This window comes from Oncorhynchus tshawytscha, linkage group LG05 (assembly GCF_018296145.1).
Source record: "Oncorhynchus tshawytscha isolate Ot180627B linkage group LG05, Otsh_v2.0, whole genome shotgun sequence".
NCBI lineage: Eukaryota > Metazoa > Chordata > Actinopteri > Salmoniformes > Salmonidae > Oncorhynchus > Oncorhynchus tshawytscha.
This window is the reverse complement of record NC_056433.1, coordinates 10,476,681-10,546,835: the sequence shown is the minus strand read 5'-3', so window position 1 is coordinate 10,546,835 and position 70,155 is coordinate 10,476,681. Positions and strand designations below refer to the sequence as shown.

Genomic DNA, 70,155 nt, shown 5'->3' with positions numbered 1-70,155 from the left:
TTGAAATTTCCTCGCTTCATCAAAGGCCCGCCTCCCGACCATGTTTTGAGACCAGACTGTCCACTTACTTTGCTGAGGCGCCCTTGTACGTTACCTCATTTAATGAGTCGAATTAATCACATCCTCGCTGCTTGGACGCAAAGCCTCAAAATAATCGCCTACAAGAGCTTTCGTTGGGATAAACAATTGCAGTGAGCGTAGCAGAAAGCGCATGGACCACGGAGACTAGCGCACCGCACCATCTCATTATCTTCCCAGTAAATGCCTGGTAAATAACGGAAGGGTGCAACCGCTTTATAAAGTGAGCCTGTGTTATATCCGAGCCAAGATGAGCGCGATAGTAATCTGTTTGGTTACGAAGTGATACGTCGGTGTGAAAGACACATTTTGTGTGCGTTAATTACGCGGGTAAGCATCTTCTCTTGCACCGTGGATACCATCTAATCCTTCAAGACGGACGGCGCGGCGGAGCGAAGAGGGAGAAGGTCGAAAATGAGGGACAGGGACTTCATGCCCAACATGGAACGGGGGAAACCCGCCACATACACGGGGGACAAAAAGGCGAAAATGGCTGCGAAGACTAACAAAAAGTGGGTGAGACTGGCCACTGTTTTCGCATACGTATTGTCCGTTTCTCTGGCGGCTATAATATTGGCCATATACTACAGCCTAATATGGAAACCGACGTCTGCCGCCTCTTCGTCATTTGCGAGCCCCAATGCTGTGACCGTTGTCGCGGCGAATACTACTGCGAACATAACCACCAGTAGTGTGCCAAATAATACAATGCACACAGGTACGCAGACGGACGCTAGTATACGCGACGACACAAGGTCCAAGGCATCACCAGTTACCATCAAAACAGAGACGTCCGGGACTGAGGCATTTCAGTGGGCGGATAGCAGTAGTAAAAGTCCCACGGTCTCCGCCGACGACAATACGCCCAAAACAGCGAATGTTGGACCAACGAAAATACACTTGGTCTCTGCGCAAAACTACCCAGCCACAAACAACAAATTGGCAACTCCAACAGAAGTCAGACACGGGTCTCCAAGTGTCACTGGAGAGGACTCGGTGAACTTGCCTACGCACGCAACCATGGACCAAGAGGATAAGTGGTGGACGTTTAGCTTGGTCTCTCCTGCTGTTGGGGTACAACATGAACCTGTGGAAGGATCTGGGTTGGATTATATTCAAGAGAGCCAAACTACGGATTCTTCTCGGATGAACGGAGTGACGCTGGCGGAAGCCGCGGTGGCTACAAACGCAGATCATCCGACTTTGCGCACCGACTCTACCTCTGACCAGGCCCGGGGTACGCGGGGACCGGTTACCTTTACCGATGCACAACGTGATTCGGATTTAATAACGGATCGGTTTTCTAACGTACCAGAGCACAGGCAGGAGGAGATAGTTACCATGGAAAACGGAGATGCCCCAGCGAGAACTACACATTCCTAAACGCACATGCTTTTTTGGGCACCATTCAAACTGCGTAATAGGGCCTATTCTTATAATGCATTAACGCTTTTTGAAAATTAGCATTATAGCCTAACATTCCAATATTTAAGTTATGCCTTCATGTGGTACCCTTATTTGGGTTGTTGGCATCACAACATTTCTATCGAAGCATCTTCTATGTTACCCCATAATGTTGAGGAAATGAACGAAATAATTTAACGCGTCTGGATTGAGCTATAGGCCTATGTTTAAATGTGTTTACATTGGACCTTGTTCTCAAGGATAACGGAACCATGATACCCAAACAGCCTACTTATGGTATATCTTTAAAGGCTCTGTCTCAAGGTAAGATGATATCAGGAATGCATTGGCAGAGAAAAATATGTAGTCCCTCTCAGGTAGCCTATGTCCATAAACTTACACATTTAGCCGCAACATACACTGTGTTTTGGTCTTTTCAGTAGGAGTAACATTGTAACACATTGTAACATCGACCTTTGTTAAAGTTATAGCCAAATGTAGCCTCCTTTTTACAATATCCATGTGCAATACATAGCCTGTATGAACACACAAATAAAGCCTTTTGAGAATAATATTGTTTTTCATGGTTTGTCACGTTTACACTATAGTATGTTAATTAGACAAGAGGACTTGAGATCATGCTTTATGCTCTTTTTCAATAACTTTTGCGCACCCACACCTTTGTTGACTAAATCAATGACCCAAGTATCAAATAGAGTAGGGTGTTCTTATTATTTCAAATGGGAACCATAGCAATCTTTATGCTCTGAAATGTTTCTTTGTCTTTAATATTGTTCAATTAGATATTGCTTGGTGGAGCGTGGGATCATTTTTCACGGCAGGTGAAACACTTTGAACGGGTCCACGTCTTATCAAAATATACAGAGGTACTGTACAAGAAAGCATGTTCTCGTTGTTGTAAACTAATTATTTGCTGGGATGGAGGAAACGGTGACACAACGGCCCTCAGCTGAGAAAAGGTATTATATATTACAAAGTATGACAGCTGTTTCGATATTGGTGTATTGGCAATGGGCCATGCAACGGGTTGCTTGCAAACTGCAGACATTGGGCAACACCAGAGTGACAACAGTTTACAGGCTGACATATTTCCTAATAAATGACACAGAATGTTTACATGAAGAATATATTTCAGAGTTCTGGGGCATTGCCCATTAAATGCTTTGTGAATGTGTGAATGAAATGAGAAAGAAATGGCACCAGAGAGGAAGGGAAAGGTTAATGAGAGGGAGAGTTTTCATCTACCACTCACCCTGAACTTCAAGAGGAATATAATTTCTTAATCAGGATAGACTTCCACCCTATACTTCCACCCTACCACTCACCCTATCCTTCCACTCACCCTATCCTTCCACCCACCCTATCCTTCCACCCACCCTATCCTTCCACTCACCCTATCCTTCCACTCACCCTATCCTTCCACCCACCCTATCCTTCCACCCACCCTATCCTTCCACCCACCCTATCCTTCCACTCACCCTATCCTTCCACCCACCCTATCCTTCCACCCACCCTATCCTTCCACCCACCCTATCCTTCCACTCACCCTATCCTTCCACTCACCCTATCCTTCCACCCACCCTATCCTTCCACCCACCCTATCCTTCCACTCACCCTATCCTTCCACCCACCCTATCCTTCCACCCACCCTATCCTTCCACCCACCCTATCCTTCCACTCACCCTATCCTTCCACCCACCCTATCCTTCCACCCACCCTATCCTTCCACTCACCCTATCCTTCCACCCACCCAATCCTTCCACTCACCCTATCCTTCCACCCACCCTATCCTTCCACTCACCCTATTGGAGTAAAAGTAAAAGTTTAAAAAATATATAAATAGTAAAGTAAAGTACAGATACCCCACAAAAAATACTTTAGTAGTACTTTGATGTATTTTTACTTACACCACAATATTTTTGTGATAATGGTGCGATCAGTTGGTTGTAGTTTTGGATAGAGCAGACCATATATTTTTGTTAGCTGCATGTGTGACATAACTCCGCCAGTACCATTTATGATATCATTAATAAAGATTATACCGTTTGTCATTTTGTTTCTCCAAAAAAAAAATACATATATATCAATTTGTATATTTGAGTTTAACCATAATATTTGTTGTAATATGTGTTCTGTCGTTTAAGGTGGATTATACTGAAATTGCAACCAGCTTTCTATCGCTTGTTTTAAAAATAGCGATATTCTGTAGATTATTTCATTTTTCATGACCTTTGTCTTGCTGCAGTTGTTAACCAGGCCTTCTTGCTTGCCAAATGACTGGATTCTGTCAATTTTTGGCTCATAAATGTTGGTGTGTGATGAAAGAGTTGTCATCGGTAAAGTCAAGGTCTTAGTAAAATACAAGGTCCATCGTATACCTCTTGCCTGATCTTCTGTTGTTCGCCCGAGAGTAGGGCTGAAATCACACAATCTTAACAAACTCGAGACTTCACAGCAAAGCTCATGTTGTTCGTTCCCACAGTGCATGAGAAGTTGCTGCAGAACTGTTTTATGATGTTAACGACATGGGTGGAGATTCCATACATTCTTAATATGTTCCATAAGCTTCCGCGACGGATGTTGTCTAAAGTCTTCTGGAAGTCAATAAAGTTGATGTAGATCTTCCAATGCAACTCACTACATTGCACAATAATGTTCCTGAAGCTAAATATCTGGTCTGTACAGCTCCTTCCTCCCCTAAAATCCGCTCGTTCGTTCATAAGCACTTTGTGTACAGCTGAAGACATCCGTTGTACGATAATCTTGCAATAGATCTTGTTGGGAACTGATACCCATCCTGTTATTGCAGTAGTGTGCCCTTCTTAATTAGGTACCTGTATGATGATCATTTTGGTCCAATCTGAAGGTACAGTGCCTTGCGAGAGTATTTGGCCCCCTTGAACTTTGCGACCTTTTGCCACATTTCAGGCTTCAAACATAAAGATATAAAACTGTATTTTTTTGTGAAGAATCAACAACAAGTGGGACACAATCATGAAGTGGAACGACATTTATTGGATATTTCAAACCTTTTTAACAAATGAAAAACTGAAAAATTGGGCGTGCAAAATTATTTAGCCCCCTTAAGTTAATACTTTGTAGCGCCACCTTTTGCTGCGATTACAGCTGTAAGTCGCTTGGGGTATGTCTCTATCAGCTTTGCACATCGAGAGACTGAAATGTTTTCCCATTCCTCCTTGCAAAACAGCTCGAGCTCAGTGAGGTTGGATGGAGAGCATTTGTGAACAGCAGTTTTCAGTTCTTTCCACAGATTCTCGATTGGATTCAGGTCTGGACTTTGACTTGGCCATTCTAACACCTGGATATGTTTATTTTTTAACCATTCCATTGTAGATTTTGCTTTATGTTTTGGATCATTGTCTTGTTGGAAGACAAATCTCTGTCCCAGTCTCAGGTCTTTTGCAGACTCCATCAGGTTTTCTTCCAGAATGGTCCTGTATTTGGTCCATCCATCTTCCCATCAATTTTAACCATCTTCCCTGTCCCTGCTGAAGAAAAGCAGGCCCAAACCATGATGCTGCCACCACCATGTTTGACAGTGGGGATGGTGTGGTCAGGGTGATGAGCTGTGTTGCTTTTACGCCAAACATAACGTTTTGCATTGTTGCCAAAAAGTTCAATTTTGGTTTCATCTGACCAGAGCACCTTCTTCCACATGTTTGGTGTGTCTCCCAGGTGGCTTGTGGCCTTTAAACAACACTTTTTATGGATATCTTTAAGAAATGGCTTTCTTCTTGCCACTCTTCCATAAAGGCCAGATTTGTGCAATATACGACTGATTGTTGTCCTATGGACAGAGTCTCCCACCTCAGCTGTAGATCTCTGCAGTTCATCCAGAGTGATCATGGGCCTCTTGGCTGCATCTCTGATCAGTCTTCTCCTTGTATGAGCTGAAAGTTTAGAGGGACGGCCAGGTCTTGGTAGATTTGCAGTGGTCTGATACTCCTTCCATTTCAATATTATCGCTTGCACAGTGCTCCTTGGGATGTTTAAAGCTTGGGAAATCTGTTTGTATCCAAATCCGGCTTTAAACTTCTTCACAACAGTATCTCGGACCTGCCTGGTGTGTTCCTTGTTCTTCATGATGCTCTCTGCGCTTTTAACGGACCTCTGAGACTATCACAGTGCAGGTGCATTTATACAGAGACTTGATTACACACAGGTGGATTGTATTTATCATCATTAGTCATTTAGGTCAACATTGGATCATTCAGAGATCCTCACTGAACTTCTGGAGAGAGTTTGCTGCACTGAAAGTAAAGGGGCTGAATAATTTTGCACGCCCAATTTTTCAGTTTTTGATTTGTTAAAAAAGTTTGAAATATCCAATAAATGTCGTTCCACTTCATGATTGTGTCCCACTTGTTGTTGATTCTTCACAAAAAAATATAGTTTTATATCTTTATGTTTGAAGCCTGAAATGTGGTAAAAGGTCGCAAAGTTCAAGGGGGCCGAATACTTTCGCAAGGCACTGTATCTTTCCTTTCATTCAGATGTCAGTGAAGATTTTGAACAGCTCTGCATTGAGGCTATCAGGACCTGGAGCTTTTCTTTAGTGGACTTCAAATCAAATCAAATTTATTTATATAGCCCTTCGTACATCAGCTGATATCTCAAAGTGCTGTACAGAAACCCAGCCTAAAACCCCAAACAGCAAGCAATGCAGGTGTAGAAGCACGGTGGCTAGGAAAAACTCCCTAGAAAGGCCAAAACCTAGGAAGAAACCTAGAGAGGAACCAGGCTATGTGGGGTGGCCAGTCCTCTTCTGGCTGTGCCGGGTGGAGATTATAACAGAACATGGCCAAGATGTTCAAATGTTCATAAATGACCAGCATGGTCGAATAATAATAAGGCAGAACAGTTGAAACTGGAGCAGCAGCACAGTCAGGTGGAAGTTGAAACTGGAGCAGCAGCATGGCCAGGTGGACTGGGGACAGCAAGGAGTCATCATGTCAGGTAGTCCTGGGGCATGGTCCTAGGGCTCAGGTCAGTTGAAACTGGAACAGCAGCATGGCCAGGTGGACTGGGGACAGCAAGGAGTCATCATGTCAGGTAGTCCTGGAGCTCAGGTCCTAGGGCTCAGGTCCTCCGAGAGAGAGAAAGAAAGAGAGAAGGAGAGAATTAGAGAACGCACACTTAGATTCACACAGGACACCGAATAGGACAGGAGAAGTACTCCAGATATAACAAACTGACTGATGGTAGTGATTATTTCTTCTTCGGTTGGTGGGTCGGTGTTTATGTTTAGATCTTCTGGAGCAGTTTCAGGTGTGTTAATTAGATCCACAGGGGGTTCTCTGTTGAGAACCTCTGAAATGTTCTGTCCACCTTGCTTCCTGTTCATTTTCTGTATTTTACTTGAAGTTTCAGCCACAGATTCGGTTAATGAATTTGTATACTGTTCCTTAAACCCTTTTGTCTCTTCTTACTAGCCTGCTGTCTCTTCTAACTAGCCTGTTGTCTCTTCTAACTAGCCTGTTGTCTATTCTAACTAGCCTTTTGTCTATTCTAACTAGCCTGTTGTCTCTTCTAACTAGCCTTTTGTCTCTTCTAACTAGCCTGTTGTCTCTTCTAACTAGCCTGTTGTCTCTTCTAACTAGCCTGTTGTCTCTTCTAACTAGCCTGTTGTCTCTTCTAACTAGCCTGTTGTCTCTTCTAACTAGCCTTTTGTCTCTTCTAACTAGCCTGTTGTCTCTTCTAACTAGCCTGTTGTCTCCTCTAACTAGCCTGTTGTCTCCTCTAACTAGCCTGTTGTCTCTTCTAACTAGCCTGTTGTCTCCTCTAACTAGCCTGTTGTCTCCTCTAACTAGCCTGTTGTCTCCTCTAACTAGCCTGTTATCTCTTCTTACTAGCCCGCTGTCTCTTCTAACTATTCTGTTGTCTCCTCTAACTAGCCTGTTGTCTCATCTAACTAGCCTGTTGTCTCTTCTAACTAGCCTGTTGTCTCCTCTAACTAGCCTGTTGTCTCTTCTTACTAACCTGTTGTCTATTCTAACTAGCCTGTTGTCTCTTCTAACTAGCCTTTTGTCTCTTCTAACTAGCCTGTTGTCTCTTCTAACTAGCCTTTTGTCTCTTCTTACTAGCCTGCTGTCTCTTCTAACTAGCCTGTTGTCTATTCTAACTAGCCTGTTGTCTCTTCTAACTAGCCTGCTGTCTCTTCTAACTAGCCTGTTGTCTCTTCTAACTAGCCTGTTGTCTCTTTTTACTAGCCTGTTGTCTCTTCTTACTAGCCTGTTGTCTCTTCTAACTAGCCTGTTGTCTCTTCTAACTAGCCTGTTGTCTCTTCTAACTAGCCTTTTGTCTCTTCTAACTAGCCTGTTGTCTCTTCTAACTAGCCTGTTGTCTCCTCTAACTAGCCTGTTGTCTCTTCTAACTAGCCTGTTGTCTCCTCTAACGAGCCTGTTGTCTCTTCTAACTAGCCTGTTGTCTCCTCTAACTAGCCTGTTGTCTCTTCTAACTAGCCTGTTGTCTCCTCTAACTAGCCCGTTGTCTCTTCTAACTAGCCTGTTGTCTATTCTAACTAGCCTGTTGTCTCTTCTAACTAGCCTGCTGTCTCTTCTAACTAGCCTGTTGTCTCTTCTAACTAGCATGTTGTCTCTTCTTACTAGCCTGTTGTCTCTTCTAACTAGCCTGTTGTCTCTTCTAACTAGCCTGTTGTCTCTTCTAACTAGCCTTTTGTCTCTTCTAACTAGCCTGTTGTCTCTTCTAACTAGCCTGTTGTCTCCTCTAACTAGCCTGTTGTCTCTTCTAACTAGCCTGTTGTCTCCTCTAACGAGCCTGTTGTCTCTTCTAACTAGCCTGTTGTCTCCTCTAACTAGCCTGTTGTCTCTTCTAACTAGCCCGTTGTCTCCTCTAACTAGCCCGTTGTCTCCTCTAACTAGCCTGTTGTCTCCTCTAACTAGCCTGTTATCTCTTCTTACTAGCCCGCTGTCTCTTCTAACTATTCTGTTGTCTCCTCTAACTAGCCTGTTGTCTCTTCTAACTAGCCTGTTGTCTCTTCTAACTAGCCTGTTGTCTCCTCTAACTAGCCTGTTGTCTCTTCTTACTAACCTGTTGTCTATTCTAACTAGCCTGTTGTCTCTTCTAACTAGCCTGTTGTCTCTTCTAACTAGCCTGTTGTCTCTTCTAACTAGCCTTTTGTCTCTTCTTACTAGCCTGCTGTCTCTTCTAACTAGCCTGTTGTCTATTCTAACTAGCCTGTTGTCTCTTCTAACTAGCCTGCTGTCTCTTCTAACTAGCCTGTTGTCTCTTCTAACTAGCCTGTTGTCTCTTTTTACTAGCATGTTGTCTCTTCTTACTAGCCTGTTGTCTCTTCTAACTAGCCTGTTGTCTCTTCTAACTAGCCTGTTGTCCCTTCTAACTAGCCTGTTGTCTCTTCTAACTAGCCTGCTGTCTCTTCTAACTAGCCTGCTGTCTCTTCTTACTAGCCTGCTGTCTCTTCTAACTAGCCTGTTGTCTCTTCTAACTAGCCTGTTGTCTCTTCTAACTAGCCTGTTGTCTATTCTAACTAGCCTGTTGTCTCTTCTAACTAGCCCGTTGTCTCTTCTAACTAGCCTGTTGTCTCTTCTAACTAGCCTGTTGTCTCTTCTAACTAGCCTGTTGTCTATTCTAACTAGCCTGTTGTCTCTTCTAACTAGCCTGTTGTCTCTTCTAACTAGCCTGTTGTCTCTTCTAACTAGCCTGTTGTCTCTTCTAACTAGCCTGTTGTCTCTTCTAACTAGCCTGTTGTCTCCTCTAACGAGCCTGTTGTCTCTTCTAACTAGCCTGTTGTCTCCTCTAACTAGCCTGTTGTCTCTTCTAACTAGCCTGTTGTCTCCTCTAACTAGCCCGTTGTCTCCTCTAACTAGCCTGTTGTCTCCTCTAACTAGCCTGTTATCTCTTCTTACTAGCCCGCTGTCTCTTCTAACTATTCTGTTGTCTCCTCTAACTAGCCTGTTGTCTCTTCTAACTAGCCTGTTGTCTCTTCTAACTAGCCTGTTGTCTCCTCTAACTAGCCTGTTGTCTCTTCTTACTAACCTGTTGTCTATTCTAACTAGCCTGTTGTCTCTTCTTACTAACCTGTTGTCTATTCTAACTAGCCTGTTGTCTCTTCTAACTAGCCTTTTGTCTCTTCTAACTAGCCTGTTGTCTCTTCTAACTAGCCTTTTGTCTCTTCTTACTAGCCTGCTGTCTCTTCTAACTAGCCTGTTGTCTATTCTAACTAGCCTGTTGTCTCTTCTAACTAGCCTGCTGTCTCTTCTAACTAGCCTGTTGTCTCTTCTTACTAGCCTGTTGTCTCTTCTAACTAGCCTGTTGTCTCTTCTAACTAGCCTGTTGTCTATTCTAACTAGCCTTTTGTCTATTCTAACTAGCCTGTTGTCTCTTCTAACTAGCCTTTTTCTCTTCTAACTAGCCTGTTGTCTCTTCTAACTAGCCTGTTGTCTCTTCTAACTAGCCTGTTGTCTCTTCTAACTAGCCTGTTGTCTCTTCTAACTAGCCTGTTGTCTCTTCTAACTAGCCTGTTGTCTATTCTAACTAGCCTGTTGTCTCTTCTAACTAGCCTGTTGTCTCCTCTAACTAGCCTGTTGTCTCCTCTAACTAGCCTGTTGTCTCTTCTAACTAGCCTGTTGTCTCCTCTAACTAGCCTGTTGTCTCCTCTAACTAGCCTGTTGTCTCCTCTAACTAGCCTGTTATCTCTTCTTACTAGCCCGCTGTCTCTTCTAACTATTCTGTTGTCTCCTCTAACTAGCCTGTTGTCTCTTCTAACTAGCCTGTTGTCTCTTCTAACTAGCCTGTTGTCTCCTCTAACTAGCCTGTTGTCTATTCTAACTAGCCTGTTGTCTCTTCTAACTAGCCTTTTGTCTCTTCTAACTAGCCTGTTGTCTCTTCTAACTAGCCTTTTGTCTCTTCTTACTAGCCTGCTGTCTCTTCTAACTAGCATGTTGTCTCTTCTTACTAGCCTGTTGTCTCTTCTAACTAGCCTGTTGTCTCTTCTAACTAGCCTGTTGTCTCTTCTAACTAGCCTTTTGTCTCTTCTAACTAGCCTGTTGTCTCTTCTAACTAGCCTGTTGTCTCTTCTAACTAGCCTGTTGTCTCTTCTAACTAGCCTGTTGTCTATTCTAACTAGCCTGTTGTCTCTTCTAACTAGCCCGTTGATTTTTCTGTACTGCTCTTACAATTTCTGTTTCAGACTTTTTGATTTGGCGTCTGTTGTTTTCTCTTGTCCCTTCTTTCTTCAATCTTTTTCCATGTTTCTGGGGTGATCCACTCCTTAATAATTTCCCATGTTTCTGGGGTGATCCATTCCTTAATAATTTCCCATGTTTCTGGGGTGATCCATTCCTTGCATTGTCCCCTTCTCTGTCCATGGTTTCCTTACTGCTTTTACTGTAAGCCTTAATCACTTTATCCCACTTCCTATCTATATATATATTCCCCTCTTAATCTTCTTCTTCTGTGTTGTTTGAAAGGGCTTAAGACTTGTTGCGAGCTTGCATTATGAAGGTTTTCTTGAAGGTTTGGTCTCTCAGCATGCCAACATGTTGGTGGTCCTGAACGTTTCAGCTGGCAGTCACAAGATGGTGGTCACCGGCAACATCGGCCCTCCTTCGCAACTTGACATCCATCAGCGAGCTTCTCCACTTGCCATTGATCATCAGGTGGTCAATCTGGTTTGCCTCTTCCATTAGGAGAGTACCATGTCAGCTTGTGGATATTCTTCTGGGGAAACTGGCTGCCACCTATCACCAGGTTATTTGTGAAGCAGAATGTTGCCAGTCTGTCACTGTTATCATTCATCTCTCCACAGCCGTGCTTCCCCATTGGTCTCTCGTAGTTAGTGTTGTCGGTGCCAACCTTTGCATTCAGGTCACCAATGAAGAGGAGCAGGTCCCCCCTCACATTCGACCAGCTGGTGGACCTGTCCATCCAGATGGACAAACTGCTGGCTACCCGCAGACGTTCAGATCGGGGTCTGGTGGTTCCATCCTCCCGCACCCCCTCTCCGATACCCATGGAGCTGGGAGGGGCGGTGCGCAGGGAGACTAGAGGGGGTTCCAGCTCGTGCACCATTTGTGGCCGCAGAGGTCACACTGCCGGTCGGTGTCGGGCTGATCCTCTGGGGATCGGGGCAACAGGCAGGGCACTCTGGCGTCACCCCAGGTGAGCCGGCACCATTCTCACCCAGAGCCCTCTGTTGCACATATGTTTGTGTATGTCACTTTCCCTGAGTTTTCCCCGCATTCCCAGCATAAGGCGCTCGTAGATTCAGGTGCGGCTGAGAATTTTATTGAAGAGCGTTAGCCCATAGTTTAGGGATCCCCATTGTTCCCGTGGATGTGCCCTTCCCCGTTCATGCCTTAGATAGTCGACCATTAGGGTCAGGGTTGATCAGGGAGGTCACCGCTCCTTTGGGCATGGTGACGCAGGGGGATCACAAGGAGAGAATTAGTCAAATCAAATCAAATCAAATTTTATTTGTCACATACACATGGTTAGCAGATGTTAATGCGAGTGTAGCTCAATGATTGTGCTTTTAGTTCCTACAATGCAGTAATAACCAACAAGTAATCTAACTAACAATTCCAAAACTACTGTCTTATACACAGTGTAAGGGGATAAAGAATATGTACATAAGGATATATGAATGAGTGATGGTACAGAGCAGCATAGGCAAGATACAGTAGATGGTATCGAGTACAGTATATACATATGAGATGAGTATGTAAACAAAGTGGCATAGTTAAAGTGGCTAGTGATACATGTATTACATAAGGATACAGTCGATGATATAGAGTACAGTATATACGTATGCATATGAGATGAATAATGTAGGGTAAGTAACATTATATAAGGTAGCATTGTTTAAAGTGGCTAGTGATATATTTACATCATTTCCCATCAATTCCCATTATTAAAGTGGCTGGAGTTGAGTCAGTGTCAGTGTGTTGGCAGCAGCCACTCAATGTTAGTGGTGGCTGTTTAACAGTCTGATGGCCTTGAGATAGAAGCTGTTTTTCAGTCTCTCGGTCCCAGCTTTGATGCACCTGTACTGACCTTGCCTTCTGGATGATAGCGGGGTGAACAGGCAGTGGCTCGGGTGGTTGATGTCCTTGATGATCTTTATGGCCTTCCTGTAACATTGGGTGGTGTAGGTGTCCTGGAGGGCAGGTAGTTTGCCCCCGGTGATGCGTTGTGCAGACCTCACTACCCTCTGGAGAGCCTTACGGTTGAGGGCGGAGCAGTTGCCGTACCAGGCGGTGATACAGCCCGCCAGGATGCTCTCGATTGTGCATCTGTAGAAGTTTGTGAGTGCTTTTGGTGACAAGCCGAATTTCTTCAGCCTCCTGAGGTTGAAGAGGCGCTGCTGCGCCTTCTTCACGATGCTGTCTGTGTGAGTGGACCAATTCAGTTTGTCTGTGATGTGTATGCCGAGGAACTTAAAACTTGCTACCCTCTCCACTACTGTTTCATCGATGTGGATAGGGGGGTGTTCCCTCTGCTGTTTCCTGAAGTCCACAATCATCTCCTTAGTTTTGTTGACGTTGAGTGTGAGGTTATTTTCCTGACACCACACTCTGAGGGCCCTCACCTCCTCCCTGTAGGCCGTCTCGTCGTTATTGGTAATCAAGCCTACCACTGTTGTGTCTTCCGCAAACTTGATGATTGAGTTGGAGGCGTGCGTGGCCACGCAGTCGTGGGTGAACAGGGAGTACAGGAGAGGGCTCAGAACGCACCCTTGTGGGGCCCCAGTGTTGAGGATCAGCGGGGAGGAGATGTTGTTGCCTACCCTCACCACCTGGGGGCGGCCCGTCAGGAAGTCCAGTACCCAGTTGCACAGGGCGGGGTCGAGACCCAGGGTCTCAAGCTTGATGACGAGCTTGGATGGTACTATGGTGTTGAATGCCGAGCTGTAGTCGATGAACAGCATTCTCACATAGGTATTCCTCTTGTCCAGATGGGTTAGGGCAGTGTGCAGTGTGGTTGAGATTGCATCGTCTGTGGACCTATTTGGGCGGTAAGCAAATTGGAGTGGGTCTAGGGTGTCAGGTAGGGTGGAGGTGATATGGTCCTTGACTAGTCTCTCAAAGCACTTCATGATGACGGAAGTGAGTGCTACGGGGCGGTAGTCGTTTAGCTCAGTTACCGTAGCTTTCTTGGGAACAGGAACAATGGTGGCCCTCTTGAAGCATGTGGGAACAGCAGACTGGTATAGGGATTGATTGAATATGTCCGAAAACACACCGGCCAGCTGGTCTGCGCATGCTCTGAGGGCGCGGCTGGGGATGCCGTCTGGGCCTGCAGCCTTGCGAGGGTTAACACGTTTAAATGTCTTACTCACTTCGGCTGCAGTGAAGGAGAGACCGCATGTTTTCGTTGCAGGCCGTGTCAGTGGCACTGTATTGTCCTCAAAGCGGGCAAAAAAGTTATTTAGTCTGCCTGGGAGCAAGACATCCTGGTCCGTGACTGGGCTGGATTTCTTCCTGTAGTCCGTGATTGACTGTAGACCCTGCCACATGCCTCTTGTGTCTGAGCCGTTGAATTGAGATTCTACTTTGTCTCTGTACTGACGCTTAGCTTGTTTGATAGCCTTGCGGAGGGAATAGCTGCACTGTTTGTATTCGGTCATGTTACCAGACACCTTGCCCTGATTAAAAACAGTGGTTCGCGCTTTCAGTTTCACACGAATGCTGCCATCAATCCACAGTTTCTGGTTAGGGAATGTTTTAATCGTTGCTATGGGAACGACATCTTCAACGCACGTTCTAATGAACTCGCACACCGAATCAGCGTATTCGTCAATATTGTTATCTGACGCAATACGAAACAGCTCCCAGTCCACGTGATGGAAGCAGTCTTGGAGTGTGGAGTCAGCTTGGTCGGACCAGCGTTGGACAGACCTCAGCGTGGGAGCCTCTTGTTTTAGTTTCTGTCTGTAGGCAGGGATCAACAAAATGGAGTCGTGGTCAGCTTTTCCGAAAGGGGGGCGGGGCAGGGCCTTATATGCGTCGCGGAAGTTAGAGTAACAATGATCCAAGGTCTTTCCACCCCTGGTTGCGCAATCGATATGCTGATAAAATTTAGGGAGTCTTGTTTTCAGATTAGCCTTGTTAAAATCCCCAGCTACAATGAATGCAGCCTCCGGATAAATGGTTTCCAGTTTGCAGAGAGTTAAATAAAGTTCGTTCAGAGCCATCGATGTGTCTGCTTGGGGGGGGATATATACGGCTGTGATTATAATCGAAGAGAATTCTCTTGGTAGATAATGCGGTCTACATTTGATTGTGAGGAATTCTAAATCAGGTGAACAGAAGGATTTGAGTTCCTGTTCCTCATTGACTCTCCTGCATTTCCCGTGGTGCTGGGCCAGCAGAGCAAAACATTTTTGGGACTGTATCAACAGTGGACTAATGACAAAAATACCAGAAGACAGTTTGAGTGGATTATTTCTTTAATGAAACATTGAAATATGCATTTCCAATTCTTGCTAAGTCATGCCATGTAAATATCAGCCGTTTAGTATTACTTATTATCGATAGGAAATAGAAGGTAACCACTGAACATGCTAATTCTGCTGTTGTCAAATATGCTACTGCCACTCCAGAGAACCACATAGACTTTGTCTCCTTCCACTAGGTCTAGTATGACTCCATTGGCCCCGCTGTGGTAAACACCGGATTTTGGGTCGGCATATTCATAGACGGCAGCCATGTTAACACCGTTCTTAAGCAACGCTGCATTCGCCTTCCCTGAATTCCCAACATTGCAAGTGAATGTGAAGTAGTAGGCCCCTCTCACAGGTGCAGTAAAGACACCTGCATCAGGTGGGAAAGCAAGGTGGACAGAAACAACTTTGTGTGATTATGACACAACAGAATATGGACATAAAGACACCTCAGTAAAATACATAAAGGTGCAATCTGTATCGTTCATCATTGCCTGTGGCAACTCAAGGTACTACAAACACTTTCAGCCAAGAACCGAAAGATTAAACTAACTAAGTCCCATCCCCTCAGTTCACAAGTGCAGGACAGCGCTTGACACAAAATGAAGTTACAGATTGCACCTTTAATATAATGCTGAAATACTTATCAAGTGGATAAATACCTATATCTGGGTTATATGCTTCACCAATGTTTGTAGTGACCTTTTTATACACCACGGTGGTGTACTTTTCGAAAGGTCCTAAGTGATAATGTTCATCACTGACCCTAAGTGAAGCAGTGAAGGCCACTTTTGGTTTGCCTGTAAAAAGACATTATGTTCAGATTACTACACATCAAACGTTTGAAGCCAGATAGTTTGACAGCCTGAACTTTTGCACTTCTTTCCAAAGATACTGTGAAATAATGACAGAGCATGATGAACAGCAACTTCTATCATGCATGAGTACACACACACACACACACACACACACACACACACACACACACACACACACACACACACACACACACACACACACACACACACACACACACACACACACACACACACACACACACACACACACACACACACACACACACACACCCGTAGGAATACTGACACACAGTGTTCCTACACACCCGTAGGAATACTGACACACAGTGTTCCTACACACCCGTAAGAATACTGACACACATAAAGAAGCTAAGTCTAGGGACAATGATAAGTAATGGCCAACATTACCATTATACTCACTCTCCAGTTTCTCCACCCGGGCTGTCAGTTCCCTCAGCAGCCCGTCAACCTCACTCTCCGTCTGAGTCTCAACCACACAACAGCAAAGCAACACCACCACAGCCAAAACAGACTCCATCGCAGGGCTTTCCACGAACTAGGTGGGAGAGGATTGCTGAGATGTCTGACTGCTCCTCATATGTTGAAATAGATTGGTTTATTTAAAATGTAACCCGGTTTGCAAAATTCTGGGAACATTTCAAAATTCCCCAGCTATTGCAGAAATCCTGGCTGGAAGATTCCTGTAATCAGATGGGAATAAGCAGGAAATCCTGGACTCCTCCAACCGGGATTTCTGGACCACCTGGGAATTTAGCCGTAATTACCAGAATTTTGCAACCCTACTATCAGCAAAGTTCACTCCACTCTGTGCGTCAACAAATGACATCACCGACCCTGTAATATAGCAATAAAGACAAAAAAAGCATATTTTGATTAAAGGAGCATTCCTCAATATTTCCATAAAATGTATGTCTATGTTTTATCTATAGAAGTAAAGGAAGAAAATAACTAAACATAATACCCGTATGGTCAACTGACAAAACCTTGAAATAGCAGATATTGATGATAACAAGAAACACACTTGTTTCTCTATCACCAATATTTAAAAAAAAAAAAAAGTTAAAAACACTCTTGAGACATGGGTAGGTAGGATCCTTATTTTTGTTTAATTTTCCAGAACAGAACAAAAAGCACTTCGTTTAATCAGGTCATGTGGACAAAACTGGTTTCTGTGAGACTGCAGTATGTATGGTACATTCAGTTTCTGAGTGTTGATGTGTGACACTGGCTATCCTTAAAAAAAGAAAATGGTTCCGTCTGGTTTGCTTAATATAAGGAATGTGAAATGATTAACACTTTTACTTTTGATACTTAAGTATATCTAATACCAAATCCTTTTACTCAAGTAGAATTTTACTGGGTGACTCACTTTCACTTGAGTCATTTTCTATTAAGGTACCTTTACTTTTACTCAAGTATGACAACTGGGTACTTTGTCCACCACCGACACCAGCGTGTGGTACTGTTTCTCCAGCACTGGTCCTCGTGGATTCAGAGCTAGTCCACCTGACTTCACTCACCTCCAGGATCTGTAGCTTGTATCTCCTCATTTTGTTGGAAACCCGTGCCAGCTTTTTGGACTCAAACATTGTTCAAATATCACAAAAGCCAAAGTGCAGTTTGTTTTTGTTGTTCAGTGCTCCCATTAGTCAGTCACTAGTTACCCGTAGGCTTTCACTGATGGTGCTCATACAAGTCTGGGACACTGGGAGATTTTTGCATCCAATTGTAGAATTGTGATTTGTTTTTGCGGGTTGGGGTTGTTAGCCCCATGGCCAACAGTCCAACCTTTCTGTTTTCAGGAGATGTTGGAGATGATTTGTTAGTCCTCTCCCTGACATTTTGTCTTCCTGGTGATGGATCACAGTCTCATACAACGTGAGGCCAGACAGGCTTTAGGTTGTGTACAAGCAGCCCCGGTGCGTCAAGTCCAACCAACTACTGCTATGTTGGTTTTACCAGTTCATACCAGCAGCGCAAAACATTTTGGGACTGTATCAACAGTGGACTAATGAAAAAAACACCAGAAGACAGTTTGAGTGGATTATTCCTTTAATGAAACGTTGAAATAAGCATTTCCATTTCTTGCTAAGTCATGCCGTGTAAATATCAGCCGTTTACTATTACTTATTATCGCTAGGAAATAGAAGGTAACCACTGAACATGCTAATTCTGCTGTTGTCAAACATGCTACTGCCACTCCAGAGAACCACATAGACTTTGTCTCCTTCCACTAGGTCTAGTGTGACTCCATTGGCCCCGCTGTGGTAAATACCGGATTTTGGGTTGGCATATTCATAGACGGCAGCCATTTTCACATCGTTCTTTAGCAACGCTGCATTCGCCTTCCCTGAATTCCCAACATTGCAAGTGAATGTGAAGTAGTAGGCCCCTCTCACAGGTGCAGTAAAGACACCTGCATCAGGTGGGAAAGCAAGGTGGACAAAAACAACTTTGTGTGATTATGACACAACAGAATATGGACATAAAGACACCTCAGTAAAATACATAAAGGTGCAAGAGACTGAGAGTCTTATCTAGTGGGTAAATACCTGTATCTGGGTTATATGCTTCACCAATGTTTGTAATGACCTTTTTATACACCACGGTGGTGTTCTTGTCGAAAGGTCCTAAGTGATAATGTTCATCACTGACCCTAAGTGAAGCGGAGAAGGCCACTTTTGGTTTGCCTGTAAAAGACATTATGTTCAGATTACTACACATCAAACGTTTGAAGCCAGATAGTTTGACAGCCTGAACTTTTGCACTTCTTTCCAAAGATACTGTGAAATAATGACAGAGCATGATGAACAGCAACTTCCATCATGCATGAGTGTACACACACACACACACACACACACACACACACACACACACACACACACACACACACACACACACACACACACACACACACACACACACACACACACACACACACACACACACACACACACACACACACACACACACACACACACACACACACACATATATATATACACTGTTCCTGCACACCCGTAGGAATACTGACACACATAAAGAAGCGAAGTCTAGGGACAATGATAAGTAATGGCCAACATTACCATTATACTCACTCTCCAGTTTCTCCACCCGGGCTGTCAGTTCCCTCAGCAGCCCGTCAACCTCACTCTCCGTCTGAGTCTCAACCACACAACAGCAAAGCAACACCACCACAGCCAAAACAGACTCCATCGCAGGGCTTTCAACGAACCGAGTGGGAGAGGTTTGCTGAGATGTCTGACTTCTCCTCATATGTTGAGTTAGATATATATGGATTGGTTTATTTAAAATGTAACCAGGGTTTCAAAATTCAGGCAACTTTTCAAAATTCCCCAGCTATTGCAGAAATCCTGGTTGGAAGATTCCTGGAATCAGATGGGAATAAGCAGGAAATCCTGGACTCCTCCAACCGGGATTTCTGGACCACCTGGGAATTTTGCCGTAATTACCAGAATTTTGCAACCCTGGTATCAGCAAAGTTCACTCAACTCTGTGTGTCAATAAATGACATCAATCCGACCCTTCACTTTTTACGGTAATAAAACATCAAAGACATAAAAGCATATTTTGATTAAAGGAGCATTCCACAATATTCCCATGAAATGTATGTCTATGTTTTATCTATAGAAGTAAAGGAAAAAAATAACTAAACATAATACCCGTATGGTCAACTGACAAAACCTTGAAATAGCAGATATTGATGATAACAAGAAACACACTTGTTTCTCTATCACCAATGTTTAAACAAATAAAACAACATTATAGAGACATGGCTAGGTTGGATCCTTATATTTGTTTTATTTTCCAGAACAGAACAAAAATGATTTTATTAAACCAGGTTATGTTAACAAAACTGTTTTCTGTGACACTGCAGTATGTATGGTACATTCAGTTTCTGAGGCTCCTTGGTTACATAAGCGAAATAAATTAAATTCAACTAAACATATTATATTGTCACGCCTGCTCTTCCCCCCTGGCGCTCGAGGGCACCAGGCTCACCAGAACTTCTCACTCCTGCCATCATCATTACGCACACCTGCCTTCCCCCCGTCACGCGCATCAGCAATTATTGGACTCACCTAGACTCAATCACTTATGTCATTACCTTCCCTATATCTGTCTGGTGCCCAACTGTTCCCTGCTTCTGCATTGATTGTCATTTATCTTTGTTTACCCGTGTGCTGATACTGTTCCTGTCCTGTTACCTGTTTGTTCCTGATTAAATGTTGACTCCCCGTACCTGCTTCTCATCTCTGGCGTCGGTCCTTACACATATGCTCTAGTACAGTGTGCTCAGGCTCACTGTAGTTAGTGCTGGATATCTTAGTGGGGGGTTCCTATGCATCTGTGACATCTGATAAACCAGTTTTACTGTATTGGTGATTAAGAATCTTTATAAATCATACATTTGTAAAACCTTCAGAATCCTGTTTGCATAAACGTTGGAGAAATGCACCTGCAGTATTTCCTGAAGGAAGACAAGCATCAGTGTTTGATTATAGTACATACATTCCTACAAAACTTTACAATCATTAAACATACAAAAAGCAAATGGTATGCTCTCCTCACATTGGAAAGAGCAGGACACCAGTGAATGTGCTCCTGTATCCATTATCATAGATGCTGTTGTCAATCCAGAGGATAATGTTAACATGATCACCTTCATCTAACTGCAGTATTACACTATTTGACCGCATGCTGTCAACATGACCATTTTCAATCACTGCAGCCATATTTTGGCCATTCTTCAACAGGGCCGCATTCCCTTTTCCTGTAGTCCCAGAATTGCAAGTGAACGTGAAGTAGTAGACCCCTCTCACCAGTGCAGCAAAGACACCTGCAAGTGAGTGTTTTTGGTCTGTGTCCCCACCCCTGAGCAGCCATTGGACTCCTCACTGGTCATTAGAAACATGTAACCATATTACGAGGAAGTTAACCACAGAAAAAAAGTGTTTGTCCGTCTCAAGTAATAAGTAATGGTTTTATCTGACTGATTGTAGATTAGATAGGCGACTATGAACCAGATAAGATGTAAAACATTCTCAGATAATAAAAAATGGTTCCTCATCCTTGCATGACTCTTCCAAGGTTTAGGAATGTTTACTCAAGGACTGACCAGTCAAAGACACTAAAGGAAAATTGCCATGGCGCCCAGTCTCTTCCAACTCCTAGTATCTCCTTGGAGTGGACCCCAAGTGATGCAACTGCCACTTCTTACTACATTTACTTAGCCAGGACGGTCCACTCAGTAACACTTGCCCCTGTTCACCCATTTAACCCTAATCCATTAGCAATACCATGTTTATAGACATGCTGTTAGCATAGATTCTAACAGCAAACAGTACACAACTAGGAGAGAAGCAACCAGAACAACCTCATGAGTCCCTAAGAGCATCGTGTCCCACTAGCAATGGTTTCGTCTGCACAGCAAGTGAAAAGATGCCAATACATACATGGATTCAGAGTAGGTCGACTGAGGCAAAGAGGATCAGGACACCTAGGTCTTTGCAATCACTTTTGAATCATTGGGTGGGTTTTACGTAAGCCTGATAATATTGAGAGTGGACAGTGTTAGCAGCAGAGACGTTTGTCCCCTTCAGGGCCCTAATCTCTGCAGGTGTCGAAGTGAAAACGAAATGACTTATAGTCATCAAAATCCCAATATACACAAAGCCCCACACAAGCACACAGCTAGAGGACATCCACCACCACCAGCCAAGGTCTCAAGGGCTGTCCCTGCATGCCACTAGGGAACACTGAACCACTCAAAAAGGATGACATGTGGCTATAGGATCCATGTTTTCAATCAGTGTACTACATACCATGTGAGACCGGGACAACACAGAGCCCGGTTCAGTGATTGATGCCAATTTCTACAGACGTGAACAATTTACACTCACACTTGTGTCATGAAGACTAACCCAGAGACGCCAAGTAGAGTTGTTTGATGTATATTTGTTAAGATGTTTGGGCCTATTCTAAGCCTGGGGGTAAACAATTCAATGAAGCCCCAAGGTCAACATTGGCCAAAACAATTCAGAGGCAGGCTTATTCTATTTCCAACAGACAAAGACTCTTCATGTTAAGTGACTTCACACCTCATGAAGTATAACAAGAAGTTATTCAAAGCCAGACAATGACCTGTCATAAGACAAATGGAATTGTGATTTAAAGAGACATTTGACCTTGATATAAAACATACCAACACTTTAGTCAGTCAAAATGGTTCTATCACCAATATTTAAAAAAAAATGTTAAAAACATTCTTGAGACATGGGTAGGTAGGATCCTTATTTTTGTTTTATTTTCCAGAACAGAACAAAAAGCACTTTATTTAATCAGGTCATGTGGACAAAACTGGTTTCTGTGAGACTGCAGTATGTATGGTACATTCAGTTTCTGAGTGTTGATGTGTGCCACTGGCTATCCTTAAAAAAAGAAAATGGTTCCGTCTGGTTTGCTTAATATAAGGAATGTGAAATGATTAACACTTTTACTTTTGATACTTAAGTATATCTAATACCAAATCCTTTTACTCAAGTAGAATTTTACTGGGTGACTCACTTTCACTTGAGTCATTTTCTATTAAGGTACCTTTACTTTTACTCAAGTATGACAACTGGGTACTTTGTCCACCACCGACACCAGCGTGTGGTACTGTTTCTCCAGCGCTGGTCCTCGTGGATTCAGAGCTAGTCCACCTGACTTCACTCACCTCCAGGATCTGTAGCTTGTATCTCCTCATTTTGTTGGAAACCCGTGCCAGCTTTTTGGACTCAAACATTGTTCAAATATCACAAAAGCCAAAGTGCAGTTTGTTTTTGTTGTTCAGTGCTCCCATTAGTCAGTCACTAGTTACCCGTAGGCTTTCACTGATGGTGCTCATACAAGTCTGGGACACTGGGAGATTTTTGCATCCAATTGTAGAATTGTGATTTGTTTTTGCGGGTTGGGGTTGTTAGCCCCATGGCCAACAGTCCAACCTTTCTGTTTTCAGGAGATGTTGGAGATGATTTGTTAGTCCTCTCCCCTGACATTTTGTCTTCCTGGTGATGGATCACAGTCTCATACAACGTGAGGCCAGACAGGCTTTAGGTTGTGTACAAGCAGCCCCGGTGCGTCAAGTCCAACCAACTACTGCTATGTTGGTTTTACCAGTTCATACCAGCAGCGCAAAACATTTTGGGACTGTATCAACAGTGGACTAATGAAAAAAACACCAGAAGACAGTTTGAGTGGATTATTCCTTTAATGAAACGTTGAAATAAGCATTTCCATTTCTTGCTAAGTCATGCCGTGTAAATATCAGCCGTTTACTATTACTTATTATCGCTAGGAAATAGAAGGTAACCACTGAACATGCTAATTCTGCTGTTGTCAAACATGCTACTGCCACTCCAGAGAACCACATAGACTTTGTCTCCTTCCACTAGGTCTAGTGTGACTCCATTGGCCCCGCTGTGGTAAATACCGGATTTTGGGTTGGCATATTCATAGACGGCAGCCATTTTCACATCGTTCTTTAGCAACGCTGCATTCGCCTTCCCTGAATTCCCAACATTGCAAGTGAATGTGAAGTAGTAGGCCCCTCTCACAGGTGCAGTAAAGACACCTGCATCAGGTGGGAAAGCAAGGTGGACAAAAACAACTTTGTGTGATTATGACACAACAGAATATGGACATAAAGACACCTCAGTAAAATACATAAAGGTGCAAGAGACTGAGAGTCTTATCTAGTGGGTAAATACCTGTATCTGGGTTATATGCTTCACCAATGTTTGTAGTGACCTTTTTATACACCACGGTGGTGTTCTTGTCGAAAGGTCCTAAGTGATAATGTTCATCACTGACCCTAAGTGAAGCGGAGAAGGCCACTTTTGGTTTGCCTGTAAAAAGACATTATGTTCAGATTACTACACATCAAACGTTTGAAGCCAGATAGTTTGACAGCCTGAACTTTTGCACTTCTTTCCAAAGATACTGTGAAATAATGACAGAGCATGATGAACAGCAACCTCCATCATGCATGAGTGTACACACACACACACACACACACACACACACACACACACACACACACACACACACACACACACACACACACACACACACACACACACACACACACACACACACACACATTTATATATACACTGTTCCTGCACACCCGTAGGAATACTGACACACATAAAGAAGCGAAGTCTAGGGACAATGATAAGTAATGGCCAACATTACCATTATACTCACTCTCCAGTTTCTCCACCCGGGCTGTCAGTTCCCTCAGCAGCCCGTCAACCTCACTCTCCGTCTGAGTCTCAACCACACAACAGCAAAGCAACACCACCACAGCCAAAACAGACTCCATCGCAGGGCTTTCAACGAACCGAGTGGGAGAGGTTTGCTGAGATGTCTGACTTCTCCTCATATGTTGAGTTAGATATATATGGATTGGTTTATTTAAAATGTAACCAGGGTTTCAAAATTCAGGCAACTTTTCAAAATTCCCCAGCTATTGCAGAAATCCTGGTTGGAAGATTCCTGGAATCAGATGGGAATAAGCAGGAAATCCTGGACTCCTCCAACCGGGATTTCTGGACCACCTGGGAATTTTGCCGTAATTACCAGAATTTTGCAACCCTGGTATCAGCAAAGTTCACTCAACTCTGTGTGTCAATAAATGACATCAATCCGACCCTTCACTTTTTACGGTAATAAAACATCAAAGACATAAAAGCATATTTTGATTAAAGGAGCATTCCACAATATTCCCATGAAATGTATGTCTATGTTTTATCTATAGAAGTAAAGGAAAAAAATAACTAAACATAATACCCGTATGGTCAACTGACAAAACCTTGAAATAGCAGATATTGATGATAACAAGAAACACACTTGTTTCTCTATCACCAATGTTTAAACAAATAAAACAACATTATAGAGACATGGCTAGGTTGGATCCTTATATTTGTTTTATTTTCCAGAACAGAACAAAAATGATTTTATTAAACCAGGTTATGTTAACAAAACTGTTTTCTGTGACACTGCAGTATGTATGGTACATTCAGTTTCTGAGGCTCCTTGGTTACATAAGCGAAATAAATTAAATTCAACTAAACATATTGTCACGCCTGCTCTTCCCCCCTGGCGCTCGAGGGCACCAGGCTCACCAGAACTTCTCACTCCTGCCATCATCATTACGCACACCTGCCTTCCCCCCGTCACGCGCATCAGCAATTATTGGACTCACCTAGACTCAATCACTTATGTCATTACCTTCCCTATATCTGTCTGGTGCCCAACTGTTCCCTGCTTCTGCATTGATTGTCATTTATCTTTGTTTACCCGTGTGCTGATACTGTTCCTGTCCTGTTACCTGTTTGTTCCTGATTAAATGTTGACTCCCCGTACCTGCTTCTCATCTCTGGCGTCGGTCCTTACACATATGCTCTAGTACAGTGTGCTCAGGCTCACTGTAGTTAGTGCTGGATATCTTAGTGGGGGTTCCTATGCATCTGTGACATCTGATAAACCAGTTTTACTGTATTGGTGATTAAGAATCTTTATAAATCATACATTTGTAAAACCTTCAGAATCCTGTTTGCATAAACGTTGGAGAAATGCACCTGCAGTATTTCCTGAAGGAAGACAAGCATCAGTGTTTGATTATAGTACATACATTCCTACAAAACTTTACAATCATTAAACATACAAAAAGCAAATGGTATGCTCTCCTCACATTGGAAAGAGCAGGACACCAGTGAATGTGCTCCTGTATCCATTATCATAGATGCTGTTGTCAATCCAGAGGATAATGTTAACATGATCACCTTCATCTAACTGCAGTATTACACTATTTGACCGCATGCTGTCAACATGACCATTTTCAATCACTGCAGCCATATTTTGGCCATTCTTCAACAGGGCCGCATTCCCTTTTCCTGTAGTCCCAGAATTGCAAGTGAAGGTGAAGTAGTAGACCCCTCTCACCAGTGCAGCAAAGACACCTGCAAGTGAGTGTTTTTGGTCTGTGTCCCCACCCCCTGAGCAGCCATTGGACTCCTCACTGGACATTAGAAACATGTAACCATATTACGAGGAAGTTAACCACAGAAAAAAAAGTGTTTGTCCCGTCTCAAGTAATAAGTAATGGTTTTATCTGACTGATTGTAGATTAGATAGGCGACTATGAACCAGATAAGATGTAAAACATTCTCAGATAATAAAAAATGGTTCCTCATCCTTGCATGACTCTTCCAAGGTTTAGGAATGTTTACTCAAGGACTGACCAGTCAAAGACACTAAATGAAAATTGCCATGGCGCCCAGTCTCTTCCAACTCCTAGTATCTCCTTGGAGTGGACCCCAAGTGATGCAACTGCCACTTCTTACTACATTTACTTAGCCAGGACGGTCCACTCAGTAACACTTGCCCCTGTTCACCCATTTAACCCTAATCCATTAGCAATACCATGTTTATAGACATGCTGTTAGCATAGATTCTAACAGCAAACAGTACACAACTAGGAGAGAAGCAACCAGAACAACCTCATGAGTCCCTAAGAGCATCGTGTCCCACTAGCAATGGTTTCGTCTGCACAGCAAGTGAAAAGATGCCAATACATACATGGATTCAGAGTAGGTCGACTGAGGCAAAGAGGATCAGGACACCTAGGTCTTTGCAATCACTTTTGAATCATTGGGTGGGTTTTACGTAAGCCTGATAATATTGAGAGTGGACAGTGTTAGCAGCAGAGGCGTTTGTCCCCTTCAGGGCCCTAATCTCTGCAGGTGTCGAAGTGAAAACGAAATGACTTATAGTCATCAAAATCCCAAAATACACAAAGCCCCACACAAGCACACAGCTAGAGGACATCCACCACCACCAGCCAAGGTCTCAAGGGCTGTCCCTGCATGCCACTAGGGAACACTGAACCACTCAAAAGGATGACGTGTGGCTATAGGATCCATGCTTTCAATCAGTGTACTACATACCATGTGAGACCGGGACAACACAGAGCCCGGTTCAGTGATTGATGCCAATTTCTACAGACGTGAACAATTTACACTCACACTTGTGTCATGAAGACTAACCCAGAGACGCCAAGTAGAGTTGTTTGATGTATATTTGTTAAGATGTTTGGGCCTATTCTAAGCCTGGGGGTAAACAATTCAATGAAGCCCCAAGGTCAACATTGGCCAAAACAATTCAGAGGCAGGCTTATTCTATTTCCAACAGACAAAGACTCTTCATACCTCATGAAGTATAACAAGAAGTTATTCAAAGCCAGACAATGACCTGTCATAAGACAAATGGAATTGTGATTTAAAGAGACATTTGACCTTGATATAAAACATACCAACACTTTAGTCAGTCATGTTGTAGTCTCCTTTTTCAACAGGATTTTGGTTGAAGATTTAACACAAGGTTTTGTCATCTTTACTACTCCCAAATATGGCGAGAAATTCCAATCCCATAGTAAAAATACTCCCCTGCCAAACCATCCACAATGCATTGTCTGAGAACAAGCTCTTCTGGGAATTAATTTGCTTCCTCCCACATCATAATCTGTTGGTTTAATAACTACATGCATGCTGTGACTTGGGAAAGTTGTGAATAACCTAGGCTATTCTAAACTGTATTATGCACGTAGGTACTAGTCCCAATTGAGTGTACTTATTAGGTTGCAATATACTGTATTTCCATATCTGAAATTTCTTGGTGCAGAGCTGGCAGAGACGGTCGGCCAAGAGGACAAACTGACAACGCAAAAAAAAAAAAAAACTCACCAACTCGCTTAGAGGGTCAACGTAGTTTGGTGTTCAAATAATTTTAATTGAGAAGCATTAACCAGAGATGGCATATAAAAAGCAACTTGTCAATACAGTACCTATCCACCCGGATCCATTAAATGGTATAGTTCTCCCAAATAACTTTGTTTCCTTACCCTGTAAGCAGTCTATGGACAAGGTAAAACAGAAATCCATGCTTTGGTGGTTTCCCTGGGGATGTATGAAAAATGCTAATATAGATACTTAGGATTTGTGTCAAACGTATCTAGTGACGCAGGCCCCATTGATCTGGTCAAACGACATCGGAACAGCCACTCTGTCGTAATGCGGACCACTAAATTGCTTCCACTATACCAATGAAAATGTACCTTAAGAGGTTTCAATCAAAAATGGGTCAATGGCATATATTGTACCTATCACGAGTCGGTAAACTTCAGTAGCTGTTCTCCAGGTGAGTATTCTTTTTAGTAAACCATTTAAGAACCAAAATGGAAGCAAACAGAACAAACATTTATATTGGAACACATTCAGGAAGTCTCCTCCCTGTATCAAATTGCACATCAGCTACGCAGACAAAAATAACATTTAGAACAGGGGAATTCAGGGAACAGTTCATTACACATAAACAGAACCATATCAGTGTACAAACGAAGTTACGGTTTGGATATAAAACCCAGAGTAAAGACAACTTTTAATCAAGGACCATGGTGGTACATCTCCTCTGGGCATCATGCTAGAATAAGAATTTAGGGAAGTCAAGTACATTGAGTGTTAACTTTATTCTCCCTCTACTCTCTGTCAGAGAAAGTGTGAGGAAAGAAGAACAAAGCTTGTGGTTGCTCATTTATAAAGTACAGAAAAATGTAACATTCACAGTGAAAATATCAAGAAATAAAGTGCAATACACCAGTAAACATGCACAAATACAAACAGTGGTTGACTGAACAAGAAAATGAGAATTGTGTCATTGTCCAGCTAACGGGCCTTCTTACGCTGCTCCCTGCTGCTCTGGAGGTGTACTGCCAGGTCGTCCTGGTCGAGCAGTTCCATCTGCTCCTTGCTGCTCTGGAGGTGTACTGCCAGGTTGTCCTGGTGTTGGTCGAGCAGTTCCACAATCGAGCGGTTGCGTCTCTTCCAGCGTAGGTACTCTCGCCTCTCTACGTCCGATGTGCTGCCACTGTGGTCAGTGCAGTAGTCTCCTGCATCCTGGGAGATAAAGAGAGATTACTTAGAAATAGGAGCCAATTGAAGAACTCTGATGTTACGCTGCTATTTCGCTTCCAAATGGTCTTGTGGCCCTTGGTAAAGTACTTGATGCCGTTGACCTTAACAAGTACCAGTTTAGCCAAAACCCTGGTTGCCTCTGTCAGGAAGCTGATACTTGGCCACAAGTGGCTCTACCAGCAAAACAACACCAAAATATACAAAGAAATGGTTAAAAAAAAACATTTTGCAATAGCTGTCTAAGTCTGCGGACTTGAATTCCATTAAAAACCTGTGGTTTGAATTGAGGAATTCCATAAGCGCAGACAAAGGATAAAGGACCTAGAAAGGGTTTGTGTGGAGGAATGAGCTAAGACCCCCCCCAACGTGTTTTGTAATCTCAAAACATTTTAGAAAAAGGCTGTCATTTTCCTCACAAGGGGATGGTGCTAGAATCATTTTGACCCCCAATCTTATTACTTGTTCAACAAAATCTGAGCAATTGTATTGGTCTAAAATATACTTTGAGAATACAATACATCTCAGCATTTGCATTAAAATGTATTTTTTAGCTCATCTTTGTCAAGAGTGCCAACAATTATGGACCTCACACATAACTCAACAACAGCTAACTAGGTTTCCTCTTGACATTCAACTTTCAGCTACAAAACCACAAGATTTAAAATTGAAGGCAATGGAAAGACTAGTGAAGATTCTACTTTGACTTGCTTTCTTGTTGGCTAGCGAGCTAGCTAAGTTAGCTAATATTAGCATGCTAGCTATCGTGGCTAACTGCTTCTAAAAAACAGCCAGTTACAAACAACAATTTGAAAAAGTTGTGACTGGCAAGATAGCAAAGAGGACAAAGCCTATACAACTAAAACACCAGCTGTGGATTGATTGGCATGCTAGATCACGTGTGTGCACTACTGAGCCCATGTCTCCCCTAGGCTCCTTATCTCCACCTGAGAATTTAAGTGGGAAAAAAAAAAAAAAAAAAAAAAAAATCAATGAAAGCTTCTGGACCAATCACCTACGGGCCTGTGTAAGCCAAGAGGATGATGTCATGTTCCAAGCAAATTTAAAGCATAAAAAAATAAAAAATAATTTTAAAAAAGTATTAAAAAAAATGGGTGCAACAGTGTTTTAAAAAATATAAATTTCTAAAAACCTGTTTTCACTGTCATTATGGGGTATGTGTGTAGATTGCTGAGGATTTTTATTTACTTAATTCATTTTAGAATAAGGCTGTAATGTAACAATGTGGAAAAAAGGGGTCTGAATACTTTCCGAATGCACTGTATGCTTTGGCCACAACTATAAGTAAAAGGACAATTCAACAACTGTTTGGGGTAAGGGCAGAAAATGATTTCACTGGACAGTTTAACTACTGGTGTGACTGTGGCGTGTTTGAGCTGAGATGGGACACATACAGTGGTGAGGGACTGGTTGATTTCTGTGAAGGCACCAGAGCAGGTAAGCAGGGATAGGGTCTAGTGAGCAAGTGGTGAGCCTCATTGTCCTAACCAGCTTGTTACATCAGCTGCAGTAACTGTGGAGGAGATCCTTGACTCAGGGATCAGAGGAACTGGGTAGATCCCCTACAGGGGCTGATGAGGACAGGATGTTGTCATTTCCAATATTAACATTTGAAAGAAGCACAGGTATTGATGGCACCGTTCTGAGGAGGCTGAGGTAGGTTGGAGAAGCTTGCTCACAGTAGACAACAGCACCTGGGAGTTTGTAGCAGCTACTCTTCCTGGGGTCCAGCAAAATTAAGGCAGATATACATAATAAGTAAACATTACAATACATTCACAGATATCACAACATATTAAGTGTGCCCTCAGGCCTCTACTACCACAAAATCAATGTCTACATTTGTGTATGGTGCGTTTGAATGCATGAGTGTTGCTTCACAGTCTCGCTGTTCCATAAGGTGTATTTTTGTATATTTACATTTTACTGTTGGCATGAGTTACTTGATGTGGAATAGAGTTCCATGTTGTCATGGCTCTATGTAGTACTGTGCACCTCCCATAGTCTGTTCTGGACTTGGGCACTGAAGAGACCTCTTGTGGCATGTCGTGGGGTATGCATGCATGGGTGTCCGAGCTGTGTACCAGCAGTTCCAAAAGCGTCAGCTCGGTGCATTCAACAAGTCAATACCGCTCACAAATACAAGACGTGAAGTCAATCCCTCCGCCACTTTGAGCCAGAAGAGATTGACATATTATTCATGTTAGCTCTGTGTGCACCACTACCGTTGCTGGTCAGTACAACACCCGTTTGTAGTTTTGCTGATGTTGCTCAAACATCTACAGTTCTCATATACGGTGTACAAGACATTATGAACACCGTAATATTTAGTTGCACCCACTTTTGCCCTCTGAACAGCCTCAATTCGGCGAGGCATGGAGTGTACAATGTGTCCAAAGCATTCCACAGGGACGCTGGTCCATGTTGACTCCAATGCTTCCCACAGTTGTGTTAAGTTGGCTGGATGTCCATTCTTGAGACACAAAGGAAACTGTTGAGCGTGAAAACGCCTTGGAGGCATGGACTGTGTAGGTGTGCCGTGCCTTTTGAACAGGGTATGTTAGTAGGTGCCAGGCGCACCGGTTTGTGTCAAGAACTGCAATGCTGCTGGATTTTTCCACACTCAGTTCCCCGTGTGTATCAAGGATGGTCCACCACCCAAAAGGACATCCAGCCAAATTGAGAACTGTGGGAATCATTTATTTTACCTTTATTTAACCAGGTAGGCCGACTCCGACAATCCAAACAAAATTCTTGCTTGAAAAATTGCTCTTTTGCCAAGAAGTACAATAAATTCATTAAAAATCCTACAATGTGATTTTCTGGATTTTCCTCATTTTGTCTGTCATAGTTGAAGTGTACCTATGATGAAAATTACAGGCCTCTCATCTTTTTAAGTGGGAGAACTTGCACAATTGGTGGCCGACTAAATACTTTTTTGCCCCACTGTATACACACACACACACAGGAATCCCCCCCCTTTCCAATTTGTAACCTGAATCTACCTTCAAAATGCATTTGACGTTAACTTTTGTGCTGATAGACAGAATACAGCGTCGGCCCTCGGGCACAATGCGCCACAGACAAATAAAACTAAAATGATAACAGTATTAAAAGGAAATGACAGACCAATATCATTTCCCCACAGATCTTTGGATCTTCAATGAGGGTTATGCAGACCATGACATGTTCAACGCGGTGAGAAAGACTAACAGCTCCTGGATTTAAATATTTCCCACATCACAAAGAGACTGTTTTTCAAAGAGGGAAGCATGATGTAAGCGATAGTAACCCTCCACAGCCTTGTCACTAATGACTTGTCATGTATCATTGGACGGTGGCTATGAAGAGACATTCTACAGATCTAACAAAAGTATCTAACAATCATCTCCTTTCCTCTGCCAGTGATGGAAAATGCTTCCACGCCTCTGACATGACCTTTTCCAAAATATCTTTTTCCCAAAACACCATCCACGTGAGGCAAACATTGTCGACTGGCTGGCCTGCTTCAATTCAACAGCCTATGCCAGATTAATCAAATAGAAATGAGTGGTGCGTTTTGTTTTCTTACGTAGACAGTAATGCGACTTCCACAGGAAACTTCATTCAAGCCTGGACTGAAGTCCATGATGAGACAATAGCACCATGGCTGGAGTTCATATTCAGTCTTCCTATATCTTTGGTATCGGTGTGCTTCTGAGAACCCAACACATTTACCCAAAAGCTTTTGGAAACCTTGAAGTCAAGTCATGTAACCAACAAGTTTCTGTTTTTTTATTTAACTAGGCAAGTCAGTTAAGAACAACTTCTTATTTACAATGACAGCCTAGTGGGTTAACTGCCTCGTTCAGGGGCAGAACAACAGATTTGTACCGTGTCAGCTCGGGGGTTTGAACTTGCAACCTTCCGGTTACTAGTCCAATGCTCTAACCACTAGGCTACCCTGCCGCCCCAGGACACTGCCGGAGTCAGAGCTGGAGAATATCCAGAAAGCAGCAGAATGCCTACAGTATCCTCAACCTGCACAGTATTCCTACGACAGAGTCACAGGTCACTTACCCTAACCGACATCCCAAAAAAAAGACTAGACAACATTTAGCATTGATTTTGAATGTAATTTATCGATTTAGTATAGATACCATTAGCTGTTTATTAAAACCTTGTCCGAGTTCTCACATATGTCTCCCCTCTTCTCTCTGCAGAGTTATGCACTGAGGAAAAAGAGCTCGCACATTGTGTCTCAAGATGAAAAGGAAGGTTCTTAATGATATGGCTGACTATGATGAATTAATAAAATAATTTGTACTCTAATACGATGTTTGGTTTCCTAAAAATCTTTTGAAATGCATCCTCGTCCATAAAAATGCACACAGCCAGATAGTTATGGCCTAAAAATTGGCCTTCAGGCCAATTAATCTCCTGCGGGCCTTAACTAAATGAATTAGTATATGTAAAATGCTATTTTTTATTAACCTCGATTTGGACATGGATTTTACGTCAATGAGTCGGAGGCAAAATAATTATTCCTGGACCAGGCCCAAAGTCCCGACACTCGGCGTAGACTGCGCTATCGAGGCGTTGTGTGGGCTGGTACCCTGTGTATATAGCAAAGTTATTATTGTGAATTGATAACTTGTTCCTTGTATTATTTGTGTTCTCCTTGTGTTATTTTTCTATTATTTCTCTACATTGTTAGAAGAGTCTGTCAGTAAGCATTTCACTATTAGTCTACACCGGTTTACCAAGCATGTGAAAAATTATATTTGAGGGGTTAGTAATTTGGTAACAAGGACAAATATATCCTCTGATACCAACCATAAAATCCCCCACAGCCTGGGTTGTGTTCATTGGACATCAAATGGAAGAAAACGGATTGAAACTGGGAGGGACTACCAGGGTTTGCCCAATAAGGAATACCTACTTTTATGTTGTGAAGTATTTTAAAAATGTTATCTTTTGCGAGCCTTAATGAACACAACCCTAGTCATGGATGATTAACTGGGACTGTAAGCACTGGTCTAGGACAGGGGTATTCAAACCTCTCCTTGGGTATCCTGAGCCGTTCAACATATTTTAACTATGCCACAGCTAGCACACATGATTCAACTTGACAACTACTGTAATCAAGCCCTTGAATAGGACAATCAAGTGACCTAGTTAAGGGCGACAAAAAAAAAAAATTGTGAAACGTCTCAGGGTCCCAGACGACAGGTTTAAAAACCACTGGTCTAGGGCTCAGTGCCTGGGAGATAAGAGTCGGCGGCTGGGAAAGAGTAGATATTTCCCCCTCTTATCCCTAAGGAAAGAGGGGTGGAGGGGCTGTGACACAGGCAGGGAACACAGCTGGTTAGTCTTCAGTAGGGCGTTCAGATAGAAACAGAACGTAGAGCAGACAAGCCTTTGACATGTGGCCAGAGGAATCGGTTTGGCTCTAGCTACAACATTGTTATTTTCCCCCTGGGTGAACGCTTGCAGCCCTGATGTTCGGATAGCAAATCCCTTTCACTTCCCTCTTTTGTAACAGCTAAAAAGTTGTCATATTTTAGTTTAAGGAGGACTTCACAGGGAGAAAAGAAAGCCATTGAGAGGAGGGCTAGGGAGACATCTGGAATGTATCGAGAAAATCATGGAGGGAGAGAGAGGAGAAATGCTGAGAGGTCATTGCATGATGTGCGGCCCATCTCCTGAGATTTTGGGGGGGAAACGACAGGTATTTTCCATTAGTGCTGGGGGACAGCACGAGGGACACTTGAGGCTGGGCGATATGGCCAGAAAAATCACAACATTTGATGGTATGGCGGTATTTCATGTTTGTGAAGTTCTTAAGTACGTTTTACGTGTAGGGCATGGACCAATTATAGGGCTTTACTGGGTTCCCCACTCAGTTTTATACTCAACCAGACGAGAACAAAACTGACAGTGAATTAGTCCAATTTGTTAGACTTCATTTATTTACCAAATAGTTATACCAGTATGTGAACCCATACCAGTATATACGATATTGCCCAGCCCTAGGGACAGTCAGCAGATTACCTCTCACTCCCAGGCCTCCACAGAAACTAGTGCTTTCAATTTCCCTCTTTCTCCTGGGTCGCGGTGTGTGTGCGCGGTGTCCGTAGAGGCAGACAACGCCCCTGTTGCATAACCTGTAGAATATAAAGGCAGAATTGGTGCCGTGCGCTTCCATTTGTGTGTGTCACACCTTCGATTGATCGTCACAACAGGGGTAGTGTCATTCGTTCCCAAGAAACACCAGAGAGTGTGTTTGTGCACATGCGAGCGCCCGTTATTCACAATCCCCGGAGACTAGGGTGGCCCTGTCATACCCCATAATTCATCTCCATTTGCAGGCTGGGTGTGGGGGCAGAATGATGAAGCAGGAATACAGACAAAACAGAATTCAAAGATGTATTTAACTTAGTGGGGAATCAAATGTACTTGCCCAAGTTTATCGTAAGACATGAACAGAGATTCCTATCCCCCCGCCAAAAAATAAATTGTTGGTGGTACAAAACTGTTTTATTAAGACACCAAGTTCGAGGTAGTTTCGCGAGCCAATGTTAACTAGCGCAATGACTGGAAGACTAGGCAGCAGGTACCTAGCAGTTAGGAGCGTTGGGTCAGCAACCGAAAGGTCGCTGGTTTTTAATCCCGAGCCGACAAGGTGAAAAATCTGCCGTTCTGCCCTTGAGAAAGGCAGTATAGCCCCAACAACTGCTTCCCAGGAGCCGATGACGTGGATGTTGATTAAGGCAGCCTCCCGCACCTCTTCGATTCAGAGAGGTTGGGTTAAATGCAGAAGACACATTTCAGTTGAATGCAATTAGTTGCGCAATTGACTAGGTATCCCCTTCCCCTATGGGTAGCTACAGCATGTGGTGTGCAGTGTGGGAATTTGCTTGATGTCAGTATGCAAAGCAACGCACCAATGAGAAAGCTCAGCACCTACCAAATGAAAACAGTTGGCCTTCGCTACAGGATGATTTGCTGTCCATCAGAGCCTGGCCGTTCCCTCCAATCGACCTGTGATCATAGGCCTCAAGCCTAACATGAGACATCTTCCATTGATATCCATGCATGATTTAGCCTACACGTGGGCTTGGAATTACACACATATATCTCAAGTTAGGATTCGGCCCTCACAAAGATTTGCCCAAACATCAAAAGTTGGTAGACAGCCCTCTACGTTGCTGGTGCCGTATAACCGAGAGGTTTATTCAGAACGACCCAACACTCAGACAACACATACAGTAGTAGACTTAGCCTATGGATTCAACAGTATGCAATACATGGAAATCTTACAATGATTCTATCAACACCACTCTGAACTTGGCATGATATAGGCCCATTATAGTAACAGGGTATGCACTATAAAATTAAAGTGAACACTGCTAGGCCTAGTGTGACATGTATGGTCTACGCACATTTATACAAGTGTAAATCAGTCAGCAGATTATGGCCAGCAGTGAATTCTGCATCATGTCTTGACCGGTGGGTGTAATCAGGCCTAATTGTAATCGCTCAGGAAACTGAGAGAGACTTCAGTCTCAGTGGGGGAGAAATGTGACGTAGCAGCTTTGATGCTTTTTTTTTGTGGAGAGGGCTCCACAGCTGCCCAACAGAACGCAAGAGGCACTAGTTGTTGGTCCAATTGGTGACATTTAATAGCTTCCGATCATGCACTTTAACAATTGAAAAGTAGAATTCAATAAATAAAATAAAACTTCACTAAAAAGCTGCTACATGGGTAAATTAACATGACTAATACATGGGTCAATACATAACAGTAGAATAGCCCTGGCCTAATTCCAACAAACAAGTAGTGGAGAAACATGCTCCGTGTGCAACAGCACACTCAAGTGGACAAGGTCGGAACCACAGCCCAGGAACAACAACAGTGTACCAATGTCAAAAATGTAGACAGGACAACCTTAATTCATCACCACCCGGATGATTCATTCATCCTTCCTATATCGCATCATATTGAAAGAGAACAGAGTACACCATCAAACACTAGGCCTACTGTGTTAATCAAGGACGACCCTTCGACAACACATTTCACAATAACAGATGATGGCGGTAACATACCTTCACAGGGCTCTATTCAACTAGTCCAACAACAATCCCCATGGGGAATAAATAGAAACTCTGCTGCAGTTGAATAATTAGAGGTCAGATTGGCATCCACCCCTGAACTTCCATTCCAGCCCGATTCCACTGTCACAGCCAGTTACTAAAGTGTCTAAAAGTGGGACATTTATGTTCTGTGTGGCCTGGTCTGGGCCGTGCTCAAAAAGGATAAAAATGGCAGAAAACGCAAAAAAAAAAAAAGTAAAACGGGGGACGTACTGTGATCTTGTCCAATAGTTTCCCCATTGCAAAACAATTTGCCACACTGTGCCCTAATAAACACCATCCTGATGTGTGGTGGAATGTTTTCTGCCACAAAATGGCTGCCATGGCCTCATCCAGGTAGGTACATCACATTAGTGGTGGATGAGGAGAGTATTCCCCATACAATGTTAAGTGCCAAGAGCACCACCAGCTGCCTATAAAACCAATATAAAGTTCAAATTCTCAACAGGACTACACACTGGATACAACCGATGTACAGTGGGTTCCACAGTAGTGTATACAACTGCTGGCCCTATGATATAGCTGTAGGCCCTATAGTAGCCTCCCATACAGTAGACTACATGGCAGAGCACTAGCTCCTACCAGTTAGCATGAGATAGCGTGCCATGCAGTTCGGCCTAGTGGATGACATGCTGCTTTCATTGCACTTGGCAGCCTACAGGGCACTGTGCTCTGCCTGCGAGTGGTTTCTCAGCATTCCATGGGGATCAAAGACAGCTGTTATAGAAACATGAGTAGAACATGGTCGAGAGTCTGAAATATCAGTTAATGGGGGTAAATCTTTCCTTGCATAACATTTCCCACAGGGGAAAGGAAGCTAGGTCTATTGGATTGGGACACGACCCATGTAGCTCAATGGCACGCTGGTTCAAGAGGGATATGACGTTAATATGACAAAAAAAATATATATATCTACCAGATAGGTGCTGTGAAAATCACTTCAGTTTGAGCTTTGCACTGAAAGCTGACGAACATGTTCATGTTTCAGCAGACAGGGTCGCATGAAAAGGTTTAACGCCGCATTCATCTACATTTCCAGAGACACATTAGAAGAACCGCTAAGCTTTACCAACACTCAAAATGACAAACATTGATGTTAACCTCACATAAGTCAGCCTCTTTTTCAAGGGTAATTTCCTACTCAAGAGTGGGGATGGACCTTCCTTATTGCCTGTATGTTTCTTGAGCAACACCAAAAATCACACTTTTAACGTTTAAACCCTTGTCAATGACAGCAGAGTCCGTGTCATAGTGGACAGTTCTGACCCGTGTTGGTAAAAGCACTTACCTCACCGTTGTCTATAGTGCAGATTATCAGTTGCCTTTCCTCCAAAATGTTTTTCTCGTCCCCACATCTCTTTTCCAGGCGGTCCTCCAACCTCCGTGATTTGGGCTGCCTTCTGCCTCCATTAGACCGCCTTGCCACCAAACGGGTGTCCTTCTCCATATGACACATAGGAGAGGGGATATTAGATGGTGCATTGAATTAATAAAAAGCATTATTCATTTTTTCAGAGGGAAAACTGTATGTCACCTGCAATGTCACCCCATCAATAGAGATAATGGGAACAGCAATGTTGATACTGTAACTACAAGTTATCCTGTATTATTTATCAGTAGGGGTGGGGGTGCGATCAACTGGATGACTACAAGTTATCCTGTATTATTTATCAGCGGGGGTCGGGGTGCGATCAACTGGATGAATCCAGGTCAACTTTAGGAATCTTTCAGTCCATTTGATGCATTTCAATTAACCAATTAATTTCATGACTCAGGATACTGCTTTCTTATGTTTCCTTGCAGTCAATTAGCAAGTGAGAAGTGCAATGTCTCCCCCAAGCGGGCTGCACAGGAAACACCTGGGTTGTCACCTGGTTCATTACGGTGATGGTGAGGCTCTCCCACTGGTCCGATACATCAGTGGTATGAGCTGAATAACTGGTTTTGACCAGTTTGGTGCTTTTGGGCAGCAGGGCTGCCCCCTTACACTCAGCCCTTCTCCTGTCCTCCTCAACTTCCTATGAAGAATGACATGTCATGTGACTTAGGTGAGGTGACTCTGAGGTGACTCTGGCATAGCTGAGGCCTCAATGCAGCCAAAGACATGAGGAAAATGTAAAGGTATCCAATTCAGTGACCATTTGCATTCTGCTTTTTAGGTAACAAAGCCTCTACTAAAAATACACCATTTACACAAGGCTTCAGTTTCAAATTCCTTACCTAAACCGTTTCAAAATAGCATATAGTGTTTACCTTTGTATGATATCAGTTTCAGTCAGGACGCTGCACTAGCTACTGATAGACTTACTTTGAACCTTTTCAGCAAAGCCTCATTTCGCCTCCTCATCTCCTCAATCCTCCTTTCCAGCTCCATGGCTGGGCCTACAACCTCCGGCTCTGTAGAACACTAGCAAGGGGAAAGCAATGGGTTTATTAACAAGTATAGCATCTTAGAAAAATTAACGTAAGGCAAAGCACTTTGAATGAGAGATCCACCACCATCGGCCCCCTGTGCCATTCTCCTGAGCAGGGAACTAGGCGAGTTTGCTAGAACACCGGCAATAACTAAATCAAAGCTTTGCCTTCACAATTTCTTCTTCTGAAGATTCCTCAGACGATTCTGAAGAATCTAGTTCCAGTATGGCGTTGCATTCAGGGTCGTGCATGATCACATTATCGTTGTCATGGGGACTCTGGCATTGGCATAGACTTTTCCCAGTCTGACCCGACCTGCGCCTGTCACCTGCAGACCAACAAGTTTGCAAAACATAGTGAGACGGTTGGATAATTGTGTGACTACAGTATTTCGTTTGAAACTGAAATATTGAGTAAATAAGTGTGCACAGCTAAATAGCTTACTAAAGTCAGTTTAGCCAACGCATATAACTAGGGTGTGAGAAACTGAAGGAGTAAATTCACTATCTAGCCAAAACTGTTTGTAGAAACTACATTTACTTGTAACTTACCTTCAATACTTTGGGCCATGGCGAATTTGTAAACAAAAACACTTTGGCGCGCACACTTTCTCCGCCTTTTTGCTAGCTGCTAACCGCGGATAGCAATATTTTGTGAGTTGAGTTTGAGTCAGAGCACGAGGTACAAACAAGCAACTACCAGTAATCAATTATCTAACCAACCTGGCCAACAGGCTGCAATTCTGATCTTTTTTTCCCACTAATTGGTATTTTAGCCATTCAGATTTGTTCTCAATTTTTTTTGTTGATGCGATTGGCTAGATGGGATACAGTTTATGTCAAAGGCCGCATTTACACAGCCAGCCTAATTCTGATCTTTTGCCCAATTATTGGCATTAGAGCTGATCTAATTGATCAAAAGACCAATTAGTGGTAAAATAAAGAAGATCCAAATTCGTCTGTCTGTGTTAACGCAGCCAAAGAGACGTCCAAAGTTGCATGTTGGGGGAGAATTTTAGCATTTTTGCAAACCTTTCCTAACCTTAACCTAATTATCCTAACCCGCTGCATAAATTCTCCAACCTGCTACGAAAAGTCACTTTGGACCGTAGTTGTTTACCACCTAGTCAAATCTAACACAGTAGGCCAAGCCTTCTCTAGCTACCTACCAGCATGGTGATAGATCAAATAAGTTTGCAAAACACCACACTTGGTTGGTGAACATCTTTATTATCAATCTTGTTTATTTAATTTTTCATTTCATGCAATCAATTGCTGTATAATGACCAACTATTGTTTAGCCTAAAAATGTCTCATATCGACAGTGTAGTTACAGCAAAACCACTCATCATATACAATTTACAATGCAAATGAACATGGCTCTATGGTTGCATTTACACAAGCCACCCAATTCTGATATATGCCCAATTATTGGCAAAAGAGCTGTTTTGATTGGTTAAGAGACCAATTATGGGGTGAAAAGATTTGGCGGCATGTGTAAATGCTGCCTTTGTTTTCTGCCCTGTGTGTGGTTTAGAGAACAAATCAGTGCTCCCTCCGATAAATATATTGGATTGATGTCAGGTGCAGACCATAGGAGCTAGTCCTAGTTTGGCTGTGTGTGTAGTTAAAGCAAAATCACTCATCATATACGATTTGCAATGCAAATGAACATAGCTCTATGGCTGTGTTTACACAGGTGACCCAATTCTGGTCTTTTGCCCAATTATTGGCAAAAGATCTTATCTGATTTGTCAAAATATAAAATCTGAATTAGTCTTCCTGTGTAAACAGCCTTTGTATATTTTTCCTTCATTAAATATAAAATACTACAACCCTTACCAAGGTAGACTCCTTACAATCTCTCCCAAGTGGGTTAACTCTATAAAAGCCTCACTTGAGGTGACATGAGTTACCAGATTGTATGCATACCAACACATTTTCGTACCCATTTTGCATTACTTTAACGGTTCTAAAAAGCAATAACAAATTTAAATTGCAGCAGTAAAAACACAGAAATTACGAATGACTTATGCTTTTGTTTAACACCGGTTTGGTTTTCAAACTCATCTCACTCTAATATACTTAATGAAAGAAAAACATTTTTCTCCCTAACAACCATGTTATTTTCTTGTTCCTCACAACCAAGGTACAGTTACTGTCTGAAGAAAAAAAGGATAATTTCAATTTGTTTTACCTTGCTTTTGATTGGATAGGGCCCTGAGTAGTAGATCATATACAGAAATTAGCTTGCTTGCTCATTAATAATTCTTAATTTACCCCCTGAAGGGATGTCACTCCTGTTTAGGTTACTAAAATACAACCTCCATACAGATGTAGGATCTTAAATTTGACCTATATAGCAAAGATAATCCTGCAGCTAAAGTATTTTAACACGTTTCTTGATATGTGGTTAGGCTATTCGCTGGCCAAAAATAGGCTACATGAAAATTCCATTTCTGTTAATATGTGTTAGTGTGGGTTTTCAGTAAATTTACAATTCATTAATATTCTCAGCAACAAGTGATCAAATTAAGATCCTACATCTGTACATGGTCATGTTGTAGGCCTACATTATGATGGCTTAAAATAATTGATAACTCATACCCAAATAATGTTGTTGACTCATTCTATACTTGTATTTGTGGCCAAAGTTTTTGGCCAAGACGTCTCAATGAGGGGTTTGATTCATTTTGCCCATGTAGGCATGTTTTGCACCGGGTGAAAGTTGATTGCATTCATTTTGAAACTGGGCTGCCTTCAGGCATGAGCTAGGTGTGACGTAGGAGCACGTGGAGTAATGAGTAGGACTCTGTGTTTTCAAATGCGAAAGTGATTGCTTTTTTTTCAAATGCAAAAGTGATTGCTTTTGAGCTTTATCTGCCTTCCCAATGACAATGAGTAAATTCTAACATTTTGTTTTATGGAATATATATGTATGTTTCTGGACGATGCACCATGCTGCCTTGTTGACAAAATGACCGAGCGACGTAGATTACTTTTCCGTTTGAGAAGGGCGCTCTTCCCTCCCCTCTTTCGCCCGATGATAGAATGTGCCTTTCTTTGCCAGGTACCCGGCTGGTCAGTATAATCGAATCCGTCCACTGACTCATTGGCTGAGCTGGCCAATCAGCTGTTTACTTGTCACGGATATTTTTATCGACCGGTGTACACCCACACCATTCAAACACAGAAAAGCTGCTTTTTAACTTTTTTTATACTTTTTTTTTTTTCAAGAAAGATATTTCACTCATATTAACCAGGTTTCCAACTAACCTTTTTTTATGCGAGTAAAGTATATGTCAGATATTAAATGACAGGCCTGATGGAAACTGAAAGGTTTTCGGTAAACTTTCCAAATGTCGACAAAACAAAATACAGTAGACAAGGTGGGATCTTCTTTTGTGTCTGTAAAATGTATTATGTGAGAAATGTCAGTGGAAACGCTTTTAATAATAATGTCATCGTGTAGACTAGGGTTCCCCAACTGGCAGCCTGGGGGACAAATTTGACCCAAGTTTTCTGTGAAAATTTGTATATATATATATATTTTTTAAATGTTATTGTTGGTCAAAAAAGACTGTACAAACACCAGCAAATCAGCTCCAAGTGATTTTAGATTTGTAAATCGAGAGATATACAGTATGTGATGGTATACAAAGGTAAGCAAGGTTTGAAATGATTCTGTTTTAGTTAAATATTATATAGTTTGGGCTTCTTGAGGTCAATTTGCAGTTGACAAATTATTTGTAATTATGTTCTGGCCACCTGACCATCCACTCAAGAAAAGGAAAGAAAGAATCAGTCCATGGCTGAATCTAGATGATGATCCCTGATGTAGGCTAGAAGTGCGCTCTAGCCAACAGTACTGTATCTGTGCACTGTTGGCTGGAGCGCACTGCCAATGCCGGACTGGGAACATAATTACATTTTTTTGGGGGTGAGAAAACCATAAAAAGAGTTGAATGTGATGGAAACCCATTTAACTTGTATTTTTTGTTGTCGGTACATGGGAATTTAAACGCAAAAGCTATTTTTTACGCGCATAGCCTTTAATCTGCAACATCTCTGGTGGAAAAATGCGCATTTTGTTTTTATGCAATTTTTTTAGAATATTCACATGGAAATCTGTCACCATTAGATGGAAACCTAGCTATAGTAAGTAATTATAGATCATATTTCATAGAAATTTGGAAACACCGGATAGCTACTTTAAGAGGCTTTACCAGCTTCCACACTACTGCATGTCGTTTCAAGATGTTTGAAAGGAGTATGTTCTCTCTGCAGTGCAACAAACAAAAGGATTAGCATTTCACAATAGCAACATGTGTGACATTGTCCAACATGCAGGAGTCATACTGCTCAAGTAACTCCCCACAATATAACACTACCAATGTAGGACAAAGCTTAATATTGGCTGTGTAATGCAATCAAACAAAAGTTCAAACAACAGAAAATGTTAAAGGAAGCTTCCGACTAAATCTATCCAAGCTGAAGAGAAAGCAAATGTAACATGAATGAAGTCATCGATTAGCAAATAAAAGTTCCCAAGAGTGGATTCAGACATAGTTTTAGTCTGTGTACAGTGTGCAAAAAATGATATATTAAAATTTTTGATTGTCTATAAAGCCAAATTACTGTCCTATAGTCACCGGGTCGAAGTTATGTTGCTAATTGTATAGGTAATATACAATACTCCTACCTTACCAGGAAAACTGAATAAGAATCAATGTAGACATCATAACTGTTTTCTCACACAGTGATAAGTCATTACTGTATAACAACAATAGAAATGCTTTGAATCGAAGTCTGTTTGAAAAGCGAATAGCCCAACATTGCATAGTAAACAGGTGAAATAATTGATTAAGCAAAAGAGCGAGTGCATGATCTTGCCTTGGTGGCATGAAAGATTTCATATGGAATTAGGTGATAACCGTTGTCAAGAGTAAAGCATTCTAGTGTTTTTTGTGTGTCCTATTTACAATCTGAAGTTCTCACAGCTATTGAACTTTCCACTTAAAAAGCAACTTTCATGAAGAAAAAAAAAGTGTTCATATCTGATATGAGTTGTAGTCATGTGTATCAACTCTGGTAGAAAATAAATCTACCTTCAAAACTATCATTTGGGGTTTAAAGGTCCAATGCAGCTGTTTTTATCTCAATATCAAATCATTTCTGGGTAACAATTAAGTACCTTACTGTGATTATTTTCAATTAAAATGGTCAAAAATAAACAAAAATAGCTTCTTAGCAAAGAGGAATTTCTCAAGCAAGAAATTTGCTAGGACTGTCTGGGAGTGGTCTGAGTGCAGAGGGAAAAACTGAAAACTAGCTGTTATTGGCAGAGGTTTGGAACTCTTTGTTATTGGTCTATTAACTAATTTACCACCTGGTGATGACACCCGGCAGGCCAAAACTCCACCCCACCAAAACCAGTCTTTTACATTTGAGTCATTTAGCAGACGCTCTTAACCAGAGCGACTTACAGTAGTGAGTGCATACATTTTTGTACTTTTTTGTGCGGGTCCCTGTGGGCTCTTACACTAAAAGGGCATTATATAATAATTTTCACAATTTCACAGTATTATTCCAACCTCATAGTGTGGCAATATATATAAAACACAGGGAAATCACGTTTTTGACTGCACTGGGCCTTTAAAGACAGGAATTTCTGAGCCTGTCTGAAACAGAATTTTGGAAAACCGTGATGCAGCCTATGTTATGATTGGGCTAAACAAACGATGCCTCTCTTTCCATTTCGTAGCATCATTTTAAAATACAAGGTGCCAGACGAGTCAATTTGTTGAGATATTCAGTTATGCTTGTCCATGTCCCTAATGCTTTACATTGAAATGACAAAGAAGTGAGCGTTGCAAAGTGGCAAAGACTGGCAGACAGTGTTCAGAATGCAATGCCACTCTCATGCACACCTGTAAAGCAAGAGCACGGCACCGCCAAAGCAAAGGCAAGGCCATTCTTCATTGTAAATGCACAAGTGCTATGTACAGTAACTACTCACAAAGACTATATTGAAGTGTGGATTCATATTACAATCAAAACACACCTCTTTGCAAGGAACTTAAGTTGAATCCACTTCATTCCATGAACTGTGTATTGCATAGGCTGTTTGCTGAGAAACACCAGATTCCAAAAGCCTTAAAAGATGAGCCAAGGATTTGTGTACTGTGGCACTGTCAACAAATGGCAGTAATGTGTGTTTAGTACAGGGGTGTGAAACTAATGACAAAATGGCCAAAATTTGAGGCAATAACACACTTTGATTATTCATACAAATTTGAAAGTGCAGATTTTATAGGTTTTCTTTTTTTGGTGTTCAAGTGCATAAATTTGTTCTCACATTTATGGCTTTTAAGTAATAGATGCATAAAATTCAGGCAGGACACAGTCTTTTGGTGTGCTTGGAGTTGTAGTGGCTCCGCATGTCCTTGCGAAGGCGAAACTTCTCCCCGCAGACGCCACAGATGTACAGGTGCACGTCCATGTGCTTCTCCAGGTGCTCTCCGCTGGGAAAGATCTGGAAGCACACCTGGCAGATGGTCTCGCCGGCCGACAGGTGCGAGATCATGTGGCGCACATGGTCGTGTTTGAGGAAGGTTCCCTGGTCGCACACGGGGCAGACGTAGCGCGCCATGCCCTTGTGCATGTCGGTGTGCAGCCGAAGCTGCCGCTCACGCAGAAACTGCTTGCCGCACGTCTGGCAGGTGAACTGCTTCTCCTTGGTGTGGACGGTGTAGTGCTCCCGCAGGTGGCAGCGCTGGTAGAAGCCCTTGCCACAGATGGCGCAGAAGTGCTTGCGCCGGTGGTCCGGTTCGACGCCGCCATCCTCCAGCAGAGCGGGGCGGAACAGCTCCTGCTCGTGGCAGGCCAGAGCATGCTCCAATGCTAGGCTCTCACTCTGGAAAAGCAAGCCACACTGGGGGCAGGCCAGGTCACCCCCCTCCAGCAGCCCATCGTCCATGGCCTGCGGGTCCTCGGGCAGGGGCGAGTCTGCCTCCTCCCCGTGGGAGTCGGTGTCCGCACCCTGAGGTTCGCCACAACGCTCAGCGTGCTCCTGCAGTTGCCTCCCCTTGATTAGGACCTGGCCACACCTCCCGCAGGCACAGATGTGGCCCATGTGGCTGGAGATGTAGTGAGCTGACTGGTCCTCCTTTGTGAGCAGTTCCCCGCACAGCTCACACGGTGCACTGTCCCCGTCCTGCTTCTCCTCTTTAATCTTGCGCATCTTAACAGGTATGCCAGAATCCTTGTTGCTGGACATGTGCCCCTCGAATGGCTCGTTGCTGTCGTCCATGACTGAAACACAAGCCTCGGCCTCCCGGTTAAATTTAATCGGTTCCCTCATAGTGTCGCTGAGTGCACCGTGCCTCGCACTGATCTCTCCCACCTGAACTACCTTAATGCCATCCATATCGGACACCACGCTTTCTTCCAGCTCCACCTTGATGGTGATATTTCTAGCAGAACCAGGCTCGTTATCCGTACCAACTGTCATGGACCTGATCACTGTGTCAGCGTCTGACTTGTGATCTGGCCAATCCTCTTCACCCTTGCAGACCACCCTGTGCTCCTCCATCCCCTCAGAGGCCGAGCTCTCCACCTTGCTGGAGTCGTTGTCTGCCTCGGAGCTGGTCCTGGGGACCTGAAAGGCCTTACGATTGGTGCAGGTGAGGATGTGCTCGATCAGCAACTTCTCGCAGCTAAAGACAAAGCCACAGTCGTCGCAGGTGTATGTGCGCCCGAAGCGGGGACGCTCTTTCAGGGTGGCACTCCGGCCACCGGGCCTCTTGCGCAGGTCACAAGGCTGCTCAGCCACACTGTCTAGAAACGGTGGTGCAACTACTACCAAAGGGGAAGCCACATCCTCCACCACAAGTGGGGGAGGCCTGTTGACTTGGACAGGAATGCTTGGTCGCACAGGCACAGCAGTGATGGCAACTTTGGGCAAACTTTTGGGCTCCCCCTCTGGGGTGCTTGGCTTCTGCTGCTCGTACATGCGGACTCCAAACATCATTTTTCCTGCAATTGCCGGGCCAATGGAGGAGGAGGAGCTGGATGAGGTGGTGGAGGAAGAGGAGGAGGCCGAGGAGGACGGTGTGAGGTTGGAGGTGTTCCTGATGTCCCTGAGGTCCTCCAGGGTGTCTGGGATGTAGTACATCTGCAGGTAGGCCATTGAGACCTTGAGCTCCTCAAACTCGTAGCTGCCCACCACGATGCAGCCAAGGTACATGAGCTGCAGGATGAGGTCGAAGCACTCTGCACTGATCTGCATGTTGCTGAGATCCATGCGAGCTGTCCCCTGCTGGTCCCGGATGAACATCATGCGGAAGTAGGAGCTGCACGCAGCCAGCACTGCCTTGTGGGCCCTGAAGTAGATGTCGCCAATGGCTATACAGCAGTCGCACAGGAAGCCCCACTCCCGTTGGTTGTTGAGCTGCTGCAGCACATGCTCGCTGTGGCTCGGCCTCGCCATCACCCTGGAAGAGTGAAGGGGAGAGCAGCGAATTAGCAAAGCAATGCTTCAATCTAAAGATGCTACATTTAGTTATTTAAGCAAGTGCCAAATCTGTTTGAAAACACAATTGCACATCTTAAGCTTCATTGAGTATTATTATCCCTGTACAATAACCCTCATTAAAAACAAAGGTTAAATAAAACAAAAGAGGAAATTTAAAAAAAATGTAAACTCTCATGCCTTAATTAAGTTCTCAAAATAGTGCTAAGCATTGCATGTTGAAGTAAAGTATTTTTAAAAGGTCTGCATGTGGCAAAAACTTGTATTTATTTTATTTTTATTGAACCTTTATTTAACCAGGCAAGTCAGTTAAAGAACAAATTCTTATTTTCAATGACGGCCTAGGAACAGTGGGTTAACTGCCTGGTCAGGGGCAGAACGACAGATTTGTACCTTGTCAGCTCGGGGGTTTGAACTTGCAACCTTCCGGGTTACTAGTCCAACGCTCTAACCACTAGGCTCACCCTAAAGACAATTCTTGTCATCCAGGTATGTACTCACACAGGACTATATTATCAAATTGACGATTTCAAAACGATCTAGCCTAATTTTATAATATACAGTAGAGCACATTATGTCTTGAACTAGTGTGGCTGAATAAAGCCTAGAGGTTAGAGAGGTATGCCTGCAATCGGAGGGTTGCTGGTTTGAATCACACCTATGATGGGGAAATATCTGTCGGGATTCAGGTATTCCATCTCCTGACTTTGTGCCCATGAGCAAGGCACCTAATCCCTTAATGCTACACTGTAACAGACCCTGGCCTCCAACCGCTCAGTGTGTTTGTGTTCCTCAGGAAGCCGTGCTCCACTGGAAGCAAAAAATACATATATCTACAGTATATAGCTAGCTTTAAAAAAAATCTAATTTACAGATTTACAGTGATGTCAATTACAGATTTTCTACAGTAACAGTGTTTACAAAGTGGAGTTCAGTCTGCACTGCATTTGTAGCCTTTTTTAAAAGCCTATAACATAAAATGTACTTGAACTTAGTTGATCACAATGCAATATCTGTTTGTCCAACAGCTATAGACTACTAGTCTAACAATGGTCTACTTTGATAATGTGCAGTGAGGTGATGTCCTCTTATTTATGACTCAAAAATAGCCGTTTCTTTGTCGGTACTCGTTGACTGCTCAAATCCCGCCCACCAATTTTCATTGGCCTGTTTTAGAGACTAAATCGTGCGGGCATCGTGGCTGTCAATCATACCTCACTAAAAGTAACGATGACCTAAACAGCTTTACAATCGTTCCAATCGGAGCATCAGCGTAAATGAGTGATTATTATTTCTTGTTGAAAATATCGGGAGGACCAAACAATGTGAAACCAAAATGGAGAGACCTCCACGGCAGTGGCAGTGTTGTCGGAAATCTCACGCAAGCACGCACTGCCACCCCCGCGCTCCTACCCGCATTCACTCTATGAGAAAAAGGCACAGGGTTTTTCCGAAAGCAGGAATGTTTACTCTGTGAAAACACTGAATAAATACTCACCGACAATAAATGGAGCAGACTGTGGATGTAGTAAAACTCAAGTTGGGGTGTACTGTCCAGAAGTTCCACCTGAACCGCTTTTATCCAACCATAAACTTGTGACGAGAATAATCGCGAGGGCGAAGCAAGCCCCTTCTGCAGCACGGATGAAAGAACTTCCGCACAGCCGCTCTGCCGAGCTCGTTCACCGCACTGAGCGAGATCCAGCCCCACTCACGCAAATCCAAACCTCCCGAGACTGGGTGTACTGTAACAAGGCAGTGACTAGGCTGCTCAGCTGGACGCGTACAAGTAAAATGGACGAACATAGAGACTGTGACTGTGGCATAGGCTATTTAAGTTAATAGCGCAAATGCATAAAATTAACAAGGTTTATTTTCCTCCGCATAAATTTGATTAAAAGCCTAATTTAATTGCCTATTTATTTCGCCTCCATATGCACTTACTATAATAACCCACCGATAAGGATGGTGTAGGTACACATTTGATTAATCTTAAAGTTTTACAGAAGTAGGCTTACATCTTGATAGGATGTTAAGGCTACATTTCAGCATAAAGGCAAATTAGAAAAATATCAAATCTCCAAGGCGTGCGTTTATGATGCTGTACTACTTGGTTATTAGAACTTTGAGGCGCTTTTAAATTGACTGAACATGTCAATGTCAATTTTAGAATGTATTTAGAATGTTACCCTTACTTCAGTGTTTGTCAACCAACGACATATGTTTTAGGGGAACGTAAAACACACGGTATTTACACAATTTGAACAACTTGGTTTTTTACACACGGTATTTACAAAATGTTCACACCTTTTATGACAGAACAGCAAATATACAGTAGGCTACTGTACAGTCACGTGACGAATAACAACCTCAGGAGACAATCACATAGGAAGACGCGCGAGACCGTGCGAGAATTTCTCTGTGGCAACAAATAGACTACGTACGAAATATAAACCTTTATTTAATATATATTTCGCAAATAGGTGGTAAGAAAGACTTCCGATTATCGTATTTGCTTTGTTTTGCAAATAGGAGGGGATATCCAAATGCATGCATTGGGGCCCGTGTGGGTTTTCGAGGCTGTTCACGGTTGTTGATTTTGTCTAGAAGGAACACTTGATTCGGTCGGCAGGAACACTTGATAGGCTACAACGCAGACGTGTGCGAATCGATGTGATGATGTTGTGAAACAAACTGGCGAATATATTTTGAGACCGCCTGTGGGTTGTAGGCTACATAGGGGACTGGCATGTTGACCATCATTTAGGATGGTATTTTTCGGTTATTTGCATATTTCATTCGAAAGCTGACCCCTTTATCTGTGGCGGTTGCAAGAATGCATGCGTTGCTATGTCTGACAGTCCATCATATTGTCCCGTCTGCTTTGAAGTAGTCAGCATAAATGGATACAATTAAATAAAGGGTTTGCTACAATATAAACATGCCCTATCTATTGCAACAATGTAACGGTATATTATATCGGCCCACTCTCTGTTACAATGTAATAACCTTGCCGTAAGTATACATCGACATAAAATGAACTGTTTTTATGTCAAAGTAATTATTAGGTTGCTGTTCCTCAATGTTTCATCTTTTCACACCGGAAGTGAAACTCTTATTACCTAAGATGTCAACAGGTAGAAAGTTACGCAGATGCCAACATCTGGCCAATAGTCTTTTTTTTAGGGGGGGCGGGGTGCTACTTTCAGTTTTTTGACCAGCAGAGTACGCCATTGTTTCAGCAGCACTTTCAGAAATTCCTTAATGCATGCTTCAGAGGTGTGACATTTTATGAACTTATTTTCGGTGTGTTCTAGAGGCTGAGAAAATAGTTTGATCATATAGAATCACATGTTGTCTTTGCACAGCAATCAGACCTGGCCTGGGTTCCAATAGTATTCGTGTATATTTATTGAGCTTACCTGGCACAATGGAACCAATTTGAATAGTCCCAGAAGTGCAAACTCCGCCCCAAACTATTTGAAAGGAAGTGAATACTATTTTAACCCAGGTCTGCACAACATATCCTCTCCTGAACCTCATTTTTATATTATGAATTACTATGTGCGTATATTTATGTGTGTGACATGAGGTGGAGTGGGGGGTATCATGGACGTTTCCAGCCACAGCCTGTTCCTCTTGCAGCAGCTCAACGTCCAGAGGGAGTTTGGCTTCCTGTGCGACTGCACAGTCGCCATTGGCAACGTGTACTTCAAGGCCCACCGGGCCGTGCTTGCTGCCTTCTCCAACTACTTCAAGATGATCTTCATTCATCAGTCCAGGTTAGATGCATACTGCATGACTGTTGCATTCTGTGACACACTAAGGGTGTTATTTAATTTGACCTTTATTTAACTAGGCAAGTCGGTTAAGAATAAATTCTTATTTTCAATGATGGCCTACCCAGGAATAGTGATTTAACTGCCTTGTTCAGGGGCAAAACGACAGATTTTTACCTTCCCAGCTCAGGGACTCGATCTTGCAACCTTTCGGTTGCTAGTCCAACACTCTAACCACTAGGCTACCTGCCACCCAATGAGTGCCTATGTGAATAGCAAGTCCCTTCAAGTAAATAGTTGGCCATCATTTTTTGGTCTTGTTTTACAGTACCAGGGTCTAGTGACCATCAGAGGTTGTTTCAGTGATATTGGGGATTAGAAGGGGTGTTGTGTAAAGTTGTCTCACATTGTACTGATTGTTAACCACATGTTTCTTTGGCTGCAAGAATAGATTAATATAATATAATTGAGACTGGTAATGCACTTGTGTGTTTGTTTTACCTGAATGTCCTGCATGAGAGAAGGTCTTAACTAGTTTGTATACATATATCTAACTTTACAAAATCCAAGGGACTTGGATATACTTTGTTATTAGAGACAGGAAATATGAATGTGCTTCGAGAGTAAAGGCTAATATACTCTCCCACTGTCTATCGTCATCTTCATAGTGAGTGCATTAAGATCCAGCCCACGGACATCCAGCCAGATGTTTTCAGCTACCTGCTCCACATCATGTACACGGGCATGGGCCCCAAGCAGCCGGTGGACCAGGGCCGCCTGCAGGAGGGCATCAAGTTCCTCCATGCCTACCAGCTGTGCAGTAAGCCTGGTGAGGGTGGGCCCGATGCCGCCACAGCCGACCTTGTCCGCATGTCCAACCTGTACGGCATTCAGATTTCATCCCAGTTAGCAAACAAGGAGGGTACTGGGGTCCCTAAAGGTAGTGCAGGTGCCCGGGGAGGGGGCGGCCCCGAGGACGGGCGTTCGTCCACTCGGGCAGGCCGCTCCCACACAACCCAGTTTTCGATGACTGTGGGGATGGAGGGCGTCGCCTCATCAGGCTGTCAGCCCTTCTCTGGTCTCCTCCGTGGTGTCTCCTCTGTGGCTTCCGGCGACGACTCAGACATCTCAACGCGCATCAAGCAGGAGACGGTGGATGAAGAGGGAGAGGAGTGCCATCAGGTGCCAGGCGGGGGAGGGTCCCCAACGTCTCCTTTGGCCCAGGGCGGCACCCCCTGCCAGGGCCTCTTGTTCAAGGATGGTCCCCATGCGCTGCTGTGCCCCCGGTGCGGCGAGCGCTGCTCGTCCCCCGAGGGGCTCCGCGAGCACCTGTTCAGCCACGCCACTTGCACCCTGGACCCCAGCGGACTAATGGAGGGCCTCTCCCAGGGCGGGGGAGGGGACACAGTGGGCACTGAGGACCAGCAGCAGCAGCCGGGGTGCCCCCAGGATCAGCAGGATGCAGGCTACCTGGAGGAGGCCCTGAGACAGAGCCAAGCCCTAGCTGACGAGCTAGCCACCGAGCTAAGGCGGAGCAGGGGGGGTATAGCCGGTGGCACCAGTACACCCCCCACCGCCACCATGACCACCTCCACTACCAGTCACACACGAAAGCGCAAGATCGCCTGCTCCGTGTGCAGCCTGCGCTTCACCCAGAAGAGCCAGCTGCAGGAGCACATGTACACGCACACGGGCAAGCCGTCGCGCTACCATCGCTACAGCCGCCTCTGCAGCCAGCTCATCCACGCTTCTGGGCACTTCTGCGAGGGGCCACCGGAGGGCGGCGGGGTGGTGGCAAGCACTACAGTAGCGCTGGCGGAGGAGGCAAACAGGGAAGCTCAGGACAATGGCAGCTCCTGCTATTCTCTAGACTCTGAGATCTCGCAGGAGAGCGTGGACAACATCGCTGTGGAATGAAAGCGAAAACAAACTGTAGAAATGATGAAAGAAATACATCAACTCCCATTTTACAAAGGTGATGTGTTGGAGTCACCACCTAATTTGATAACTCTTGTTTGTGTGATTATGCATTAGCCTCTCTTTTGTTGAGTGTTTTCTTAGAAAACTGGATTAACAATGGTAATTGGTAAGAACTATGTACTCATACTTGTTGCAAGGTAATTGACATAAGTCATACCCTTACAGTTACCCGGGGATAACAGCTATGTAATAAGAAGTGTTTTGCAAATACATCTTCATTCTCCCATCTGCACTCACCAGAGACTGTGCACAGCTGGTTCGTCTTCATTAGGCCACGACGATAGTAAAACGTTTTTGCAATGGAAAACGAAACTTAGTGATTCTTATTGGACGATTCCAGATAGTGCCTCCTGTTTCACCCTGTTTGAGTGTGTTTTCTTCAGTTTGATTCCAACTGAACATGACCCTGTTTCAGTTGCGTTCCTTACCTTTCGTCATTATCTTTCCACTGATCCTGTTGTATCCTGTCCTTTTGTCAATACCGTCATCTCTCTGTCGGTTAGATGAAACCCTGTGATGTGAATCCAGTGTAAAGTGTATGTTATTTTATTCAGTGAACGGTTGAATAGAATAGAACATGGTATTTAAAAGAGGAATGTGTTGTCTCTCTCTCAGTTGTCATATTTTACCAGCTGGTATATTGTTTGGAAATGTATCTGCATTGTTTTCTGACTCTCAGAAAATAACTCTCACTCTCAGAAATAAGTAGCTGTTGAAATGGAGCCTGGCTTGTTGTTATGGAGGGTTGTCAGGGTTACAGGAATTTGCAAGGGACAAATTCTTACGCCCACAATGTTGCAGTACACAATTGATGTATGGTAGTACATCATTACACATATTGGAACATTTAAATATTTCCCTCCAAAATCATGAGCAGGGGCTTGGTGTTCCTCTTTTTCTTTCTTTAATCTCAACAAACTAGCACTTACAAACGAGCACAGTATACCTAAACTTGATAATTAGCAGAGAATTTGCTTGGCAAAGCTTCATTCACCTTCAAGAAGTGTGTACTAACTATGAAAATGGACATGTATGCAAAAGAAGACAAAGCCACAAGTGTCATCCCAAATCCTTTAAAGCTGGAAAACCTGGGGATGTATTCAAGCGTCACAGGAGAGCTGATCTAGGATCAGGTCCCCCCCTGTCTTATTCATTCTAGATCTGAAAGGCAAAACTGATTCTAAATCAGCACTCCTCTGAGATGTTTAACACATACGACCCTTAGCAGTGTTTAACTACAGAGGAAACCTGTTGAATGTACTCTATCCTGTGCTACCGAGTGGCACAGCGGTCTAAGGCACTGCAAGAGGTGTCACTACAGTCCCTGGTTCAAATCCAGGCTGTATCACATCCGGCCATGATTGGGAGTCCCATAGGGTGGCGCACAATTGGCCCAGTGTTATCCAGGTTTGGCTGGGGTAGGCCGTCATTGTAAATAAGAATTTGTTCTTAACTGACTTGCCTAGTTAAATCAAATTTAAACTAAATCCTTGACAACACTAAGAGGAAGGACTTATTTTAGCTCATAACAGGCTAACATGAGTAGAAGTAGCCTGACGACTCACACTAAGTTCTTCCGCTGCTCTGTCATTAGTTACATACTTCAATCTGAGACTGCCATCATTGAAAGACGAAGGGTTTTGGTGACGAAGGGCATTGTACAAAACAAAGTGTTCGCATTTGGTAAAGGGTGGAGGGTTGGGGAGGTACTCAGATCCAGACTCATGGCGGAGAAAACAACTAAAGTCCGTGGGCGTGGCGTAGCTTTTGGCCAGAGCAAAGAGTCTGGGTAGCCAGGCAAGAGTAGAAGTGACTAAAAGAGATACTCTGAACTGAAATAGCTCTCTAAAGCTTTATTATTGTGCGATTGTAGATTCATATTTGACGGATATGTGGCAATGGCTATCAGAGTGTGTAGAAGAATGCATCTAGTAATGTTGAACCAGGAACCTGTATGTACTGCGATAGACAGTATAAACCTAGGATTATCAAATTGACCTTTCTGGGTTTGTTTCCATTCTATCCTGTTGGTGTGTGTGACCTCTGGTATGTTTCAGTTGGCTACTCTTCCATGGCTTTTCCACTTTGTCATACACTTTGTCGTGGTTTCATGCTTTCTTTAATCTGTGTCACTTTTCCATACATGGAAAAGGTTTTGTAAATAAATATATTTTGTAACAGATTGTCTCATGTAACTCGTCTCATTGATAGGAATGTTTAGTTTCTACAAACCGAACATCTGTTTCCGATAACAGAATTCCTTTCCCTCTCACTATTTCTGTTTGTTTAATGCTGCATGTAATTGTGATGAGGTAAATGTTACACACACACCAGTGTCTAAATACAATGGCTGTTGTCCACAGGAGGTTGGTGGCACCTTAATTGAGGAGGACGGGCTCATGGTAATAGCTGGAATGGTATCAAACACATAGTTTCAATGTTCAATGTTTGTCATTCCATTCACTCCGTTCCAGACATTATTATGAGCCGTCCTCCCCTCAGCAGCCTCCATTGCTTTAGTCCCATGCTCTACCCTTATCCACGAAATGTGTAAAAACACATTCACTCACCCTCATGGAAGTAAAAGCAAGATTTACAGTGGTAACTTCAATCAGCCTATGATTACACCAATACAATGTTTTTAAAGGGGACAGAGGAAGTAGGACACACTTAGAGAAGGGTGGAGAATCTCAACACAGCTCAATTTATAGAGCACACCTGGTATGTTCCCTAACCTGAGTGCAAGTCTGTTTGTGTTATATCATACCGACTCCTTGTCATTCATTGTCATGCCAAACTTCGCTAGACAAGGACTGCAAATGAGTAAGCAAGAACAGCAACATTTCTTGAACCAGGCTTTATGTTCCCTGTTCTTGTAGTAACAACTTCTTACCACCAGAGGCCACTTAAGAGCTGAAGGACTCATCCCCAAAAGGTACCATCAGGCCTCTCTTCTACCCCATGCTTATTCGTCTGCATCACAATTTTCATTCTCCACCCTTTTCCACAAGTGTGCACTTGCACACGTTCCCGACACGGATTTAACAAAGGTGGAAACTCCCTCCAAGCCAATGCTTACACCAATCATGTGCTTTTAAATCCATTATGGGGAGTGTGCAAGGACACACTTCTGGAAAAGGGTGGAGAATTGGGATGTAGCCATGGTCCTCTGAGTGAAGCAGGTTAATGGAACAGCTACACAGAATGTTTTATGTATCCCTCTGGAGCTCAACATTAAAATATTAAAATTGACAGATGGCTTCTGGCTCTGAGACAGCACAATTCTCTCTCAAGCAATAGGTTAAGTATATTCTGATTTATTATAGGACAGATAGTGCTGGAACCCATCGAACTCTTACTTGTGATAATAACAAAATGTCCAAAAATACATTGTTACAATCTGCCATGAAGTAAGATTAAGCTGAGGCTGTAAGAACAATAAGTAGTACCCCACCCTCCCAATCAAATGGCAAACTATTATTGTGCCTTAATTAACAGAGAAGAAGCATGATGAGAAGAAACTGAGAAACTAAACAGAACTGTAATGGTTCAAATGGGTAGTTTCTTGACGATAGGTAGGTTATAATTAAATATAAGATGGCTCTATCGCTATAGAAACACACTGCCGACTTCACTGGGGAAGATCATTTTCACATGTTGCAGCTAAAAATAGGTAGATCAGGAGTGAGATTATGCATGTCTGTCCGATCATTTAATTGGTGACAGTTTTCAAACAGAAAATATAGTTATATTGATAAATAAATATCCACCAGCACGTTATACACACTTAACATAAAACAACAACAAATCAACCAGATATTACTCACATAACTCAATTAGAAAAGGCCAATTTTTCTCTTCACAATTGAATCAATCCTCACCCGTCACATTAAAAGACTGTCAACACCCTTCACTCCTCTGAAGTGATTGCCTCCGTAGCCAGATCTCAAGGGGGTGATCACACATACAGGACATACTGCTCATGGTCAGACCAGAGAGTTGGCTCATATCATTGGATGACACATTGTTTTGGTTACGAGAGCCTGGTATCCACTTCTAATGATGTCATTGCTGTTTGCCTCACAGTCCTCCACCTCTAAAAGAGGCCTTTGGGAAACCAGCAAGCCTCCATGTATTGAATGTTGTGTTGCATCAAGACAGATGTTTGCTGGTCTTGTTTCCAAATACTGCAAAATCTCCTCTGAAGTCCAGGAGGTCAAGCAATGATGACAGAATGACAACAGATAGCCACCTGGAGACTAGGTTGTATTTATCCAGGTACACCAGGTGTCAAACTGTGTAGTCATTATTTTCCCATGACAGAATGACATTCACACACAAAAACGACAGCACAGAGTTCTATTCGGACTAGGGTACCTAATATTTTCTTATGACAAGTTACAGGTGTAACGTTAAGCGTTGTATAGTCTCTATACACATAAGAGAGAAAGCTTTTTAACTGAGCAATGTATGCTTATACATCTATTAAACAGCAACCAGAGGGCAAGACACTCACTGGTCAATAAGAGCCTAAGACTTTCATTGTGTGAAATAATCACCATATCTTAAATACATCATCAAATGTTTGATTAATTAAAATTGGAATCGGTAGCGGTGAAACTGCCGTGACCATTTGCGATATTACAACAACGAAGACGTTACATCAACAACCAGCACTGTTTTTCCCCTCTGACATCGTTACATGTCATTGCGCGATAGAACCGCAGAGTAATGTACCACGATGCTGGTTGCTCATTGGCTCAAAACAAAAACAAATGCGCCTGGGGTAGCCAGTGGCTGTTTCCCTATCGCGGATCTCAGCTTTTTAAGAACTATAGTTTATTCAGATGAACAGATAAACTTTATCTGCGAATCTGAGACTTTCTGTTCTATAGGTAAATAAACCGTAATTGAGGTATAAGGACTATATTCAATCTGTATCACTGAAGAGCTACAGATTGTGCGCTAGAAATGTGAAGGTAATTTCCGATTGAGGTGACATATGCAGAGTTTACTGAGAATGCAGTCGGGAACATTGCCTTGAAAATTCAATCACGCAGTAACGCTGATTTTCTGCGATATTGATTGAATAGAGCCCTTAGTTCCATCATTTTCAAAACACACAGTCACCTTGAACAGTTAAAATGTTTGTGATGGTAATTGTGAAAATTGAGTGCCACCACTTGTACAATATAAGAGAATATATTGTAAAAATGTATTGTGTCAATACGGTTCTCTGGTTTAGATTTATATGAACAGCAGCAGTTTGGTTTGTTAACAACAAGTTGTAAACAACAATAACTTTAAAAGTGGTTTACAGATGTATACTTGTCTAATTTAAAAAATATATTTTCTCAATAATCCTGGTTCGTGTTCATTAGACACAAAACGGAAGAAAACGGATTGAAACAGAAACTACTGGTTCAATAAGAAACTATCATTTCCATTTTCTGTTGCAAAATGTTTTAAAACTTTTTCCGCTGTGTGCCGTAATGAACGCAACTCGGCTGATCCAAATGGGGTCATACGTGTTCACAACACGCCGGAAGGGGGTGTCAAGCGTGATCTCGACTCCCTTGCGCCTCCCTGTGGACTGTGGTGGGAGTGCCTCTCTGTTCCATTGAGAGCTGCTCCATGGCGGCACTCATGACTGCCTGGACCAAGAAGCGAGCCGTCTGCACTAACAGGTTCTCTCCACACAACAAGTCCTGGTCATCCTCCGTCAGGAGGCCACTCTTGCCGCTTTCATCCCCCACCTCATGGCTATCCTGGTCGGACACATCCTGATCCGAGTCAGCCCCGGGGGTGATGCTGATGTTGGTCAAGGGCGGGCCATTTTGCACAATGTTATCTACCGTGATCATGCAGAGTGTGTCATTCTCCTCAGATGCATCAGCAGAGTCCTCAGCAGCATTCTCTGAAGAAATTATCTGATTTGAGTCTGAGGGATACTCATTCGTGTCCATGGCAACGCTGTTGAGCGTATTGATTATCGCACAGTCTGACTCAATGACCTTGTCCTTCTCTAAACACTGGATATGATCCAGTTCATCTCCTTGCATCTCGTTAGCATCCATGGTAACATTGATGACTTCACTGAGGATTGAGTCTGTGCCAGTTTTGGTAGAAGTCTCAGTTTCCCATAACTTAGTTTTGAAAGAAGTCTTAGGTTCCAATATCCCTGTTTCCTTTGAATCACCCATTGGACTGGTCTCTGTGTATTCTGTATCTACCTCTGGTCTTACTACTCTTGTCGGGATGGGACTTACTAGTAGGGACTCTGGGCTCGTTAGGGTGTCTGTTGGGCATTCGTTCTCGGGCTGCAGGGCACTCACTTCGGCACACACTGTCACTCTCTCTGTACATTGTCCTCTAACCTCAGCCCCCTTTTCCAGAAGCTCAACCCCCTGGATGTCAGATGTGCACTGTTGTCCCCTGTCTTGTGTCCCCATTGGCTCCACCTCAGTCTCCTTGTCTCCAGTGTCCTGGTTGTCCTTGTTTCCAGTGTCCTGGTTGTCCTTGTCTCCAGTGTCCTGGTTGTCCTTGTCTCCAGTGTCCTGGTTGTCCTTGTCTCCAGTGTCCTGGTTGTCCTTGTCTCCAGTGTCCTGGGTGTCCTTGTCTTCCAGAGGGATCACAGCTGAAGGTGCCCTTCTTCCACACATCAAAAAATGCTGAAATGTCTTCCTGAAAGTCACTGACGGTTGTTGAACGTCTTCAGAGACCACCTGTACAACATTTCCCTGTTTTGGCCTTTGGCCGCGGACGTAAGACACTGTCAAGAGCCGCTTGAAGGTCGGCCACGTCCGGATGGTAAACCTGCGCCCCCTTTTCTTGACATTGTCAATGTCAGGAGCATCGCGGACACACTTGTCACTCAAGGAGATGGTGTCTTCTCCCATTGACTTTGCTTCAGTGTGAGTTAATCTCTCAGCTTGTACAACTCCCTGGTCACCACCCTGGATTGAAGTTTTTGCAGCGTACTTCTTCCTTTGTCTTCTGACGCAAATGAGAGCCGGGGAAAATAACCTTCTCCAGCCATGCTTTGTTGATTTCCTCGTCTTACTGTGTCCTTCCAATTGGCCTTCACTGGTCTCATCCTCATCTGAGGTGGAGCGCCACCTTGAGGGCTCAGTGGGTAGTTCAGATGAAGCTTGATCCTCATCCATTTTTGAGGTTGTACAGATGTCGTCTGAAGTGGCTACAGGTTGTGATGATCCCGTCTCTCCAGCTTCTATATTTGACTGTTTGATGGAGGAATCCATCTGACTTCCATTGATGATGTTCACTCTTTTGTTTCTCTTCTTAGAATGAGCCTCAGACCTATCACCTCTCTGGTTGTTGGATTTTGATTTGCCCAGGAGGAGTCTGGGTGGACCGGTCAACTTCCTCTTCAAAACAACGTTTTTCTGACGCTGTCCATCTTGGTCCTCCTCAGTCGCCATTGGTTAGTTTATAGCCCAGCACCAAAGTGAATGCTACTGATGGCTTAGAAATAAAGAACGCACCTCACTTATACACAGCACGCTGTCATTGAAAAGTTCTCTCTTCTAATTACCAACAAATCCTCAAACCTGGGGAAAATCAACAGAAAATGACTCAATTAGAATTGTAATTGTCATGTACATTGCCATGTTAATTCATTCATTCCAAATGCTGATTAACCTTCAGTTATGCCCAAAGCTACTGTAATCATGTATGTACAGCATTAAGCATTTAGTCTACATAAAATACATTGAGCTCCAAAAGTATTGGGACAGTGACACATTTGTTGTTGTTTCCAGCACTTTGGATCTGAAATTATACAATGACTATGAGATTAATGTGCAGACTATCAGCTTTAATTTCAGGCTATTTTCATCCATATCGGGTGAAACTACAGCATTTTTGTACACAGTTCCTCTATTTTAGGGGACCAAAGGTATTGGGACAAGCTTAAAGTAGTCAAAAGTTTTGCATTTGGTCCCAAATTTCTAGCACACAATGATTACATCAAGCCTGTGACTCTACAAACTTGTTGGATGCATTTGCTGTTTGTTTTGGTTGTGTTTCAGATTATTTTGTGCCCAATAAAAATGAATGGTGAATAATGTATTGTGTCATTTTGGAGCTACCTTTAATTGTAAATAACAATAGAGAATGTTTCTTAACACTTCTACATTAATATGGATGCTACCATGATTACAGATAGTCCTGAATGAATCGGGAATAATGATGAGTGACAAAATTACAACCACACAAGACATGCTAACTGCTCACCATTACAATAAAAGGGGATATTCGCATTAGGAGGGGGTATGATATTTGTGCATCTAACTTTCTCACTTATTATTATTCATGATTCAGTCAGGACTATCCGTAATCATGGTAGCATCCACATTAACGTAAAAGTGTTATTTTATTCTTGTTTACAATAAAAGTGGCTTCAAAATTACACAATACATTATTTACCATTCATTTCTATTGGGCACAAAATAATCTGAAACACAACCAAAACAAACAACAGACGCATCCAACAACTTTGTAGAGTCACAAGCTTGATGTATCGCGTGCTAGAAATATGGGACCAAATACGAAACGTTTGACGACTTTAATACACAGTAGTGAATTTGTCCCAATGCATTTGGTCCCCTAAAATGGGGGACTGGGTACAAAAAGTGCTGTAATTTCTAAACGGTTCACCCGATATGGATGAAAATACCCTCAAATTAAAGCTGACAGTCTGCACTGTAACCTCATAGTCGTTGTGTCATTTCAAATCCAAAGTGCTGGAGTACAGAGCCACAACAACAACACATGTGTCACAGTTCCAATACTTTTGGAGTTCACTGTATATAAGATCACTTGAACAAATTGAACAAAGTATTTTCATAAACTGACTGACAGAAGTTAGTCTTTGAGACAGCTTTCGGTCTGATATAACTGAAGTAAACATTTAAGTTGTCAGTTTCATATCACATTGTTCCCAGAAAAAGCTATAAATCTGACTCAGACTGATAATGTATAATTAAATTACACAGATGTTTTCATAAACATGCCTCTTAGCATGATGGACAAGACAATTACAGGCTGGCTCAGTTGACTCATCCTGTTTACCTTGTTATAAATGGCTGCTTAGTTGATAGTTTTCCTTGAATGATCACAAGATACAGTACATAGCTGTGTCCTTTATCTAAGATTAAATTACTATATGAAATAATTTATTGATCTGAAAATGAGACAAATATGCATAACCAAAAATGTATAGGGCCATTTAGCCTATCTGAAGGCAGACAATTATAGTCATATTTCAAGCACCACCTGGCATATATAATGTATTATAATTTTGTCCCCTTTATAATGAATTCATTGAAAAATCATTGGCTCAATATCAGACAGGCTATCAGCTTTTAATTTCTAATATCTAATACATTTCAGTTAAGCTAATTCCAATGATCCAAGCTCTCATCAGGCTATTGCATTGAATGAGTTTAGGATATTGGATTATGCAAAGCACATGCTACAGTTATCATGCTATCAGTAATATGCTGTAATTTATATTTTTGGTTACAATTGATATTTTTCCTTTCATTTAGGCTGATGAAGCTTGCTTGCATTTATGGCGCCAAATGATCTTTACCAACTAAACGATGAACCCTGCACTCCCTCTCACCACCTTGCTTCACATGCGAAACGGAGAGATGACATGCTTGGTTGAGTTTTAAATCTATTTACTGGTCAACAGTAATATCCTGGAAATACACGTATAGCCTACCTGGGTCTACCTGATAAAGCCTAATCCTGAAGAACAAAATTAGTCGGGAGGTTATCGGTTGGCGTTGACGGCTATAGTAGAAATCTCCAGTTTCCTTCAACTACAGTGCGCCCCTGCCACTGCCAGGCTTGAGTATCCTTTTCAAACCCATGCCTGCTCCCTGCTTGCAGCGAGCGAGAGAGACTCCGGCGAACAGCACGCAGGTAGTGTACCGCCCAGTTTCCATGGAAACCAGGTGGTTGACAGTTTATTTAGAGAAATGTGTCATTCAATAAAAATGTGGAATGCGTGGAGGCCTCCTAATCATATAAACGTTACGGAAGCAGGACAGAATGGACTAGAGTAGCCTTGCTATCCAATTTCTGTAATGTCTTTAGATGGTATGCATTTAATATTCAGTTTTGTCTCTTTCAGTTGCTCCATCCATGAAAACACACATTTCCATCATTTAAAACGTATAGGAGTACCGTCAATTCATTAATACACGTTTTAGCATGTTTGTGTGCAGATGGTTGCATGTGAGATATCAAGATTTAGATGCAATGAAAAATGCACTGGCACCATATTTTAAAAAATTCAGAACTGACATAGTGGAAGAGACATTTTCTTTAGTGTAAAATAAAAAAAGTAAAGTAGAATTTTTTAAAATTTAAATCCCATCTTTCAAATCAGACACGCCCCACCTACAGTATTTTACAAAATAATCTTAAAAATAATCATAGATTAGTAACCATGTCGCTAAAATAGCTTAATTTATTTCATGAAATGTGTCATGTTTAGCCCTGAAGAAGACTCTGTGGAAGATGAGTTAGCTATAGAACCTATCTGTTTAATTTTTGTACACTGTGACTTCAACTTCCACTGTGAGTTCACATCAGAGTTCCCTCATTCAAGTAAATTAAAGGTCACATAACCTATATAGAACATAGAGTAGGTCGATTTTTGTAGACAAACAGTACAGCATCTCATTGACATATTGATTCATATAAGACATGTGGTCTTAATGAACCATAGATGTTTACCCAAGCTGCCACTATTATTGCCCATGTCTCAATGCTTTAATTACAGTCACCCTAACCTCTGAAAAAGAGTCAACTGAAGATGAGGTATGAGGTAGGAGGTAAGGAGTTAGATGGTAAGGAGGTAGGAGGTGAGGACGTGTTTAAAGGCTTATACATGTAAATATAATCAATTCAGTATATTTCTATGGCAGAAGGTACATTGTGAAGTGTTCCAAGAAATGAATGAAGGAGTCGTAAACAAAACGCATTGGGGGCCTTGGCAACTACAACGGACCACCTGATCATGATACTGTACCATCTTGAGAGCAAAAATAGACCACTGACAGATGGCACGGCCATATAACCATAACCATATGAATGGATATTGACATCATAAAGACAATTACAGTGCTTTCACACCCTTTTGACTTATCCATAAATGTTGGTGTGTAACAGCCTGAATTTAAAATGGATTAGACTGAGATGTTTTGTCACTGGCCTACACACAATACCCCATCATTTCAAAATTTGAATTTTGTTTCTAGAAATATCTTGAAATTAATAAAACATTTAAGCTGAAATGTCTTGAGTAAGTAAGTATTCAACCCCTTTGTTATGGAAAGCCAAAATAAGTTTAGGAGTAGAAATGTGCTTAACAAATTGCATAATAAGTTGCATGGACTCATTCTGTGTTCAATAATAGTGGTTAACATGATTTTTGAGTAACTACCCCATCTCTGTACCCCTCACATCTGTCTGTAAGGTCCCTCAATCGAGTAGTGAATTTTAAGCACAGATTCAACCACAAAGACCAGCATGGTGAAGTTATTCATTAGGCTTTGTATGGTATATCAATACACCCAGTCAATACAAAGATACAGGCGTCCTTCCTAACTCAGTTGCCAGAGAGGAAGGAAACCGCTCAGGGATTTCACCATGAGGCCAATGGTGATTTTAAAACAGTTACATGGTTTAATGGTTGTGATAGGAGAAAACGGAGGATCCTCCACCAACATTGTAGTTACTCCACAATACTAACCTAATTGACAGAGTGAAAAGAAGGAACCCTGTAAAGAATAAAACATATTTGATATCATGCATCCTGTTTGTAACAAGGCAATAAAATAATACTGCAAAAAATGTGGCAAAGAAATTCACTTTTTGTCCTAAATATAAAATGGTATGTTTGGGGTAAATCCAACACAACACATCAATGAGTATGTCTTCATATTTTCAAGCATGGTGGTGGCTGCATCATGAATTGAATTCAGGCACTATTTCTAGATCTCTTGCAAGGTAATCAGATGGATTCAGCATCTGTAATATATCGGTTAATGGTTAGGCGTGGGCCATATTTGGAACATAATGTGCTCCAAGGTCTCTTGGGTAGGAACAGAACAGTAACAAAACAATCAGTATAGACACTAGGTTAGCCTTCAGCTGAGAGGAATGAAAATGTGAACTTTCTCCCTTTAACTTTATTTTTCAGCTCTTGGCTAAAACTTTTTGAGGTAAAAATGTGTGATTTTACCCTGGAGTTCTGGTGCTGTTTACTTACAGAGTGGGCAGGCTTTAGTTCTAGCTCTGCACTAGTACACGTGATTGAACGAACCAACTATTATTCAAGCTCTTATTTTAGGATTGGGGCTAAAAACACACAACACACTTGTTTCGTACTACCACAATAGTTTAACGAAGGGCCACTAACCAGAGAGTGTTTTTACTGAATGTGGAATGTTGTGCCACTATATGATAATAATAGTAGGAACATTACAGTGTCAATACTGTTGCCTTTCATCAAATAATTCACAAGCATTATTTACAAGCAAAGCTTAAAAGAGTCACCAGTTACTTGCTGACGAGTTAATGTCTGCATCCCAAACGGCATACATTTTCGTAACGGTGCCCCGTAGGAATCAAGTGCCCCAAATAGGGCACTACTTTAGACCAGGACCGTTGGTTCTCTAGTCGAAAGCAGTGCACTATGTAGGGAATAAGGTGCCATTGGGAAGTACTCGACGAGCAACGTCAGATGACTCAGTGCATCATCATGAGGGATAAAAGAGACATGAGATAATGCAACCTTCAAAGGATCCCTTGTCTTAGCTATGCATGATGAGATGACAACAATACTGAATACGGGTTGGTCGTTCTGATGCGTTGGCCAAATGAACAGCATGTGAGTTGTTGAGTCAACGTATTGAATAACATTGAATGTATTGAATATATTTCCTGGGGCTGGTCGAGCAGCTAAAAGCCGCTGCCTGCAGCACATAAACATCCCTCTAATGTCTCCATTGTGAACATTCCCTATTATAACACCATGGTGTATACACCAATAGTGGAACACTGGTGTTACAGTCGAAAAGCAGCTTAAAAGTTTGAATCCTGGACCCTCCTGTAATCTGTATTTCCATCTCTCTCTTCACCCTCATTCAATTCTACTAATATTTAAATTAAATAAAAAAACATCTATATTTTTAAGAATATTGAATGTACAATGTGTGTCCATAGTCATACGATACAAAGCTGTGAGATTTCCCCCTTCTCAACTCGAATGCCTGTGTCACGTTCGTTATAAGGATCGGACCAAGGTGCAGCGTGGTATCCGTACATTCTTATTTATTTAACGAATGAACACTGAACACTGAACAAACTAACAAAATAATAAAACGAACCGTGAAGCTATACGAATAGTGCAGACAGGCAACTAAACATAGAACAAGATCCCACAAACACCAAAAGGGAAATGGCTACCTAAATATGATCCCCAATCAGAGACAACGATAAACAGCTGCCTCTGATTGGGAACCATATCAGGCCACCATAAACATACAAATACCTAGACCTGCAAAACCTAGACATACAAAAACCCTAGACAATACAAAACTCCTAGACAATGCAAAAACTAGCGTATCCACCCTAGTCACACCCTAACCTAACCAAAATATAAAGAAATCAGAGATATCTCAGGTCAGGGCGTGACAGCCTGAAAGAAACAAGAGGATATTTCCTGTTATCAATTACATTTCAGTCATTTAACAGATGCTCTTATCCAGAGCGACTTACAGTAGTAGTGTGTTCATACATTTTTATAATGGTGCCCCGTAGGAATCAAACCCACAACCCTGGCAGTGCAAATGCCATGCTCTACCAACTGAGCCACACGGAACCACCCCAATTGTGTCTAATGCGTGAGGATAATTGGCACTAACCGAGAGCAAGGAATGGAGCACATGAGTGTTGCTGTTTTTGATTGGTCGTAAATCACTCATATCTGACGACTGGCACGCCTGCCTGGGGTGTAGCTGTCGGGGAGTTGGTGAGAGCAAAGGCAACTGATCAATAACAGACCTCAGCCACTTTCTCACTTTCTCTCTCTCTAACGTGTGTGTGTTGTTTGAACAGATATACAGTGTAACAGTGTTGCCTCCGTCCCACCTGGGCTCGAACCAGGGACTCTCTTACACTACATGACCAAAAGTATGTGGACACCTGCTCGTCGAACATCATGGGCATTAATATGGAGTTGGTCCCCCCTATGCTGCTATAACAGCCTCCACTCTTCTGGGAAGGCTTTCCACTAGATGTTGGAACATTGCTGCGGGGACTTGCTTCCATTCAGCCATCAAAGCATTAGTGAGGTCGGTTACTGATGTTGTGCGATTAGGCCTGGCTCGCAGTTGGCGTTCCAATTCATCCTGAAGGTGTTCGATGGGGTTGAGGCTAATCAAGTTCTTCCACAACGATCGCGACAAACCATTTCTGTATGAACCTTACTTTGTGCAGAGGGCATTGTCATGCTGGGGCCTTCCCAAACTGTTGCTACAAAGTTGGAAGCACAGAATCGTCTAGAATGTCATTATATGCTGTGGCGTTAAGATTTCCCTTCACTGAAACTAAGGGGCCTATCCCAAACCATGAAAACAGCCCCAGACCATTATTCCTCCTCCACCAAACTTCACATTTGACACTATGCATTGGGGCAGACAGCATTCTACTGACATCCGCCAAACCCAGATTAATCCTTTGGACTGCCAGATGGTGAAGCTTGATTCATCACTCCAGAGAACACGTTTCCACTGCTCCAGAGTCCAAGAATCTCTAACATCTATGTACCACTATTACATACCACCAACTAACATCTACATACCACTATTACATACCACCAACTAACATCTACATACCACCAACTAACATCTACATACCACTATTACATACCACCAACTAACATCTACATACCACTATTACATACCACCAACTAACCATACATCTACATACCACCAACTAACATCTACATACCACTATTACATACCACCAACTAACATCTACATACCACTATTACATACCACCAACTAACATCTACATACCACTATTACATATCACCAACTAACATCTACATACCACTATTACATACCGCCAACTAACCATACATCTACATACCACCAACTAACATCTACATACCACTATTACATACCACCAACTAACATCTACATACCACCTACTCATTCAAGGGTTTTTCTTTCTTTACACTATTTTCTACATTGTAAAATAATAGTAAAGATATCAAAACTATTAAATAACACATATGGAATCACGTAGTAACCAAAAATGTGTTAAACAAATCAACATACATTTTATATTTGAGATTCTTCAAAGTAGCCACCCTTTGCCTTGATAACAGCTTTGCACACTCTTGGCATTCTCTCATCCAGCTTCATGAGGTAGTCACCTGGAATACATTTCAATTAACAGGTGTGCCTTGTTAAGTTAATTTGTCAAATTGATTTCCTTTGTAATGCGTTTGAGCCAATTAGTTGTGTTGTGACAAGGTAAAGGTGGTACACTGAAGATAGCCCTATTTGGTAAAAGATCAAGTCCATATTATGATAAGAACAGCTCAAATAAGCAAAGAGAAATGACAGTCCATTATTACTTTAAGACATGAAGCTCAGTCAATCCGGACAATTTCAAGAACTTTGAAAGTGCAGTCGCAAGAACCATCAAGTGCTATGATGAACCTGGCTCTCATGAGGACCGCCACAGGAATGGAAGACCCAGAGTTACCTCTGGTTCAGAGGATACATTCTTTAGAGTTCACTGCACCTCAGATTGCAGCCCAAATAAAAGTAACAGACACATCTCAACATCAACTGTTCAGAGGAGACTGAGTGACTCAGGCTTTCATGGTTGAATTGCTGCAAAGAAACCACTACTAAAGGACACCAATAATAAGAAGAGACTTGCTTGGGCCAACAAACACGAGCAATGGACATTAGACCATTGCCATTGGAACACATGAGTGATGGTTGCTGATAATGGGCCTCTGTATGCCTATGTAGATATTCCATAAAAAATCTGCCGTTTTCAGCTACAATAGTCATTTACAACATTAACAATGTCAACCCTGTATTTTTGATCAGTTATTTTAATGGACAAAAATGTGCTTTTCTTTCAAAAACAAGGACATTTGTAAGTGACCCCAAACTTTTGAACGGTAGTATATATATGATTATTTATTTTTGGGCCTTTTTTGCATGTTATTTTGGTATTAATATATGTCACACATCAGTTTGCAAACAATATAAAAAAATGAATATCACTGAGTTAATAAAGCCGCATACAAACATGATCTCTCTTTTTCTTACTTGAGTAAAAGGCAGCTCAAATTCAAGACCCTTGGGTGCTGCCATAGAGTTACATTAGAAGTGCCCATCAAA

The 70,155-nt window shown here is 42.6% G+C and overlaps 7 protein-coding genes across 16 annotated transcripts; 1 reads left to right on the top strand and 6 right to left on the bottom strand.

Moving 5' to 3' along the window:
* Positions 1-14,935: 14,935 nt before the first annotated feature.
* On the bottom strand, positions 14,936-16,376 carry LOC121846481 (complement C1q-like protein 4). Of its 2 annotated transcripts, none has more exons than XM_042321458.1 (3): positions 16,186-16,376; positions 15,610-15,747; positions 14,936-15,317 (listed from the first exon to the last, which is right to left on the bottom strand). In XM_042321458.1, exons 1-3 carry the CDS (start codon positions 16,301-16,303, stop codon positions 15,025-15,027), a joined length of 549 nt encoding a protein of 182 aa, XP_042177392.1. In that variant the 5' UTR covers positions 16,304-16,376; the 3' UTR covers positions 14,936-15,024. The 2 variants fall into 2 exon arrangements, with proteins under 2 accessions (XP_042177392.1, XP_042177391.1); XM_042321457.1 differs by having other exon boundaries at positions 16,174-16,375.
* A 1,444-nt stretch (positions 16,377-17,820) lies between these two features.
* Positions 17,821-19,074, bottom strand: LOC112249904 (complement C1q-like protein 2). Its single transcript, XM_024419626.2, has 3 exons — positions 18,885-19,074; positions 18,339-18,476; positions 17,821-18,202 (listed from the first exon to the last, which is right to left on the bottom strand). Exons 1-3 carry the CDS (start codon positions 19,060-19,062, stop codon positions 17,910-17,912), a joined length of 609 nt encoding a protein of 202 aa, XP_024275394.2. The 5' UTR covers positions 19,063-19,074; the 3' UTR covers positions 17,821-17,909.
* Positions 19,075-23,040: 3,966 nt separating this feature from the next.
* On the bottom strand, positions 23,041-24,247 carry LOC121838657 (complement C1q-like protein 2). 2 transcript variants are annotated; one of them, XM_042321455.1, is made up of 3 exons: positions 24,046-24,247; positions 23,559-23,696; positions 23,041-23,422 (listed from the first exon to the last, which is right to left on the bottom strand). In XM_042321455.1, exons 1-3 carry the CDS (start codon positions 24,233-24,235, stop codon positions 23,130-23,132), a joined length of 621 nt encoding a protein of 206 aa, XP_042177389.1. In that variant the 5' UTR covers positions 24,236-24,247; the 3' UTR covers positions 23,041-23,129. The 2 variants fall into 2 exon arrangements, with proteins under 2 accessions (XP_042177389.1, XP_042177390.1); XM_042321456.1 differs by having other exon boundaries at positions 24,058-24,247.
* A 3,841-nt stretch (positions 24,248-28,088) lies between these two features.
* LOC112249903 (coiled-coil domain-containing protein 9) lies at positions 28,089-44,622 on the bottom strand. Of its 7 annotated transcripts, none has more exons than XM_042321454.1 (7): positions 39,944-40,483; positions 39,560-39,720; positions 39,286-39,384; positions 38,837-38,995; positions 38,271-38,415; positions 34,875-34,987; positions 28,679-28,805 (listed from the first exon to the last, which is right to left on the bottom strand). In XM_042321454.1, the coding sequence occupies exons 1-6, from the start codon at positions 39,960-39,962 to the stop codon at positions 34,878-34,880; spliced, it is 693 nt and encodes a 230-aa protein (XP_042177388.1). In that variant the 5' UTR covers positions 39,963-40,483; the 3' UTR covers positions 28,679-28,805; positions 34,875-34,877. The 7 variants fall into 7 exon arrangements, with proteins under 7 accessions (XP_024275392.1, XP_024275388.1, XP_024275389.1 ...); XM_024419625.2 differs by having other exon boundaries at positions 38,266-38,415; positions 39,944-40,476; XM_024419624.2 differs by lacking the exons at positions 34,875-34,987; positions 39,944-40,483 and adding an exon at positions 41,589-44,622 and having other exon boundaries at positions 28,089-28,805; positions 38,266-38,415.
* Positions 44,623-44,801: 179 nt separating this feature from the next.
* zbtb1 (zinc finger and BTB domain containing 1) lies at positions 44,802-49,625 on the bottom strand. The gene is made up of 2 exons (XM_024419617.2): positions 49,423-49,625; positions 44,802-47,886 (listed from the first exon to the last, which is right to left on the bottom strand). The coding sequence occupies exon 2, from the start codon at positions 47,880-47,882 to the stop codon at positions 45,783-45,785; it is 2,100 nt and encodes a 699-aa protein (XP_024275385.1). The 5' UTR covers positions 47,883-47,886; positions 49,423-49,625; the 3' UTR covers positions 44,802-45,782.
* A 102-nt stretch (positions 49,626-49,727) lies between these two features.
* zbtb25 (zinc finger and BTB domain containing 25) lies at positions 49,728-55,865 on the top strand. 2 transcript variants are annotated; one of them, XM_024419619.2, is made up of 3 exons: positions 49,728-50,410; positions 51,570-51,706; positions 52,372-55,865. In XM_024419619.2, exons 2-3 carry the CDS (start codon positions 51,684-51,686, stop codon positions 53,618-53,620), a joined length of 1,272 nt encoding a protein of 423 aa, XP_024275387.1. In that variant the 5' UTR covers positions 49,728-50,410; positions 51,570-51,683; the 3' UTR covers positions 53,621-55,865. The 2 variants fall into 2 exon arrangements, with proteins under 2 accessions (XP_024275387.1, XP_024275386.1); XM_024419618.2 differs by having other exon boundaries at positions 51,517-51,706.
* A 1,511-nt stretch (positions 55,866-57,376) lies between these two features.
* On the bottom strand, positions 57,377-63,607 carry si:dkey-1h6.8. The gene is made up of 2 exons (XM_024419616.1): positions 63,435-63,607; positions 57,377-61,254 (listed from the first exon to the last, which is right to left on the bottom strand). Exon 2 carries the CDS (start codon positions 61,123-61,125, stop codon positions 59,239-59,241), a length of 1,887 nt encoding a protein of 628 aa, XP_024275384.1. The 5' UTR covers positions 61,126-61,254; positions 63,435-63,607; the 3' UTR covers positions 57,377-59,238.
* Positions 63,608-70,155: the final 6,548 nt, after the last annotated feature.

Coding starts and splice junctions, on each gene's coding strand:
- LOC121846481 (XM_042321457.1), bottom strand. CDS start 16,303: ATGGAGTCTGTTTTGGCTGTGGTGGTGTTGCTTTGCTGTTGTGTGGTT. Junction 15,748..16,173: donor ACTGGAGAGTGAGTATAATG/GTAATGTTGGCC, acceptor GTCTTTTTACAG/GCAAACCAAAAGTGGCCTTC. Junction 15,318..15,609: donor AGCATATAACCCAGATATAG/GTATTTATCCAC, acceptor CACCTGATGCAG/GTGTCTTTACTGCACCTGTG.
- LOC112249904 (XM_024419626.2), bottom strand. CDS start 19,062: ATGAGGAGAAGTCAGACATCTCAGCAAACCTCTCCCACTCGGTTCGTT. Junction 18,477..18,884: donor CCGGGTGGAGAAACTGGAGA/GTGAGTATAATG, acceptor TGTCTTTTACAG/GCAAACCAAAAGTGGCCTTC. Junction 18,203..18,338: donor AGCATATAACCCAGATACAG/GTATTTACCCAC, acceptor CACCTGATGCAG/GTGTCTTTACTGCACCTGTG.
- LOC121838657 (XM_042321455.1), bottom strand. CDS start 24,235: ATGAGGAGAAGTCAGACATCTCAGCAAACCTCTCCCACTCGGTTCGTT. Junction 23,697..24,045: donor ACTGGAGAGTGAGTATAATG/GTAATGTTGGCC, acceptor GTCTTTTTACAG/GCAAACCAAAAGTGGCCTTC. Junction 23,423..23,558: donor AGCATATAACCCAGATACAG/GTATTTACCCAC, acceptor CACCTGATGCAG/GTGTCTTTACTGCACCTGTG.
- LOC112249903 (XM_024419620.2), bottom strand. Junction 39,385..39,559: donor CAGAAGAAGAAATTGTGAAG/GCAAAGCTTTGA, acceptor TCCCCTTGCTAG/TGTTCTACAGAGCCGGAGGT. Junction 28,806..38,265: donor GCACTATAGACAACGGTGAG/GTAAGTGCTTTT, acceptor TTTATCTCCCAG/GATGCAGGAGACTACTGCAC.
- zbtb1 (XM_024419617.2), bottom strand. CDS start 47,882: ATGGCGAGGCCGAGCCACAGCGAGCATGTGCTGCAGCAGCTCAACAAC.
- zbtb25 (XM_024419618.2), top strand. CDS start 51,534: ATGGACGTTTCCAGCCACAGCCTGTTCCTCTTGCAGCAGCTCAACGTC. Junction 51,707..52,371: donor ATCTTCATTCATCAGTCCAG/GTTAGATGCATA, acceptor TCATCTTCATAG/TGAGTGCATTAAGATCCAGC.
- si:dkey-1h6.8 (XM_024419616.1), bottom strand. CDS start 61,125: ATGGCGACTGAGGAGGACCAAGATGGACAGCGTCAGAAAAACGTTGTT.